The 72,089-nt window shown below is 40.8% G+C and overlaps 1 protein-coding gene across 1 annotated transcript; it reads left to right on the top strand.

Annotated features, from left to right (window-relative positions):
- Positions 1 to 16,135: 16,135 nt before the first annotated feature.
- LOC105926518 (hedgehog interacting protein) lies at positions 16,136 to 55,053 on the top strand. The gene is made up of 13 exons (XM_012862894.3): positions 16,136 to 16,950; positions 21,110 to 21,302; positions 26,880 to 27,024; positions 27,934 to 28,135; positions 33,969 to 34,120; positions 36,117 to 36,290; positions 36,377 to 36,520; positions 38,700 to 38,818; positions 39,841 to 39,964; positions 40,836 to 40,978; positions 42,351 to 42,432; positions 52,798 to 52,946; positions 53,043 to 55,053. Exons 1-13 carry the CDS (start codon positions 16,666 to 16,668, stop codon positions 53,237 to 53,239), a joined length of 2,109 nt encoding a protein of 702 aa, XP_012718348.2. The 5' UTR covers positions 16,136 to 16,665; the 3' UTR covers positions 53,240 to 55,053.
- The last annotated feature ends 17,036 nt before the right edge of the window (positions 55,054 to 72,089 follow it).

Below are 72,089 nucleotides of genomic sequence, written 5' to 3'. Positions count from 1 at the left end.
GAACCAGTGTTTATGTTTTTGAGTGCTCGGCGGTAACAGCGCTGCAACTGTTTGCGTATCTTGTGTTCTAGCATAGACTGCTCTGTGTGCGCGTATGGAAGACATCTGTGAGTCTGAGGTGGCTTCAGACAGCCTGTCTGTCTGTGTGTCAGTGTGATGGAGGGTTTGAAGAATGGGAAAGGGTATACAGTGGCAGACAGGGCAGTGACCCCATTAGTGGGAGATGAACCCTGCTGAGAGACGTCTGAGGATCAGACATAAGTGCTCAACCTGCCTCACTGCCTCCAGTGGCAATTTTATTATTATAAATATCAACATAGAGCTGAGAACTCCTATTTTGCAAGTGAAGCCCTTTCTGTTTTTTTTATTTTTTTTTATTTATGAGGGTAAAACGTGAGGAATCACACAAACACTTATGCAGGAGTTAAACAATGGATGTTTGCAGAAGCTGCACTTTTTTGTAGTTTTAAAGAAAGTTGATATTGATCCCTAAAATAAAAAGGCATTGTCAGTAACCGGCCTTCATTAGCAGGTTGTAAAGGAGAAGGATTTAGTTGGTGGTCTTCCAGGAGACCCAAATTAGACTCTTTTATCATGGTGGTCATTTTGCCCATTTGTCATGTCATACTTTTGCAGTTTTGTTTTTTTCACACCCAACTTTAGTGAATATGAAGGAACTGTCGGCCACGGGACATTTTGCACCGAACAACACATCAGTTTGTAACCGCCTCCGTGCCATTTTATAGCCTCTTTGATCGTCAGTAATTTAAAGTAATTCTCTGTTATCTAATTACAATTTACTGCAGGGATTAGCCGATCAGATCAGAACCAAAGAGATCAGATCTCTCTACGAGAGAGGCAATCGTGAGGCTTGTGTGGCCAATCCTGCTTCCTATTGTTGTCACCAGGGCCATCCAGGATTCTGATATGCTTTCACCACTTTAATAACTTTAATAAACCACAACAACATTGCTACAAAGGTTTTAGGCCTCCTCAAATACATCTTTTTACTCATAAGCTATGCACCAGTTTTCTTTTTTTTTTGCTATGATCAAGTCCACCTTTTGTTGTAAAAAAAAAAAGAAAAAAGGCCAGCGTGGAGACCACCTTCTGACATGACGCTCTAACTGCCATAAATGAGAACAACCTGAAGGCCATGAGGAGGCAACACACATCAAACATGCAGTCAGGCATGACCAGTTCAGAGACTTTTGAGCCGTTAATGTGCTGAGTGATACATAAAGAACAATCGCAGGGGAACGGCAGGAACGCACCTGGACATAAAAAATGAAACATGGTAATGACACACTGAGTTTAGGGCGAGGGAGGCTAATAAAAGAGGTGGCAAATCTGGCATTTTACAGTTTTCTGCACAGTGCTTCAAAGCTACCACTAAATATGTCCCACGGCTTGTATGACCATAATCGCAAAGGAGCTTGAATTATACTCAGGTATGAAAGAGGAAATTATGCTTTAACAACCGCGCTCGCTTTTTTTTTTTTTTTTTTTTTTTTTTCATGCATAGGAATCTTAGAAAAAAGTGAAATAGGATTGGGACAAAAAAACATCTTGACATACACATTCTAAAAATGTCCCTGATGATCAGACTAAAGACAAAGGGGAAGTTTTTTTTTTTTACCTATTTAATAATATTTAAAAAGAAAAGATTTAACAAAACAGTTGATAAACTACTACTCTGAAATAAAGCCTACATTTTTTTCAGGGACACAATAAACCCCGAATCCCAAAACAGTGTCCATTTTGAGTTGTCCTTATTGGGAATGTCTGCCCCGTCTTTCATTTTTGGTTTATGTCAAGTGAAAATTCAGAGTATGAACTTCCCAAAACAAAACCAAATACTTTTGGCTCTTAATGACCAATTATACTCACTATAAAGATTTAGTGAAGCATTTATTTTGAATATGAAAATGTATTTTTAATGTAAATATTAAGTGAACAGGTTTATGAAAAACTGTCCATCCATCAATCATTTACACCCAATTATCCGTGCAGGGTCATGAAGTTTACATCCCAGGATTTTCTTTCTGCAAGGCAACAGTGCTACCAACTGCGCTCTGAAGAATGTCTTCTTTCCATATATATTTACTGACAAAACTTTGCAAACTCTGGAACACTGATTAAATTCTTGCATCAACATTCACCTTTAACACACTTTGGACACACAGGGCCAAAGCGTCCTAAGACACGTGTGGATTGCAGTCATCTAGTCTAAAAATGTATACTTTTATCATTCAGATGCTAAAACCACTTTCACACAGGATGAAGGCCCAACCAAACTCTCTATGACCTACACAACTTATTAGAAATTGGCTGGATGACTAAGCTGAAGAACCCCCTGCAGTGTGAATGTGCTCATGCAGCAGCATTCATGGTAATTAACAATTAGGCTTCTGCTACGGTACTTTCCACTTCCCCTGGATACTGTCCTGTGCCCTCACCATGCTCCACAAAGCAGTGCTACCTTCCTGCAACAACCTGACCATCTAGGCCTTTGAGCGCACCACATATGGTCGAGCAATTGTGGATCATACCCCACTAAGTTTGGACTCTATTCTCTCAGCATGTCTGCATATTTATATCATCTCTGCATAAGGTTTTTCCTTTATCTTTTCTCTACATGTGCAATTTCCCTACACGTATGAAAGGTTCCTGCAATCTGCCTTTTCACTATCAGTTTATCAACAGCATGAGAGGAAAGGGTAAAGGAAGTTTTCTCAGCCCTTATTGATGAAACCTTGTAAATTTTTTAGAAGGTTCCACGCACACAAAATTCATAACAATCAAAAGATTGAAGTTGTTTCTTTAGGTATGCAGCGATTTTCTCATTGTTCTCAACTCAGTCTACTTCTACTTAGAGCTCACTCTTCCTCCTTCTGGCAAGGCTTTTCTTTCACAGATACTTGTATGTAGCTTGATCCAGCTGCAGCCTGTCACTAAAGATAGAAAGTTTGAAATCCTGTCTATCAAAGGTCAACCAGAATCAAAAACCAACCAGAAACCTGGTGCAGGGTGGAAATGTCTGCAGCAGCACGCTAAAGGTGAAGAGAGCTGGCTTACTCACTGCAGAGGTAACAGGCAGGATGGCTGAGGCGTGATCCGGGTCTGGGAGACAGACTCGGGTCATACACAGAAGTCCAAACAGGACAATGCATTGTAGGATGCAGTCACGCCTTTTACGGGGCAACAGCTTTTGTTTGCATTGCTGATATGGATGTGATGCTTTAAGAGATTGACTGTACTAAGGAAACAGGCGATGAACTGTACCGAGACAAGCTAGAACCTGTACCGAAGTTTCGCTATTTTGAAAAAAACCTCTAGGATCTTTGAGATTGATCCATATTACGACTGGATTTACTTGACCTGCTGCTGCCACCCACCGGCATTCTCAGAAGCTTAGTTCTAGCTCACATCAACGGAGTTACTTTTTATACTAGGGAAGAATTCAGAAATGTTACGTCTTTAAGGGCTGATGGACAAAGCAACTTTTGGTTGGATCAGGATCTTCAAAATTTTTCACTTACAGGGAGAACTCATGATTTCAGAGATACGTAAAGAACACACCTTCACCTCATAGTGCTCCTCCTCCACTCGTGTGTCTGCTGGACAAATTTGTTTAAAATTATTTTGAGCCTGGCATCCACTCTGTATTTAAAATGGAAATGTTGAGGGCCTTATCGGTTAATTTATTTATGATGCAGAGAATTGCTTTATTTGTAAATCAAAGATTGTTTGTTTTTTTATTTTGGGAATGTTTCACGTCTCCTGTAAAGCAAAAAGCTGGTGGAAGCCACCTTTCTATCTGCCATAGATTGTGGTGTACAGTCATGCAGCATCTTCCGCTTTAAAAAGACTTGTGGTGGTCAATCACACTTCGCTAGGGTTCATTTCAAATGCAAAATCTCTCAATTATCACTCTTTATCAATCTTTCTGAGTTGGTTTATGTTCGTCTATAAAGCTTTGCTGCGTAAAGTCCAACAGTATCTCAGCACCTTTCTGTCTATCCCCTCTAACTGCTACCATTCAGGTGCCTGACAGTGGTTGCTTTTGAATTATTCCTGGCTTTTTAACAGACTTTGATGAAACAGGATTCTCGAATCATGCACCGTCATTCATTAAATTTTATTTCACTCTTAATGTTTTGTTTTTATTGTTTGTTTGTACTGTTTATAATTATATATCTGTCTTGTTTTTTTTATGGCTGCTGCCTTGGCCACATCTTCTTTGTAAAATATGTCTTGATTTCAATCTGATTTCCTGGTTAAATAAAGGTAAACGGGAATAGTTAAATCTGTAAGAGGACTGTTGAACAACAATTAAAAACAGAATATTGTAAATCACTATTCTGGTTGATACATACGTTCTTTTATCAGATATAATCAGATGCCATAAGTTGAAGAAGCATTCGGTTGCTGAGGTCTACCTGATGGAAAGCTTGGGAGACCACGCAGGAACAGATGGGTTGAGGACAACGGGATACTGGGAACGAGGGAGCAAAGGGAGGGAAGGAGGAGAGAGAGAGAGAGGAAAAGAGAGAGCATCGACAGTCAGGGACCACCATCACTGGTGCCCACACCAAACATTTACCACTAGCCGCCCACCTCCATCCCATCAAAACCATTTTCAGTGTGCAGTGACTCTTATCTGTAATTAATCTGCAATTTGCACATACAGGCACAGTGCCTAAAATGGGACTACCTCAAAAACCTTTTTCATCCTGATAAAATCTTTTACAGACAAGCAACCAGCAACATGCACATTAGCTTTTTATTTGCCCGTGGGGGATAGTCCTGTTCTTTATCGTAGGAATCGGGGGGGACCAAAGAAACTGAAACAAAGAGGATTTTTCTCTCTATTTTCTGAAGAAAACAAATAATTATTGAAGTGAAAAAAAAAATGAGTTTAGATCCATCACATATCACTGCTATTTCTGAACTGCAAGGCATTTCACTCTCTGTCCCTTGTTGCACAAGCTAAGACGATGTCCAGCATATTTCCTGGCTCTGTGTTTCACCACTGCAGAACAGATGCTTGTCTTAGATTTGGCTCATATCTGCTGTTGGCAAGGAACGCAGGGAAGAATCTCCTCATATGACAACCGGTCTGCAGACACTGGTCAAGCATAGGTTATCTTGTTCCAGTTTACACCCAACTGAGAAAATTTGGAGACTAGCATACTGGCAGTAGCTTAAAGTCAGACAACTTTTCCATTCTGGGGAACCACTTTAGGTCAACGACAAACACGGCAGGAGCTTGTAAAATTACATTCAACCAAAATATATTTGTAAAGACCCAATGATTAACAATGAAGTTACCAAACAAACCACGCTGCCATTGTAATGTGTGTGGAGTGCAGGTAGCTGACATGAACGTAAGGCTCAAAAGCACTGGTTTTAAGGCTTTTAAAGTCTTAATATACGTGCCGTAGAATGACCGGCGCACTTTGTGCCATGTTTAATTGCTCTACTATGGACTTTATTGGCTTGAATGGTGGCAGGCAAAAAAACATGATTGCAAAGCTCCACTGATCTCACTCAAAGATGGAAAGAAGGTGCCGCTAATTTAGACACCCAGCGTTCTTCTACTTTATTTAACATCAGCTTTTCCTGGACGAATTTGAATTATTTAAAAAGTGACAGAGAGCAAAATAACATTTCTGTTGGGCTAATTCCATGTTCTGTCTCCTTACTCTCTTCCTCTGTCCACTATTGCCAACAGGGCAGCCGCCCTGAGCCTGACGGCCTCCTCGGCATTAACATCAGATAGCCTACATCAGGGGTGTCAAACATACGGCCCACGGGCCGGATCCGGCCCGCCAAACAATTTTGTCCGGCCCTGTGGCTATATGCATTATCATTGTAAAAAAAATAAAATAAATAAATATTTTTTTTTTTTTTTTTTTTTTTTTTCCCCAGTGTCCTGTCTGGCAATGTGGCAATAATAATTGTTGTCTTAATGCCAAAAAGAGCTCATCAGATTTGACTTTCACAAGTGGAGCAGTATGGTGCTCCACTTGATTTATGAATGTGAATAGTTTTATTATGATTCATGCGGGGAATATCTTAAATGATATAGACACTACAATGGGAAAGTAGGAGAGGAAATGAATAACAAGAAGAAAAAAAACAAAAGGTGAAAGAAAGAGGAGATAAAAGGAAGAGAATGATAAAACAATTATTGAAAAAAACATGTACTTCGTTTAATTGAAAATATGCAGTTCCTATATTGTCCACGAGGGGCGCTGTGTTTTAATTAGCAGATTAAGCTTCAGGTGTGGAAAATTTTAAATCATTTCTTCATTTTTATCTGTTTGATGTATTTTGTCATGTAGGACAGTGTTTTTAAGTTCCAAAAAATGTGAATAAATGTTTTTCAACATTGTATAATCACAGTGATCAGTTCTTATGCATACTGCACAAGTAAATGTTTAACTGAGTAAAAGTATTGTTGAAATTGCACATACTTTTCTTAAAAACGCTGAGGTTATTCATAATTTATTGTGTAAAAGTGAAATTAATTTAATATAAAAATCAACAACAAGTCCACATTTATTAGTTCTATTTAATCTTGCAATGAGTTTACTCGTGTGGCCCTCTTGAGATCAGATTAAGCGGTATGCGGCCCCTAAACCAAAATGAGTTTGACACCCCTGGTCTACATAAAGATGAAGATCAAACAAGATAGATATGAGCAAAAAACGTACAGTTTTAGTCCATCTTTTAGTTTCTGGATAATTCTTTTCTGTCGGGAATTATGAAGAGTGAACGGAGGTTTACAACCACATTTCTCCCGTCATATCCCTTCACTCACATTAAAGTGGCCAAAACAACACTTCACTCAGGGTAGCTGTGTTTTGTCAGCAGTGTTAGGAGCAACGCATTACAAAGCTGATTACAGAAACATATTAAGTTTTACAGTAATACATCATATTCCTTTAAAGACTACGATAATATATTCCTCTGTGTCATCGCAGTAATGAGCCCTGGACAAAAGCATTTTATCATGGTCTGCTGGGGCATCTCGAGGCCATCAACCCATTCTCTGCCTCCGAGGTGCTTTGGGTCCCAAGACGCACGAGGATGGTCATATAGGTCATATATGGTCACATACGGTCACCCCTCACTGCAGAAATACATCTCCCTCCCACGTCACAGTGTCGCTCTCGGTTTTGTGGCCCCCCACCTCTTAAAGGAATCCATAATTAGTTGTGACAATAGACTTTATTTGAGAAATACCTCTTTCAGATGTAAAAACAATATTGTAAACATATTGTAAGATGTTTAGTGCGGAAGTGCGTCAGCGGTCGCTATGATGAGCGCTGTCCGAATAGTGCAGTCATTAAGGAAGGAGGCAGGAAAAGGAGCCTGAATGCTCCCTCCCACGGCTAGTTTTGTCTTGTGACGTCCCTGACCAGCGCTAAGAGCCCTTAAGGTATCCCACAATCCGTATCAGCACAGCCCCCCCTCATGGAAATTAACGAAAATGTCAGAAGAGAAGAAAGCACACATTTCGTGGTTCATTTTTGGAAGGCTGTAGGCCCAGATTTGACTCGCATCATCCATGTGGGTTTCCGTCACGTAATGACGTCGGAGTTAAAGGCTGTCTGAATTCGGTACAGCAGTCTGAAGCTCCTTTCCTCCACATGATAGAGTTCTGACTGTTGATCCCATGAAAAGTCAAGAAACAGGAGCTAACAGCTATTATTAAGGACATTCGGATTGATTGAGCCTAGGTCCTTTAGCGCTAGCTCTGTCCAGCCAAACCAGCAAGGAATAAGGTTAAACCTTTTCAGTTTGAACCAGAGACCATTGAAAATGATGATAATGTAGTAATGTAATAATAATAACAATAACAATAACAATAATAATAATAATAATAATAATTATTATTATTATTATTAAGTACTGTGTGATCCCGACATGTAATGCTCTATGTCAGGTCCAATAACACTTGCTTAGGATCTGATCAGTCCGGTCTTCAGCCCATTAACACCTGTTTAACGTCTGGTGTCGGGTCTTTAATTTCACATTCTGTACTGGCGGAAATGGCAGTACCTTCATTTTTAAAATATCTTCCAGTGTTGCCTGTCTCAGATGTCTTTGGCTCACAAGGCGCTGGGTTTTAGGCACTTGAATAAAAATCGGCATGGCAGCTGGTTCGAGCTTGCGAGGGTAAAGCCCACCTGTTAGCTCCTTCATTAATTTTGTTTGTACAAATTACTCAGTCTTCTGGAGAGAAGTGCTGAGAGCACAAATGCCACCGTGTGGCAATGTCTAAACTTACACCAGTCAGACGCAATCGCTCTGCAGGTTCCACTCCAGTAGCACCTCAGCGCATCATTAACCCAGCATGCATTGCGCAGGTTGGAAAAATGGCAACCTCCATGAGTGAAAAATATAACAAAGGATATATAATTTCTGAAGTAAATATGAGTTCTTGTATTACAAACTTTTGGGTTAATAGGAAAACTACAAGATATTCAACTAATCGTGGATCCCTTTAACTAGCTCTTTCTCACACCTCCAGCCGAATCATTATGTGCTTTAAACAATTAACTAAGCTTAACTATAATGTCCCAGCTTGAGACAGAGACAGTGTCCCTGCAGAGAACAGTGTCATTTGGATAAGAGGTATAAATAATCTTACATGGCACTATCAAATAATTTTTAGATTCACAATCCTTTCAAGTTTTATGTTGTCGCACAGAAACCTAATTTCTGTCCCAGAAAGAAATAGAAACAGTCCTACAAAGGAATTACAAACTCTAAGATGTTGCTGCATTGCGACGTCAAGCTGACCGACTGATCGGATTCTGACATTTTTCCGGATAGAGCCATTAAAGACCGTACAGCCGTATTAACCAGGCAGCACATTCGTCCAGCTCCGGCTGTCAGAGGACACACTGTCTTCTGCAGCTTTGTATGTGTCTCGTGCCACAACATTAGGGAGCCCTGGGTGGCTTTCCTTACTTATGCCATGTGTATACTTCAGCCAAACAAGGCCTAAGGACACTCCAGGGTGGTACAGAATAAAGGAGGGGCGAGGAAGCTAAAAGCAAGGTTGTGTGGTCCGATGGCTGAAGCCCATGATTTAGAGGCTGTTGATGCTGGGCAGACAGCCCAGGCTCAGTCACTGACTCACGCTGCATGACGCTACATAAGTCACTACACTTAAAATGTCCTCATGTGTTTGGATCTGTTCAAGTGGAAATCAGAGGCACTCACACGACTGGAAATCGCTACTGCATCTGATTTTCTTGTTCCTCTCTTTCTCTTTTTTTTTTTTTTTTCCACCCCGAAGCCTTCACAAACAGATGGCAGAGACTCATTAAGCTGTTGTCAGGACTATTAATGACATTGTGAACACTCGCAGAGGTCTGTATGCCTTATGGCGTACGACTGCCAAACAAAGCCGGGCCATTAAAGAAGGTGTGAGAGTAATACAATGCTGCTCGCTGTGTGCTGTTAGAAGAGGGCCGGCTGCCTTAGAAGAAAAGCACACACATGGTTAGCAGTGGGCCGACTTTTATGATTCCATGTCAGTGCTAAAGTTTATAAGAAATAAAGAATGTGATATACTGACACCACATGTTTGATCTTTAAGTAATTATACTTTGCCAGAAGTGTGTGTGTGTCAGAATTCCAGACTTCAATTTGCTAAATATGGCACATTTTTAACACAGAAATATAAAAATTCATTAGGAATTTACTGCAGATATTTATCTGTTGAGCTTAATAGTTTGAATACAGATTTAGAAAGAAGGAAGGAAGGAAGGAAGGAAGGAAGGAAGGAAGGAAGGAAGGAAGGAAGGAAGGAAGGAAGGAAGGAAGGAAGGAAGGAAGGAAGGAAGGAAGGAAGGAAGGAAGGAAGGAAGGAAGGAAGGAAGGAAGGAAGGAAGGAAGGATACTTAAGCTGTTGCTGATATAGTTGGTGATCATTTTCTCCTTTTTTAGACCATTTTCAGTAAACCTGGGGTTTGCTTGAGCATGAAAATCTGAGTAGATCAGCAATGTCTGAGATACTTACACCAGCCCGTCTGGCAGCCATGCCACCACAAACTCACTTAAAAAGAGCAGCTCAGATACATCATTAAAAGCCCTAAATTAATATTTGTTCCCTTGATTGTGAACTTCTCACCTGAATTTAATCAGCAAAGGTGACCAGATTTCTCCAGTTGAGGCTAACACAGGATGTGGATTGTACAGGTTTTTTTGGGGGAATCCCTTATTTCAGCAGAGATGCGTTTGAATCTTAATACCCAAACCAAAGGATGAGACGTTCATAATAACACATCTAAAAGCAGACCAAAAAGGTTAGATTAACAGTGTAAAGATTTTGTCAGCGGGAAGGTAAGGACACAAGGTGGAAAAGAGAGAAGAACACAATGAGGCAGGGAAAGGAGAAACAAGAAAAAAAAGAAAGGAGGGAAGGACACAATAACAAGAAGGGAGGAAAAAAGGACACGAAGGAAGGTAAGAAGGACACATATTTTGAAAGGAATAAGGCAAGCAAGAAAGGAAAAAAAGATACAAAACAGGAAGGAAGGGACAGAGGGTGGAGGGGTTAAATGAAGAAAGAGACAAAACAGGGAAAAATAAGTAAACTCATAAGGAAGAACAGGAAAAAATACTTTTCTCAATATTCAATACTTATCAATATCTCTAAAATACCTGAATCAAAGTTCTCTTGTTTTCATATTGTTTGGGTCTAAATGAGTCACACAGTTCATCTCAGAGATAAACAATTATTATAATTGCCTTATGGGGGCGATGGTGAGCTTAAACTGTAGAAAATAAGGAGAAATGAACAGAAAGCAAAAAAACATATCTGGATTTGTTACCAGGAGACCAACAGGTTTTGTCTCCATGTCATTTCCAAGAAATAAACAAATGGAGGGAAACAATGTTTTTTCTCAGTACCACACTTTGAATACAATGTCAGCACTCAGCATTGTCACAAAATCTGTACATTTTGTTGATGTGTACAGTTATGGTGGACAATGGCGAGATATTAAAGATCCAAGTTTTCATGCAGGCGTGTCAAACTCATTTCTATATTGGGCCACTTTGGCATGATGAAGTCATTAAAAGGACCGGTTGCACCTGTATAGATGACACTTTTAATTTCATAATTTCATTTCAGTTCACATAGAAATATAAAAAAATTGCACAGTAACATAAAAGTAGCGCCCTTAGGCCAAGTTTATACAGTTTGTCTGCAAGAAAAGTTGATATTGGGGTGAGTCACACTTCAAACTCATCATCCTGCTTCACTTTTTCTCTTTTTGGACATTTCTGGGTTGTTGTAATGTGTTCTGGAGGAAACTGACCTCTAGTAGCAGCATGCTGTTACTACACGGTTAAAAACAAATCAACTTTCGCTACAGGAGGCACAGTTTCAGTCATTTTCTACAATTTACAAGGATATATGCCTCTTCTTTATGACAAGATATGCCTTTTTTGGCTCTTGAGGGCCAGATAAATTGCCTCAACGAGCCGGATTCGGCCCCCGGGCCTTTAGTTTGACACGTGATGTAGAGAAAGCAGATGATATGAATTCACCCTGATCAATCAAAGCCAATGGGAGGGGCTTACAATTCTTTATTAAGGGGTGCAGCTCAACCAATCAGCTGCTGCCAGGAGCTGAAGTTAAAAACTGCATTGTTTTAGTGTGCTACATTAAACGTAGCATGACATAATACTAACTTTTACATACGATACTTTCAAAGATAACATCATTTATTTTCATTTGACGTAAAGTTATCAGGTTACATTTCAACAAGTTATTTGCATATTTAGATATCTAGTGTTCATTTATTAGTCTCCTGACATATTTTAATAAAGGCAATTATACATTATTATTGTGTGAATGTGTAATTTATCTAGTGTGGTTCACTTAATGAATTGAGTTCCTGACATAAATTTAACTTTTCACTACTTATGTTAACATGGACAAAAGTATTAAAAAAGCGTCATGTAAACAAACCAATCCGAATTTTGTGATCAGATTAAGCTCAATCGGAAGGAAATTATATCCAGAATGAGAGGGGTGGTTTATGCCGATTGATAACCCGATCAACGTGCAGATAAACGCTTGTCAGGTTCAAGTTATTCCAAATGTGGCAAACTGACCCAAATGCGCATGTGCACCCGATATAAACGTGACGTATTTCTGCGTTGATGAGCGTCGGAAATATGTCAGGAAGCCAAACTGTCTGGGCTCCTGATAAAACCTTTATGTTTGAAAAAATAAAAGAGCTCAAAGTTGTTACTTACTCATCATTCCATTCTTAATTAGAACGTCGTTCAGCCTGTGCGCTCAGTAGACAAACGAAGCTTGTGTAATACTGCTTTGTTTACTATTTTTGTTGTTTAGCAAAGTCGCAGTACTTCTTCTTCTTTGTTTTTTTTTTAGGGGAATTTAATAACTGCGCATGTCACAGTGGTTCTATTTTGAATAAAGCCGGGTGCATATACACATACACGCACATTATATGCCCATATAAACGGTACAATCCGATTATTTAACCCGAACGCATTATAATCTGATCATGGAACTTTGTGCATGTAAAGATAGCTAATACTATTATTATGATTTACTGAATGTGACTGTACAGCTCAGGTGATAGCTAACTGTGAGGATACTCTTTTGGTTTCTTTGACTGGAAACACATCAGTGCAAATATACATGTATAACTGTTCGTAAGGTGTTAAATTATGATGACCAAAAAAAAAAAATGTAACAACTACAGCAGACGCAGCAAAGACAGTTTGTCAAGCTTAAGCATCATATCGTTCCAACTTCTCAAACCAACCCAGAATCCCTTGGAGTACTAATTCTGTAGGATAAAAGGCGGAATCTTGAGGTTGCTACTAAAATATAGGTGGTAAAAAGTTAATATGATGTCTAAAGGAGATTTAATTTGTTTACAGTCCCATATTCTCAGCTAGATTTGGATCTGGATTTCTGTTCAGGCGTGTTTAGAGGGCTACTACGGGCCTCAGAAGTGCATTCTGTCAAATGGTTCTTCTCTTCATCTATCTGTCCTTTGCAGAAGCACTCCGCAGCTGCATCCCACGTGTTTTCACGCTGTCCGAAAATCCAGTTGTTCTGTGTTTCTGGAGCCCTTGCTTGTGGTGACAGTGCTGCTGGTGGCAGATTTGGTTCTTTCATTCGGTTCTGTTGCCTGTCTCCTGTCTCCACAGACGTAAAACAGCCGAAGCACTTTGGTCCTGAAGCGTCTCCATTTGGATAATGTAAAGCCTTTACGTGTGTGTGTGTGTGTGTGTGTGTGTGTGTGTGTGTGTGTGTGTGTGTGTGTGTGTGTGTGTGTGTGTGTGTGTGTGTGTGTGTGTGTGTGTGTGTGAGGGGTTTGCCACAGCTTCATAGCACACAGTCATTTCCATAATAACCCACAATCAAACCAACCCCTCCTGGATTCCACCCGTTCCAGATTCCTGATAAGCTGCACCGGGAATCTGCTGAGAGCCACAGACCCCCAAGTAAGAACAGGTGCTGCTAAAGTTAATTATTTCAGGTTCTGTTCTCCAGAAAGCAAGGACTGTTGTTTCTCCAGTAACTGCCCCCGCCACACACACACACACACACTTTTTTTTTGAGATTGCTATCAAGTGGGTTTTCTGAACTGGGTAATGCAAAAGGAATGGCTCGACATGTGGCATTATCGGAAAACCGGACAAATTAAGATGCCTTTTGAAAATGTAATGTGTGACAACAACATGCAGGCTGTAAAGTGATCTGTGACTGGGTCAGTTTTCCTTTTCCCACCATGGCGCAAGACAAACATCACAAAAATGGGGTACCCACCCAATTAACTTTCCCATTGGCCTGATTTTTATATATTATAAACCAACCATAAGGAAAGTCGAACAATCTTGGGCTGCCCTTGTATTGTCTTGTAAAAAAAAACAAACATCAGATGTGGGTAGTCTACAAAAGTTAAATTGACATCTATATAGTGTTTTTCAACCCAAGAAGAAATGAGAAGTAGTCATACAATTTGTGCTCAAGCAATAGTGAAACAAGTATTAGAAAAAAAGACCACTAAGATACTGATTACACCCGATTTAACCTATGAAAATGATGCAATAACATAAATACAAACAATAAAAAACATAGTTATGTGCAAATTTGGAAATTAAAATGATGAAATAGATAATCTCATTACAATATAGCAAATGCAAGTAGAAGAAAAACACATTTCCAAATCTAATTTCTTTACAAAAAAAACCTACTGAAACCAATACATACAGCAACTAATGTACATTAATTTTGGACTATATGGTGCATTTATAATCCTTAAATTTTCTCAAAAATTGATGGTGCGCCTTATAATCGTGTGTGCCTTATGGTCTGAAAAATACAGTATATATGTTAGTGTATTTTCATTTTACCTCCAAAGGAATTACATTAAATTGCATTAGGACAACGGCGATTGTGTACAAAGAAGTCTTAGTGTAACGTAAACTGTGCAACTGCTGCATTTTTGGTTAAAGGTATTTGTTCTTCTTCTACTGCTGTGACTGGAGTGGCCAGAAATGGTACTTAAGTAAAAGAAGTGTTACTTCAAAATTATATCATACAGCTAAAAGTAAAAAGTTAAGTAAAAAGTAAAAGGAGTAAAAAGGAATAGGGCTGGACGATATAGAAAAAAAGCATATTGATAAAATAGAAATCATATTGATCGATATCAATAATTATCAGAAAATTCAAAACATATATTTTAAATGCAGCCCTGGCTATTTTATGCTGTTGCTTCATGACCTATTTTTAAATAAAGAACACTGAATTCAAAATCTCCCCCTTTATTCAAACAACTTTTTACCAAAATTGTAAGTTTTGTAAAAAGAAAAAAGAAAGCGTGCTCTATGAACTCTTTGAAGGGGGCGGAGCTTAGTGACGCAGTGTTGCAGGGTCTACATTTGTGATTGGATGGGAGGATGTAATGTTGACTCTTCTTTTTCTATCACACCACACATCTATCCATCCATCTATATTGTTATTGAATTACCATCCAGCCCTATCCTGGAAGTTTTTTTTTTACACATTTTTATAAAGTTTTTTGTAAGTAAGTAAGTGTAACTTGTTATCTGCAAACTACATATCCTGCAATATAAAACAACCAAATCTATTCAAAATGTAACAGATAAAGTAGGACAGAAATCTTAGGTGTGATACATTTTTTATCATAATACAGAGATGAAGCTTTTTTAGGGAGGGTTGCTGAGGGAGCATGGGCACATGGGATGCTTCCAAGAAGAACTCAACTTTGTGCATTCTCAGCACAAAGTAGAGTTTCTTCTCAGTGCAGGATGGATGCCCCTTGTAACCTGCTCTGTTGCTGGGGTTCATGGACCTCAGGGTGTTGTCAAGTGTGTTGGAAAGTGCATTTGGCATGTTGTCATGCACAAGCCTGTAAACCTATAACTCCTGTGTGCGCTCCTTCTGAACTGTGCCGAACAGAACTTCTGTATAGTTTTAGAAATGTACCAGCACAGTGTTAACCTTGCCTGCAAGTTGAATTCTCTGAGAGACACATTAGTAAACATTATTGTCAAGACTTGATGCAATCTACTGGGCTTACAGATAGGACTTTTTTTTTTTTTACCAACCTGTATAATCTGATTGAATTTGACTTTGGAAAGTGCCTTGAGATGACATGTTTCATGAATTGGCGCTATATAAATAACATTTTATTGAATTGAATTGAATGGAATTGAATTATCAACCTGTCTGGCCAGGTTAGCAAAAGTGTGGCGCAGAAACAGCCTTTTCTAACTGCAATGGAAAGTTCTAGCTGTTATTCTTCAGTAAGTAGCTCACTGGAGGAGGGGGGGGGGGTACTGGAAAGTATTGTGACGTCAGAGGCCAAACTTGCGATCTAAACAAATAAACAAACAAACAGACAAAACGGTTTTCTTTCGGGCTCACGGGCTGTTACGGAGCTCCGCATGAGTAGCCTCGGTCTGCAGCCTCCATCCACGCTCTGCCAGGTGAACGTTCCACCTCGACGTGGGCGCGACCGTGCTGGTGACGCGCGCCCCCGCGGAGGCATACGTCACAGCGCTCGCTCCGCTTCTCGCGCGCTGGTTAAAAAGAAGGAGGAAACAGCACGAGAAAACATGTGAGCGCTCTGAGGACTTAGAGACAACTTTTATTTTCTCATGTTGTTGTGTGCCGTGCGTGCGCAAGCTGCCCAGCCGTCCCCTGCAGGAATTACGTTTTAAAAGGAACACCAGGCTCTTTTCTGTTGGGGATTTATTTATTTTTTTATCATTATTTTTTGTTTGTTTGTGTGTGTACTTGAGGATACATTTAATTGCTCTCGTTTGTTATTTGCTTTTTGTAAATGCCAAGATAAATCATGTATTCCGAAGAAGAAGCTTGTTACTTTATTTAAAACAACTCTCCTCGTTGGGATATAGTTGAATTGAGGACAGTTTCATTTAAGAATAATAGTAGCTATAGTTTTTTTTTTTCTTTTTTTAATATACAGAATCTGGTGTTTGGATAAATACAACTAGACAGACAAACTGTTCTGCAGGGGGTCGCTTGCATTTTGAAAAACAAGAAGAAAAAAGAGAGGAAAACTTTTTTTAAATATATATATATATATATTTGAAACCATGAAGCACTTACAATTCGTGCTTGTCCTGGCCATCGCGGCGAACGTGTGGGAGTGTGGGGACGCAAAGTTGGGTGAGAGAGGAGAGTTGAGCCCCAGGAGGAGAAGATGCTACGACGGAAGCCTGCCCAAGCGTCTGAAGAGAAGGGAGCGAAAAGTGCTGCTGGATGGCAGCAGCAGCAGCAGCAGCGGCGGCGGAGAAGTTTGCCACAGGTTGTACCCCCGTGTGTCCTGTTGTCCCACCAGGAGAGCCGCCTATCAGATGTTGCACCGCGAGGATGAACGGGTAGGTAAAAAAAATAAATAGATAAAAGTCCGACTTTAGACGGTAGTGTGACTTTATTTGTTTTTTAAAAAACATTCAGACGCCTATATACATGTGTGTGGGGATGTTGAAGATGTCTTTGGGTACTAAATACTCTTGTCTTCTTCTCCGCTAATATTAAATATTTATATTTTTTTGCATTTCTTTTTATATTTGCTCCGGTAGTCCTCCTTTTAAAGCAGTGGAATTAGCGACGTCGTGTTTAATTTTTTATATATATATATATTTTTTTTTTTAACACGCTGCTGGAACGTTTACGTGTGTCGCTTCTGCGTTACCATGACAATCGATCCACGTTCCATCCGTTACTTCCCAGCTAGCTGACCGCGCGGACGGAGCGTCTGCTAGCTAAACCGTCGAGCCCTAAAAACAAAAAAAGAAAAAATAAGAAAATTAAAGGTAGGAGTTCTGTTTCACTCTTTTTAACTCTTATAGCGCGGAGACTCGTTACTGCGTGTTCTCGGTTGTTGTTGCTGGGTTTTTTTCCAGCAGTTAGGACAAGTTTTAGGTAGGCGTTCTTTAACTTCGACCGTTAAAGAGGAGCTGCAGCTAATTCGTCTCCGTTTTTGACCGTTAAAACACGTTTTTTTTTTGTTTTTTTGGAGGGGACACGCGCACAAAACGCAACTGTTGTTGCTCCAAACGGTGATTCCTTTTTTTTGGGGTTCTCACCGGGCCATTATCATGCAAACGTAACCCCCTCCCGCCAAACCTCGTATAATTCAGTGGCTGGGTGGTATCTCACATTGTGTGATACAAGAAAAAAAAAAAGCCATATTGCATCATTTAATTTGCTCAAGTCATGCAAATAAGAGGTGGTGGTGAGGGGAGGTGGAGGTGGGGACTGAATGGGACGAACTCGACTTCTCCTCCTCCCCTGCTACACTGCCCACACACGGAGCCTTTTCTGATTATGGCAAAAGAATAACAACAACACTATTGTGCTTGTTGGTTTCACTAATAGGAGAAGCTGGAAAACATCACCCCCCCCCCTCCTCCTCCTTCCCCCCCTTTAGTAATCAGCCTTGTCCGAGTCCTAATGCCTATGAGAGGGTGTGTATTCTTCACTATATCCCCCTGCCAGCAGACTTCCACCTATTCCCTGAGGGCAAGTGTTTTGTTGAAGCTAAGTGCAGCCTTTGCCCCCCCCCATCTCTCCTGCTCTCCGCCTGTGGAGGAACGTTTTCAGACCTGAAGACAACTTTCGCCCTTTGCTATTTATGTTTTCATCCGAGAGGAAGTCATGTTAAACTCCAGTGTGAGCTTCTGATGATAGCCTTGAGTAAAAATACCACACTAACGCGAATTCAACACTTAAAAAAATAATAATATCCAGATCGAGTTAACTTCTAAATGATCAAAATAAGAACAGGGTATTCCTTGTTTGTTTGACATATGGAGCTGCAAATTGTGTAGTTTTGGAGTGTGGCTATCTTCCCCCTTTTGCTTTTTCTAGAATAACACAAATATAACCGGCTCTTGTTATCGGGTTAAGTAGCTAGGCTAGCTACAGGGCTGTAGTTGTTTGCCCTGTGGACGTGCCACTCATGAACTGTAGGTTCAAACTGCCATTGTTTTATTTAATATTTTTCACAGCTGGAAATATTTCCAAACAGCTGAGTTTGTTTTTGTTGTAAGTGACTGGGAAGTGCACCACCCTCCTTTCAGCCTGGTGAAAGGAGGGCACAGCAACAGGTGGAGGAGGGGCTCCAGTTACTCAGACACGCACGTAAAACCTTTTGGGATGCTTTGTTGGGAAATTTCCGTGTTTCTGAGAGGATAACTTTTCAAAACCTTGGTACCGGTAACCTGCCCGGGGCATTTTGTATCGTATAAAGTTGTTTTTTTTAGGGTTCAGGAATAACATTTTAGCTATATCTATACATAACGTTGGATGAAAATTTATTGCAGAGGTCCCCAACCACTGGGCTGCAGACCGGCTCTGGTTGTTTATTACTGACCTTAGAGTAAAAATTAATATAATTTTCATGGTAGTGACGGTCAGAGCGGGAAAGCAGTTCTTATTCGGCACAACGAAATGCAACTTTCTGCAGGAGGGTGAGCAGGAAGCAGGTGGGTCTTCACATTTGTAACGATTGGAGTCTCCCTTACATGTCCATTTCTTCTACCAGTGCCCAAAACACTTCCACACAGGGGCATTCGTCAGCGCTTAAATATCCGAGTGTTGAAAGCAAGCCCACTTTATCAGTCCACTCTGCCAATACAACCAAGAACTACTTCCCTCCTTACATATAAACCTCAAATGAAGCAGCTGCAGATAATGATCCTCAGAACTCGAAGTGCTCATCATCACCGTAATGACAGCTCACACTGACTTTGTGGATTTCAAGTAAATAAGAAATAGTTTGGCATTTTATATTGTAGCAATTGTTATTTCAGTTTAAAGTTTTTTTGGGGAAAAAAACATAATCTAAAACTTAATTAAGTGATTTTGAAAGTTGTTCTGAATGTAAAACAGCCAATTATTACAAACGTATACAATTTGAACAATATATTAATACTTACAGTGACTTCCTGTTTGTATTACTACTTTTTATTAACATTACTCTGTTAAGTTATTACCAACAGTGAAGCATAGTGACAAGCCTGTTATGGCAGCTGTTTAAATGCATTGCAGTAGGCTCTGACAACGTGCATGTAAGCCTTTGGCCACTTTTTGCCTGTCTGTTATTTTCTTCCTGGTTTTGAGAATTATGCCCCCGGAGAGTCAGCAAAACACAACAAACAAAGAGACCACTTGTTCTGGTTTGGATGATGGCAACGTTGGAGTCCATCCCAGCAACATATGGACACGGGGCATGGCTGAGAGCACACAAATGCTTCTCTCTGCGGACCTTGTGCCAGGCCATGGCTCCCAGAATCAATGGGCACTTTAGAGCAGGGGAGCAGGCATGCCCACAACACTGGACGGCATGAGAGCGGAGAGTGCCGTGACCGAGGATCATGTCACACCTATGGGTGCTAGCCGTGGAGCCATTGACACTTTATTGAATTATATCACAAAATTTAATCCATGTCGGAGTAACTGAACTGAAACGCAATAATAAATCAAGTTTCTTGCCTTTCCGTCACAATGCCTGTTCCAGAGAGAGCTTTATTCCTTGTTTGTTGGTATATTTCTGCGCTGGAACATGAGGTTTTTGTCAAGGTTTCCACCACCTGTTGCACTAACATAACTCCGTGCAGCTTTAGAGCAGAAGGAGAGTTGAGGAGCCGAGTGTAAGGTGTCCATATGTTAGCCCTGGGTCCCCTGGTTTAATTGACTTCGACAGACTGCTAATTTGTTGATACCAGAGTGGGAATGATGTGCCTGCCTATCTGGAAATTGGTGTTTACACACGGACCTCACACAGAGCAAAACACCACCAGCATGCTTGGCTGCCCAAACAGCACAGCTTTTGACCTAAAACAGATTACATTGTGTTTTATTATAGCCAATTTGTTCTGTAAATAATCCTGCTAATTTCTCCTGGATTAACTCCTTGTGTAATTTATCTTAATGACCCTGCCTAAGACATTTTAATTTGGTTTTATTTTTTGCTGAATGCTGTCAGACGCAGGGATTGTTGTTACTCTTTACTTGTTTAGGAACTTTTGTGGGCGGGCAGAGGTTGAGATTATTTCTGTAAGTGTTCCTCCAAACATGAAGCTATTCCAGCCTTATTGAATACAAAATATTGTTACATTTGAATATACATTTTCAAAACGTCTGCATCTAAGTTTGCAGAACATTTTAATCATTTGTTTATAGAAGAGTTTAGTTACAGAGATAAAGTTACACGGCGACTATGGCTTTTTATTCTTCATTAAGGGTGTAAAATGCTCAGCTGTACAACTTTTAAATTTGGCTTTAGAAAAATATCCTAGGTGGTGTTTGTGATACTGAGTCTTACACACCAAGAGGCACCAAGTGGAGTTTTAGGAATTTGTAAAAATTCCATCCAAGTTTCTCTGTTTTGACCGTCCTGGATTATTATTTGTGTGATTATGAATTACCGGTTTGATTCTTGACTGTATATTAACTTGTGCGATACGAGTTAAAAAGGTAATGGCCCGCCCCTTTAATACGGTGCCGGCTCTCTTTGTGTGTGGTCTCCAGATTTTCTCCACCAACAACACAGAATGTGGACATCTCCTGGAGGAGATCAAGTGTGCTCGCTGCTCCCCCAACGCCCAGGTGTTGTTCCACTCCCTGGACATGGATCGAATGCCACACAGAGAGCCGGACCTGCCGCGGCTCTGCCAGGACTTCTGCCGGGAGTTCTATTACACCTGCAGGGGGCACATACCAGGTAATTAAGCCCATAATAAAGATAATGAATGCAGCTATAACCCGTTGCCTGTGTGGTTACCTAGTAGTGCCCCTGCAAGCACACTCAGACAACAGAGGAGTTGAAAGCATTGGGTTTTCGGGGGGGGCTGTAAATGTTTTGTTGTGACGAATTAAAACTCACAACTGGTTTTATTTCTTATTGAGGCCCAGCTTGCGCATGTGGACCCTGCAAAGCCCCGGATTTATGCAAAAAGTGGTGCGTCAGGAGTCTGGTGTGAGAATATTTATTTATCCAGCTCTTACCTCACCTCACCTCCCTGTGTAGCTGAGCCTGGCCTAAAACCCGTCCGCGGCCTTGCTCCTCGCTGTACTCATGTAGCGACGATTCATCGATTAAAAAATAGATTAAATGTATTCACTATAATTTGGCTTTGCAGAGCAAACCGTCAGTAAGAGTCTAGACTGGTACAGCATATTTAATCCTGCAACGAGCACGTTGACAGTCGTACTCCACAATGCAATCTGATGTGCAAACTACGCGTGAGTAGGAATGTGCAATTATTGCATCATTAATGGTTATTTAGGAAAGATCATCGTGATAGCTATAGTTTTTGATATTACAACAAACTTTTATACATGGTGTTTGCAAATCCCTAAAACTGGATGGTTGGGATTAATTAGGCTGTTTGAAACTGCTTGTTGGCCGTTTCATGTGAACATTAATAACTAGCAGTACGATTACACGTCTGAATGGAACACGTGTAACTGCTAATGGGTTTTATTTTCAGAGCAGTGTTTGGTGGTCCAAATTTTGTAAAACTTTTTTATTGACACTTTTCTCAAATTCCAATAACTGCCCAAAATATAGTGATAAAATATTAGGCATGTAGCGACCTACAATGACACTGTGAGTATGTCGCTGTTTTTTTTTGGTTATTTCACTTTAGATCAGTGATTGGCAATTTTTTAAAACCAAATACTTCCTTTGTTAACATTAAACTTTCCAAGTTCCAGCATACATTTGATAAACAGTAATACAACAGGACTTAGACTCGCAGTTCCTTGTGTTTTTGTTTAATGACTATAAAGATAAAAGTAGTCTTCTCTCCACTGACGGTGCATGTTTCAGTGGTGATGCTGTTTATTTGTAGATTTCAGCTCTCCACAGATGTACAATAAATGGACAGGGAGATTGCAGAAGTCAAAATCCAACATGGTAACCCTAACCTGCAGTGTTTAAAACATTTTGAAATCTGCGGTGGTAAACTGTTCATTCGAATTTATAAAAGTTTGTATCTTATTTAGTTATTTGCACACAGTACTGTACGACCCCTTCATTGTACTTTAGTGTTTGAATGCAAAAGATGCATAGAAATGCCCTGTTACTAATTAATATCTCTAACACTAGTTGGTTTTACAGCAATTAGGATACCTCACTGGTTTTCCAACTTTCAGCTCATAGTTACGTTTGGTTTGGTTTCATTTTGAGCTCCACATTCCAACTTAAGCGGAAAATAGGTAACCAGTCGCACTGTGGTCCACTCCTCAGTTTAGATCCTTTGCTGCACAGCAGAGTTGGAAAATCTAAACTTTTGCAGCTGGGCGCTGAGCGTCAACCAATCAGAGAGACCAACCTATGTGATGTAGGGTCGGATTTTCCTACAGGAAAAACAATTTTTACTTCTAATCACTGATAAATGTTAACATCAAGCCTCCTAAATGATCCATACTAACCCGAGACAGACGGGCAGATGCTGGTCAGCTGAAATGGGCGCCTGAAGATGGCGTCCTGGTAGGAGATGAAGGTACCGATGCCGGTCAGCGGTTGTCAGACCGGGCTTGGGTGAGGCGTAAATAGCGCTGAAAGCGACCCGCATCAGCTCCACCAAACTCAAAACGCCTCTCAGCTCTGGCTCTGCAGTGTTTCTCTGAACTTTCAGCCTCACGGGATTCTAATCATACTTGAAGAGATTGAGATGGCATCAAAACTCTTTTGATGCATCGACTTTGCTTTGCATGTGTTTTGTTACGTAGGAACTGTTTACCGCCTGACAGCACCTGTTCGTCAGAAGATATTCTGTTGCAGAGATGCAAGATCACAGGTGGTTGAGATTTCAGGGAACCTGCCAGATACGATCAGACGCTTTAGGCTGCGAGTTTCCTTCCAAACCGTCGCCTCAAACTGATTAGATCAGCAGAGATTTGAGAAGACAGAACCGTCTGAAACACACGTGTCGACAACATGGGAAGCTGTAACTCAAATGTATATAAAATCCAAATAGATATCTGGCTGCATCAGACAGGGAGCTTGTGTACAAACTTCAACACCAGAGCTACGATCTAGAGTGGTGACAGCAGAATACAGAAGGCTGTGGAAGTCGAACACTTGTTCCAGGTTAGCTTTCTTACTCCAATACTGACAGACACATGGGCTCCACGAGTCAAATCAGAAAAGCCGAGGAGAGAAATCTCTTCCTTTCTTTGCTTGTATGCTTCTTCTTGCTCTCCCCGCTCAGCCCACCACAGGTCAGCATATGTGGTGACGAATGACACATTTATTTTTCTACTAAGCTTGTGTGTATGTAAAACTGCTGAAGTGCATCAAGATGTCAAGTGCTTTGGGTGGCCCACCCAGGTTGGCTTGGAAGATAACCAGATGGAAGAATAACTTTAGTCCTGGGGAGCCAGGAGGAATATGGACGCTGTTTCTCTTTGTGCTACACCTTTTTTCAACTCTAGCTTTTCCTTTTTAAATGCTGCTATTTTCATACCTTTTTTAATTTACTTACCTAACAGAAGCCAAGTAGGGAATCTCTACATTATTATGGTCATAGAATAGTTGTTTTTTTTAAACTGATCACAGAGTTAAACACCAAAGGTTTTAAGCTGAACAAGTAGCCTTTAAAGCATTCCTCAGCTATCATCCTCCCTCCATAAAACTTACTGCTGTCTCTTGATTAGGCAATGGAGTTGGCCCCCGTTTCTCCTTAAAGATATTTACTGCCGCGAGTCTTACTTCTGCCCCCTCCCTTTCTCCCCTCCTCTCATATCTCCCCTCACTCGTTCCCTCATCCTGCACCCGAGGTCCCCAACCAGCACGGCTAAGATAACTGCAGAAACAAGTGTGTGGGTGGTATAGCCAGAGCTCCGTGTGTGTGTTTGATCTCCATGTTGTGTTTAGATGTTTGAGGGGATATCCTATCACCTCCAGTATTTGATGCGGTCAGCCTTTGCGGTGTGTGGCAGGGGGAGGAGATGAAAGGAGGGGCCGGGAGAGTCCTTGTTTGTATTTTTTATCACTGGTGTGTTTGCTCCCCTCTGTCCTCCCAGGGATTAACTGGAGGAAACAATATTGTCAGGATTGTTTTTACGTCTCAAAGAGCCCCTGAGATTTTGTTTTCTTACGAGAACGGCGGTGTGACTGCGCCGGCCGGAGGTGTGGCTGCGCGATAACTGCTGGTCACCTTTTGTCGTCACCGGAGAACATCTTGTCTTTGTTTCAACAAGTTAGGTAATTTATGTATCTCACCGTGGAAACATTTTGTTTACTCTGAATGACCGGCCGCGTTGAACAGGCCGATTGTTTGAATTCACATGCTGTTCCCGGACGCTGCTCAGTAATGCAAAACAGCGAAAGCTTTTTCAAAGATAAACCAAGTTGCTGCATTTTTTTGCGGGTTTGTTTACTTGGGACATTCAGGGAATATATAAAAGAGATTGTTAAAACTGAACTGCAACAAGATCAGTTGCATGAAGCACCCTTTTTTCTTTGCCGTTATCTCGATGCATCTGTTCGCTTTAAACAGATGCATCTGACCCGATTCATCTGAAGGACAGTGTTTATGAGAAGTGAATGTCTAACACTATTTTTAATGCTAATTACTGGGAATGTATTGGGATAAATCAGAATACACCTGGAATTTAAAATATTAAAGTTTGGCCCTGAACACAGATTTTAAATACAATTGGGCAAATCTATATTTGAGCATAATCTTAACTAAAAATACCAGAAAACTTGACTAGGTGTATGTTATTCCTCTATCACATCCACGTAGCGCACTGTTTTACGTCACATCCAAAGCTGGTTTCTACAACTCTTTATTATTGAGGCCATAATATGGAGTCTCTGGGCCTTTATTTTATTCCGTTACTCTTGCTGTTCATACACACTTGCATTTATATAGATTTAAAAACGACAATATCTATAACAAAGCATGAAACATATGTTTATTTTACATAAATTTAAGGTGAACTCTGACTACCAGTACTGACTCAAAGGTCAGTACTGGTAGCCTTTTGTATGAAAATAAAGTAGCTCTCAGTTTATAAAAGGTTGGTGAGTCCTGATCTGGGCTATATAAAGTGAATTAGGGTTTGATGCTATAATTGGGTAAATATACTTGATGCATCGTCATAATGTTTTGCTGGTAAATTAACTCCAATTTCCAATTAATTCCTAATAATAACCATAATTCTCAATGGAAAGTATCCAGAAATGTGTTTGAAACTGAGCAGCCTTAGTCCTGATCTGGGTTTGTTTTTTCCCCCGGTACCGACCGGCATTAAGGTTAGGCATGTGACAAGTCAGTGCCATGTATATGCAGCGAAATAATTAGGTTTCATCAGTACCAACTGATCTACACTGGTTTTGTGTAGCACTCAACTGTGATGTCCATGATGCTGCAGATATGCTACTCCATCTGTAGGATTAAGAGAGCTGGTATCACTTGTATTTAAAGGAATATCCGACTCGACACGAACAATCTTCAGTAAACTCAGGTCTTGCTCTTGCTGACAAAGATGGAGCAGTTGGCTGAAGTACTAGGTTAGCATGTTTTAATATGATTTGTTGTAAAATATTTCAATGCAGTTCCAGTTAATGTTTGCAGAAATCTTTTTGTCCTACTAGTGTTTCAGTTTAGCTCTGCATCTTCTTCCTGATATCCAAGCCACATGGCAGAGAAGCTGCAGCGACCTCTCCTTCACTATGAACGGCAACGTAAAGGGTGCAAAGCACCTGTTTGTTAGGGAAATATCACAGTAGTTAGAGCAACCAAATAATGTGCCTGGTCCAAAATATAGTTTTGTAAGGATTGGGCATCTGGGGATCACCAAACTCCCAGACAGTAGAGCAACAACGGCTTTCAGGACTTCAGTTTCCTGAGTTTAGGATTTGGTTTGGACTCTGATTCTCGGCATCAGATCTAAACCTCTTGTATAACGACATGAATGACTTTTCAGTTAGAAATTAGTCAGTCTCTATTTAGAGGTTTGACAAACAAGATTGGAGGCTTTTCCTTAAAAATCCCTTTAGGCAACAGAACAAGCATGTTAGCATGTTATGTTATGTTATGTCTGATCTGCCGTCACTTGGTCTTTTCAGCCTTTTCTAATCCAGTTCTCCTTTCCAAACAGTGTGGCAGATGATTTTTTAAAAAACGTCCAGCCATCTCCATGTAGCATGTGGCCACAATACCATGGAGACATTTATAAATACATCTCCGCTGCCTAGCTTCTTTTAAATCCTACGTAGAAAGTCATTTTGATTGTGCAGCATCATCAGTAAGTGTCGCCTTGTATGTGCTGTGTTCACTAGAGCTGTTCCAAGCTGATGTGGATGAATTCTGCCAGTATTATGGGAGGAGAGGTGCCGGTTTATGTTTCCCGGATTACCAACGAAGACAACTGCTTGGGCAAGATTCTAACTACTTGGAAGACGAGAAAATGGAAGATCTCAGCAGGTTTGTACTCAGATTTTCACCACGTTTTATTTCATATAAGTAAGAAGACGACCGTTTCACGTGGTTAAACAAACGTACCTGTTTTAGACTGCCGGGTCATTGTTCAACATGTTCACCTATGACTATATTCACACTGTGACGTACCAGTAACGACATCAGCACCAGTTTAAACTAAGTTGCCCAGCTAAGCTTTATAAAAACAGACGCAAATGTAGCGTAACAGAAACTCTTGATACTTTTGAGTTGAGTTAATAGTAAAAAAGAAACAAACTTTGACGACAGCAGTGCTTCTATCCCATGAAGAGTTCTGTGAAGATTGACAGTGACTTGCAGAGTTTTAGAGAAAATGGCTACAATGTGTTGCAGATTCAGAAAGTACACCCCAAGTAACTTTTTATTTGAGGTAGTCACTGAAATCCCTGTATTCAGGCTTTAGATTTAGATTTAGATTAATTTTATTGTCCCAAAGGAAATTTGATTTGGGTTACAGACTCTGACTGCTACATAGTCCAAACTATGCGTCACACTGCATTCACACATAAAACACTACTATAAAAATTTCATTATAAGACAATAAATAGATACATAAAGGAGCATGTTACATTATATTCACAATAAAAATTTGAAGGAAGAGAAAAAAAATAATAATGATGATACTAAATAAATAAAGATGTATAAAAACCGTTCTTTAAAAAAAGTCTGTTTTAAGAGATAATGAATAAAAAAAACACAAAACAAGTGCTTATCCGCAGCGAGCGAGAGTCCATGTTTTAACTGATGAACTGATCATTCATTCCTTACTTTCTAAACTGTAACCTAAAAATCCCCTTTTGCTTCTTATGGCGGTATAATTGGATTATCGAGTGCCACCATCATTCCTTGACCTTTTGTCTCTTCCACGTTTCCCAGGAAACACAAACACAACTGCTACTGTGCTCAGGAGGTGTTGAGTGGTCTGAGGCAGCCGGTGGCTGTGGTGCACTGCGGAGATGGCTCTCAGCGGCTTTTTGTCGTGGAGAGGGAAGGACTTGTCCGGATACTCAACCATAACCTTGAACTTATCAAGGAGCCCTTCCTGGATCTCCACAAGCTGGTGCAGAGCGGTTTGAAGGTAGGAGAGTGTCTGATCTCATAGCGTCAAATATTTCTGGATTGTTCTTGTCCAACTGGCAGGCCTTAAAATAATGGTGACCTAACTGATTATTAAGGTAATGAATATTACAGCATGTCATGTGCTGTAACACTTGTTCACAGTCTGTCAGGTTTAAATTACAGTGTTGCTTTCTTCATCTGCTTTAATACACGTGTTTTCATACATGTGTGTGTGTGAGGTCAACTCGGTACAGGTTACAACGGGTCAACATGGACTGGATAGCAGCAAAAATGAGAAGTGGACATTCATGATGGGTGTTCTGGTACCTACAGGGCTGCATGAAAGTTGTTACACTTAACATTTTGTCACATAAGAACCACAGACTTCAATGTCCTTGTTTTTTTGGGGGTTTATGTGATCGGCCAACTCGAAGGAGGACCGAGCGTTTGTGCTCACTCTCTTAGTCGATACTATAGTAGAACCCCCTTTAGGTTCTGTTACACGTGGAAAGTACGTTACGTGTTTCCACCGCTGCCTGCAGAAATTCATTGTTTTGCTTCTCAGCAATGATTGGGGAGTGGCTGTAGTCCCAGACACCACAAAGATGGGATTAAAGCGCTTTTTTGACATCTCTGTTTGTTTTCTGGAAGGGTTGATGTTGAGATGGGTAGAAGTCAGCCCCCCCCCCATTAGCTCTGACACAGTTGTTACATGTTTAAAAAAGTAAAATGAGGGTATTTTAGGGCAGTTAGTGAAAAACATGTCTGTGGAAATTAAGACTTCAAAGTGGCCAGAAATTGCATACTTTATATCTGGATTTTCTTCCGTCTTTTCGTGTTCTGACAGAGCTGTTATTAATCTATAACCCTGCAGAGTTAAAGGAGCTTGAGGTGATTTTAGGGTCCTCAGATAAGCCATGAAATGTAGGCAGTAAAGCTGTAATTTATGCTAACCATCCATTACCATGTCAGCTTTTTACAGCTGAAATAAATATTTAAAATGTTTGCCGTCCCATTTTTATATCAAACATATGTTCCAAATATCCTCATTGACAATAATTTACTGTCAATCTCTCAGTGTCAAATAAACTTTATGCCTCAGGATTACATTCTTGAAATGTATTTTCCACCGATAATACTGCCATAATCAGATTTTGAACTTGAAAAATGTCCAGAAATTCTTTAGATTGCACAAGGAGACGGAAAAGAAGGGATGTTTTCAGGGGCACAATCCCAGACAGGAAGTTTATCCAGCTCGCACGCCCCTTGCTACTCAGCTGACAAGACACTTTGTTTACAAGGAGTCAAACGTAGCACAGCATTTGAAAACGAAACTGCCCCCTCCGGGATGAACTTCCTGCTCTTCTCAGCTCTCTTATCATAATTCAGTCCGAACTGGCTGTGGATAAAATGACTGTTATGACAATTAGACGTGGCTCAGTCCCCCGACATCCCCAGGAGTCCTATTCTGTGATGTTGGCTGCCAGAAGAAGAGTAACAAGTGATGGACTGAACCAGGGGAGGGATGAGGTGTTTACTGGGAGCATCAACAGGATGGAGCTGCTTTTAGGCCGACAGAGAGACGGACTCGATAACAGGTTTATCTTCAGCCGCATGCACATGCTTTGATTGTAATGTTCTGTGCTTCCTGCCCTCTGACAACCCCCCCCCCCCCCCCCCCCCCCATGGATCCCTCAGTGCCAATTAAGAAAAATTGCACAGAAACAATGGTATGCTGGGCCAATGTAGGCCTCTACCTTCGCTGTGGGTGTTCTCGTTAAGGCAAGAGGCCAATCTCATTCCCTCCTTTGCCCCGACACTTCCTCCAGTGTTTGTCTCATCTGGATACACCGACCAGCAGAATCTGTGACAGAAACAACATGTTGAAGATTGCTCCAACAACTCGGGTTGTATTTAAAGCATCATTTGCATTTAAACCTCCTGCATGGGGGGCAAGGCACAAAGCTTAACCTGATCAACGGACCTTTAGGAATTTATGTATTCAGAAATGCATTTGCTTCTAATTTGCTTTTTAAAGGCAAAATAATATTAAAGGCAGTCATGCTTTCTGGCTGTTTTCAAGTTCTACATGATTTATTTATTTTTTGGCATTTACATCCAGACCTAATGAACGAGACACACACAGAGTGAAAGATGGATCAGCAACATTTAAGCTGAAGAAGTGAGACAGTTCCAGATGCTGAACACAACAGTAAATCAGAGCTGTAAAACTTTATTTACCAATTGCTTCACAGTGGTTACATTCTACAGTACAAGCAAACATAGGCACACCTCAGCACACCTCCACCAGGGAGGTGCAGCCGACCAGATGTTATGTGAGAGAGTCTGTCTGTCTGTCGGCTAGACTTTCCTCAGTCGAGCACAAACCGAACAGATTAGTGAGATCTGTTTTGTTTAATCCCAGCAAATGCTTGAATATCTGTCAGTAGCAGGTTTCTGAACTCCTGAATATGGTAAACCACACCACTGGTCTCAACTATACAAAAGACACAAAGACAAACAGATTGGACTTAAAATACTGACACCGGTAGGGCGCTTCGCTGCTGCTTGCCTCTGGCCAGAAGGTCCTCACAGCGGGGCGTCCTGATCCCAGACAGCTGCCTGGACGAGACCAGGATCAGTCAACAGAGGATCTCCGTTCATTTTGACTCGCGCCGTAAAGGAAGTGCCTGGTTGGATGGATGTGGGACCCTGACTGGATGAGAGTGACCCCGCCGTTCCACGGAACGAGGGAGCACGGCGCCTTCTGCCAGGCAGCAATTTAGAGCGGAGCAGCGATGCACTGATGGACTCGGATCACGCGAGGATTGCGTCATTGCACGATAGTAACGTAAAGTCTGCACATGTAGTCTTTCATTGGTAAACTGGACCAGATCCATTTCGCTTTTCATCAACTGACTTCCTGAGGAGTCGGAGCGGCGAGCGTCAAAAACAGAACAGCTGCGTATTTTAGAGAAGCGGCGACCATCTGCGCTTCAGAAATGCGCTGCGGCGCGCTGGGTCGCAGAGATCAGCAGCGACGCTCCGTGTTCTGTGGAACCTCGGGGTTAGAGTTTGGATTTAGCTGTAGATGCACCAACCTAAATACTTTTGTTTAATTTCTCTTTAGAATAAAACAAAGAATAAACTGTAATTGATAATTATGTAACTCATGCCTGAAGGCTGATGTTTCTAGGCATCTAATCATGTTTTCAAATATGTTTTTTTTTGTTTTGTTTTGAGGTACAAACATAATAAATAGAAATCGGGACGTTTATGAGCTACAGCCATAAGCTGCTGGACTCCTTAATTTTTAATAAAGGTAATTATTCCATTGCAAATTAATTAAAACATTGCTATTAACTTTTCTGTTGTCAGACTCCTATCAGTGACTCTGTCCACCTTCTCTCATACTCATGCTAATCTCAAAATGACGTTAGTAGAAAAACTATTTAAAGCTAAAAACTTCCATAAAAAGCTCAGTTGGTCAGAAGATTTCAGCTTGACTAGGAAATAACAGCAACTATCCCATGGTCTAGGTTTCACTGTGACGCAGGGCGGCTCTGCTGTCTTTATGGTGCCGGTTGTCTTTGAACACTGAAGAGCAATTTTATTTTAGAAAAGGAACTCATTTTAGTGGAAGAATGGCCACTCAGCACTTTTAAAGGATCAGAGGTTCGTCTTGTTGATTTGAGCAGCCGCAAAGGTGACACAGAGTACTGAGATTATCCTGGACAGGAAATGATGTTCACGCGTCATTCAGACAACACCTGAAGATACCCCCCCCTACCCCCCTTCTTTATTTGTTCTGATATTTCATATTAAAGCCATTCTAGAGCTCTTAGTTTGAGACGTTTTTATTGTCTCTGAATGAGCTCGTTTATGCGCTGTAGGTTTGTTTTTTTAAATATCTAAACAAAATGTTATCTAATGCAGGTCTGGCAGCAGTATTTACCTATTCGGAGAAAAACTCTGGGTGGTGAATTCTCTTCTTCTAATCAAGCTATCTCGTCAGACTGGCTCTGCTTTCTGCTGCTGTGTTTGTTTCTCATGGCTCTGGTGCCAGCGCTGCTGTTCCTCCGCTGCTGAACGGGTCAGTCATTAGCAAGGGAGGTAATATTTCAGCCCAATAAACCTCTGTGTGTCCCGGTGGTCCCCGTTTGGCTCATGGTCTATGCCTCAGTGGTTCATTCCCTGTCACACGTTTATTTTGGGGATGTGGGTCATTGCATATCCATTTCCATCATATGGATCTAACCTTTAAAGGTGTAGTTCACGCGTTTTCCTCCCAATATGAAACCTTTTCACAATATCTGGAGCCGTCTCTGCTCCAGCTAACAGCCATCCTGGACGTTTTCCTCCATCCGTTTACGTAAAGCACATTTTTATTTGACTTCAACAATCTGACATTTATTATTATTGTTATTGTTATTCATCATGTTGGCTTTGACTTTGAGAGCGTTGAGGGTTCAGCATCCCTGAATAATGAGGATGTGAAGCATCATCTAAATTATTACTTTGGTCTCTGTTGATGCTTTCAGGACCTTAGAGCAGCTTGTTCCTGTAATGTTGTACATTTGGCCCGCTCCCCTGTTCTGTTTGTCTGAGGTGGGTCCCGCTCAGCCCAAACAGAGCCGACATCCACGACACGGTCGGGTTTGTGACAGGCTGGACCTGCCAGAGCCACACCCAAACAAAGAGATGTCTTTTTCTTTTATTTCTCATCAATTTATTCACTGCTTCCACACACAGACACCTGGACCGGTGCAAGCGGGTCAGCAAAATATGATCACAACTTCAAAGCATCACCTGGATTAGGGGAGAAAATTATGTTTTAGGCAACATCCTCACCTAGTGACAGCTTCTTACCATGAATCACGCTTTGTGTTCTTTGTCGACAGGGAAATAGGGAGCATACAGCAGAGAGGGTCAGACCTGGCCCCCTCTGCCCGGGGAATGAAACGCTATAGCTGATTATTCCAGCCAGCTATGATGGGCAGACCACCAGGGTAGTGACAACTGATGTAACTGCCTCAAGGGCGAGATAAAGGTTTACATATTACACAAGCAATTTAGATGTTTTCTAAACATGTTGCCAAGACAGTGGGAGTTGGCAGCTCTCTCCTTGTTTAGGTTTCCTTTTTTTTTTTTTTCCTCCCCTCCTTTAACCCTGCCCCCCCCCCCTCACCCCCCCATCCCAGCCTTGGATTTTGTATGGATTTTTGAGTGAATCAGGAAGGAGCGAAGGATTGGGGAGCAAAAAGCATGGACTGAAGCACCCTGCTCTTTGTGCTCTCTATGAACTGTGAGTGAGCTAATAAATTCTTTCAGCCACTCAGCGTAGCATTCACAAATATCCCCCTGAAGATTACACACACAAATCACCGCACAATGGAGGCCACCGGGAGGGACTGAGCGTCACAGCCCACCTCCCCGACCCCGGGGACAAGCACACATAGGCAGGCTGCAGGAAAGCCTGTGTAGTGCCGGGGTTAGGGGATGGGGGGGGGGGGGCTGGAAGAGATGGTGCAGCTCTACCCACGGTCAAATGTTTCCCAATGGTATATTCAAGAGGCCTGCTGAAGGTGCGAAGCAGAACAGCGCTGCGTAGGAAAGGAGAGAACGAGATAATGAGCGGCGTCGTGAAAGGAAATGTGATGGACAAACCCGAAAGAGGATTAGACAAGTAAAAAAACAAGGAGGAGGCAGGAGGGTGCCGGGTGTGTGGAGCTGGCATGTTAGCGATGATGAATATGACTGAGGGGGTTGATTCCAGCCCCACACCACGGAGCAGAAGCCAAGCAGGGACATAATTAACTCCTGGATCTTTTGTGTTTCTCATCTGACTGCAGAGTGGGGATGAAAGGGGCCTGCTAAGCCTGGCATTCCACCCCAATTACAAGAAGAATGGCAAGCTCTACGTCTCCTACACCACCAACCAAGAGCGCTGGGCCATCGGACCACACGACCACATTCTCCGTGTGGTTGAATACACCGTTTCAAGGTAATGGAGAAGTCCCCGCCAAACATAGACACTTAAAGGCTCACCCTTCACCTACTTACCGTTTTGGAAAGCAATGATCTAAACGTGCAGTTTTTATCTAAAATGGGTTATTTAGAAAGTATTCATACCCCTAGAACTTCTACACATTTGGTCAATTTGAAATCACAAACCTTTAGGTTTTTTACTGCCGTTAAACTGGATGGAGCGACAAAAAGTTGCCAACAGTCATAGAAGACAACAACAGTCCTTTGAACGTGTAATTAGTTTGAATATTTCTTTCAAAGTCCAAATAAAAATCGGCAGCAAGATTTGAAAGCTGATGTTCACAGGCGCTCTCTAGCTGACCTGAATGGGGTTTAGCCATTTTTAAAAGAACAATGGGCAAAAAAATTATCCATAGATCTGCACGGTTGGTAAAGACACACCACAAAAATCTTGCAAATGCAATTCAGCTGAACATCGGTTTAACACAGTGTCACCCAATGGAGCTGGATCATACACACTATGAGATTAAATAACCTCGTTGGTTGACTGTATTTTTATGTGGCGACTTCATAAGCAAATTATAGCACTGGATTGTAGTTAGGGGTAGGGCAGGGCGATATGGACCAAAAATAATATCTTGATATTTTAGGTTGATTGCTAATATACGATACTTATCTGGATCTTCTATTCTTGTCTCCTTTTCGTAAAGTAATCATAAAAATGAATCTCTGCATCAAAGATTTGTCCCAGGTGTCTCACAGGCACATTTTTTTACCAAACAGTTGTAGATAAATATTAGAAGTGGCTGAAAAATAACCTACTGGAACACATAAAAGTATAATTCTAACACAAAATACAGTAAAAGGAGCTGATTACATATGTGCATTTAGAAAGCTTTGTATTTTATCTTCCCTCCACAATTGTTCACTACTTGGTGTTGGTCCATCCATAAAAACAAAAAAAAAAACAATAAGATACACTGATGTGTCTAAAGATTAATAAAGCTCACAGGGGTATAAATACATTTGCTCAGCTCTGCAAATAGAGTTATAATTATATCAATGACAATCAGGATTCATTTAAATGAGATTTTTACCCCTAACATTGGCAACAGTAACTTTAAGCGCCACATTGCAATTACCTGAAGAAGCGCTGAGTAAAACACAAGGACTGTTGTGTAACGTGGATTTATAATGGATGTCAAACACTAAGAGTCGTTCTGCTGAGCAGCACTCCTATGATGATGACAGTGTTTTAGCTGGGTTGGTACCCAACGCTCCTTTCATAATTACTTATGTTTAAAATAAGCAGTTTTTCTCACGAAGGTGTTTAAATGTTGCATTTTTAATGTATTTAACCACCATTCTATGTTTGACTTAATGAGCTAATCTTAATTATAGTATTGCCTGGCAGTCCTGGTGACGGCAACATAGTCGTTAAATGGAAGATTCCTATGGAGTAATAACAGTTAAAGTACTTCAAGGTTGTTAAAGATGTTTTTTTTTTCTCTCTTTAGCAACTTCTAGAATTATCTAAAATAACACGAGGCCCATTACAGCATATTTGTTGATGGCGCTGTCCAACTAAATTCTCAGTAAAACTCTTTCAACATTTTGAAATCTGCGTTATTTTCCACCCACCGTATTTTCCTGAATAGGAGAAACTAAATTTTAAACTTTGGGTGCTGTCGTGTCATCATTTTAGATTTCTGACTCTCAATCATTTTATCAGTTATATTTAAAGTAGTTAGATGGAACCTGAGCATGTGTTAATTTACAGAAAAGTGCCCTTATTGTTCCCCTTGTGCATTCAAATCAACATACAGTATGAGTTGAAAGATGTTTAATGAGCAGATACTATACATAGGATTATAATAAAGTGTAATACCTTAGAAAGGTTGATAAAAGTGTTCAACGATTTTAGTTTCTTTGTTTGGCAGCAGAGCATATTTTTTTTTGTCCACATTCAAAGTTAAGAGTCATCTATGTTTTTTGTCCTCTTTTGTTTGCAGGAAAAACCCAAACCAGGTGGACACCAGAACAGTGCGAGTCCTGATCGAAGTGGCCGAGCTGCACAGGAAACACCTCGGAGGTCAACTCCTCTTCTCTCCTGACGGTCTGCTGCACATCATTCTGGGAGATGGGATGATCACTCTGGACGACATGGAGGAAATGGATGGGCTCAGGTACGATCATCACACGTCAGTGGAATCACAGTGGGGGGAGTTTGATCCTTGTTTTGTGACAGAAGGTTGTTTGTGTTTGGATGCAGTGATTTCACAGGGTCGGTCCTCAGGGTAGACGTGGACACAGACGTTTGCACGTCGCCCTACTCTATACCACGGAACAATCCATACTTTAACAGCACCAACCAGCCACCTGAAATATTTGCTCATGGATTACACGACCCAGGCAGGTGAGTAAGACACCTGCTGACACGAGGAATATTACAATGATTGTTGAAATGGTATTTATCCACCTGAAAATTCACGTGCACAACTTCAAACGCGCCGTTTATTGGGATTTAATGTCATAGAACATAAAGTAGTGCGTTACTCTGATGGTGTAAAATATGTTTTTCATAGTCAGTGAAAAGACCCTTTGCTGCAGTTGCAACTCAAGTCTTTGGGATGTGTCTCCACCAGCTTAGCATATGGAGAGGCTCACATTTTTACCCATTCCTCTATTTAAAATGGCTCGAGCTCAGTCAGAATGAGGGGAGGCTGTCTCTGAGCATCATTTATCAAGTCTTGATCAGATTCTCAGTTGGACTTAGGTCTGGACTTTGACTGGGACGATCCAGCATATGTGTTTGCTTTGATATATAAACTATTCCAGAGTAGCTGCTTATTGTCCTGCTGGAAGGTGATCTTGAGCCTTTTCCAGCTTTTCTTCAGGATTCCCCTGCATTTCGCTCCATCCACCCCCCTGTCCACTCTGACAAGCTTCCCTCTCCCTGCTAAAGACCAGTAATCCCACAGCATGATGCTGCCACTGTTTCATCATGAGGATGCTGTTTACAGGGAAATCTTTAGTGTTAGCGTTCCGCTACATTTTGGTCTAAAATTACCAGAGCACCTTTTTCCACATGTTCCCTACATGTTGCTCGTAGCAAACTGCTCATGACTTTTCTTCACAGCTTCATTCTTGTCGCTCTTCCACTAAGGTCAGATTTGTGTCGTTTACAAATGACGGCTGTCCTTCAGACAGATTCTCCCACCTAAACTCAGATCAAATGATTTATTACTAATATGACAATCATAACCTGGAATTCAGTCTAGAGCTTCAAACAGAGAAGACAATACATCACACCCAAACAATAAGAACAGCATCAATAATGTAGTTATCTGCGTAAATAAACAGAGAAAATACTGCATTACCTTAGCAAAGGACCCTGAGGAGGACCAAGCTCGTTAGTCAAAGCAGATAAGGGCTCTCAGTTAAATCAAGAATATTTTATATATTATATTGTCTTTGGCCACTTCGGTTCACATTACATATAATAACGCAAAAACTGGTTACATTTGTTTGTTTGTTTTTAGTAGCCGAGAACCTGTAATATTTAGGAAACATGGATGTGGGGTCTCTGCAGCTCCTCCACACTAACCCGGGGCCTCTTGGCTGCTTCTATGGATAATGGTCTCCTGTCAGTCTAGGTGGACACTGGACATCTCTTGGTAGACTCCCAGTTGTGCCGTAGTCTTTTTATAGATAATGGATTGAACAGAGCTCTATGAGACGATCAGAGGATGGAAATGGACTTATAAGCTAACCCTGCTTTAAACTTCTCCCTGACCTGTCCGCTGTGTTCTTTGGTTTTCATGATGCCGTTTGTTCGCTGATTTCCTTGATCTGTTTGGGCTTTTACCTTCAGGTCGGCACTACAAAGCTATTTTTGCAAAAAGCAGCCGCCACAGAGACCGTTATTCCCGCCAGGCTTTCTCCTGATGAACACAATAAGCCCCACACAGCGTAGTCAGCTGGCTGCTGTTAAACAAAATAAACATATTTGCTCCCACAACCTTCCTGTTGTATCTTTACATTTAAAAAATAGCTGCACATTGACATATATACACATACTTTTCCTTTTATCAGTTATTTTTCAGCTATATTTTATATATTTATACTTAATTGCACGCTGTGAGCGCTTAAAACCAAAGTCAAAATCCATGTTTGTCCACACAGTCTTGGCCAATAAAGCTGATTATAATGTTCTCTAAGAAACCTCTGAGGCATTCACAGAACAACTGGTTTTATACTGAGATTGAAATACGCACAAATGTACTCTATTTAGTAATAAGTGACGTTTGAGGACAGTTGGTTGCTCTTTTTTATTATTTCGGGGCATCAGAGTGAAGGGGAATGGTTGCTTATGCATGGCACATAAATCATATCTCTTCCCCTTCACCGTTATGCTCTGCTTTGTGTTTTTCCATTCCATAAATTTCCATGTTAGTTGTAACAAAATGTGAAAAACTAAAGGGTTATGAATACTTGTGCTATGGACTGTAGCAGAACTGCTGTCATGTGGCTGGTTGATGTAGAAACTTTACTGATGAAATAAACTCCATCTGTTGGCATCCTGTGCTCTGAAGGTGTGCCGTGGATCGCCTGCAGACGGACAACGGCAGCCTTGTTATCCTCTGCACCGACGCCAGTGGTAAAAACACGTCGGCAGGGAGAATACTGGAAGTTTCTAAGGGGAAGGATTATGGTGAGATTTCATTATTAATATTAACTTTTTCATGTTAAGCAAAGGTCAACTGTTAGAAAACGTTGTCGGCCGTAACCTTTGCTCGAGTTTGTTTGATGCCGTGATATAGTGAAAATAGTTTCACCTCTTGGATAACCTTTCATATTCATCCCTGTAAAACTGACATCTGTTGTTATAAATGACTTTCATTTCACAAGACCACATTGTTTCGGCAACAAATTTAGAAATCACACAGTGAAGGGTAAACGAGAAATGATTGGAACCAGAGATAATCTCTTTTTTTTTTTGTGTGTCTGTGTTTTGGGTTTGTCCAAGGAAACGTGAGAATTGGTCCACAAGAAACATTTAAACGCTCATGAAGATGATGCCTAAGTGCTGAAAACAACAGCTGGGAGGGATTAGGTTTCTTAAAACAGGTGGATCTTGGGTCTTATAAAACAACCTTTATGAATGAAGATTAAATAAATTCATTCAAGGCGTACATTCCCTGATATTTTAGCCTCCTTTAGTCCATAATCTCTCATCTGAATTATTTCTTACCTCAGACCAGCTCTCGTCTGGTTTCATGTGGGATCAAACCAGTCACCCGAATTTTAAATGAAAATAAGAAACCAACTCATATTTTTTAAAAGCAGCCAAGATCACTTACATCTTCTTTTTTTTTACCTGAATAATTGTTTCTAAGAAAATGTTTTCTATTGCTTTAGCTTAAACCGTCTCAGATGTTTTACTGTTGTTTAACTCACAACTGAAATGTGTGTATTTTATACTTTCCCAGAGCCGATTATAGAAGCTAACTGTATTTGACTACCTTGTCCTTGTGACATGCGTAGTTACAATAAAATCTAATCTAATCTAAAAGAGGAACACATTCTTTTCCAGATTTGATAAAGACCCTTCGAAATAAAAAAAAGTGTTTGTCACAATGCAGACCAATTAGATTTGTTTTCACAGGAAGCAAGCAGGCTGTAAGTCCATCAGATGGGCTGGAATCAAACCAACATCTCTTTATTCCTTCATAGAAAACGAGCCTTCTGTCTATGACCTGCAGTCCAGCGGAGGAGCACCACCCGTGGGGGGCTTCATCTACAGGGGCTGCCAGTCGAGAAGACTGTATGGCAGCTACGTGTTTGGAGATAGAAATGGGTGAGCATGAAACAGGAATGGCCGCTAACGGTTTATGGACAAATCTGATTTAACATGTGGTGTTTATTCTTTATGGTCTTTTAAAAACTATTTTACAGTAATCAATTCAAATTCATGTTTACCATGTAAATAATTTTCCAATTGAAAAAGCCCTGAAACATTATCTGTTCTACTAGAAAAAGTGTTTTGATAAAAGTCTAAATTGATAGGGAAATATAAGCAGATCAGAGGGAAAAGTTACAATATATCCATACTTCCCCACAGTGAAAAAACTCTTTAATTGACAGATGCAGGCAGTCAGTAAGTAACTGCACCCAGTTCCACCCATGTGGGAAAACAGGTTTTGTGTTACTATCACCACAGCAGAATTGCTCAATGAGTGTAAATGGAGACAAGGCATCCTGTCCTGTGCTGTTCACACTTTTCCTCTGTTGGTAATTCATCCTACTTTGCTGATGTCAAACTCTGACGCTCGAGTAAGCAAAGGAAGTAAATATTGTGCTGGTGCGCTATCAGGAGTTGGCACCGTGTTTAAAACAATGTGTGGTCGCTGTATTCTGTGTCTCATTACGATCTGGGAGCGCATCGCTGTGGCTGTAGAAAAGCCCCGGCACATTGTTTGTTTTGAAACTAAAGCTGAGGTCTTGAGTAACATCGGTTGCAACTTTGGGTGGAAAAGAAGATTGATCCCTGAACCGTATTATGTGACGTAGCCATTCAGCCTGATAACAGATATTAATTCAGACTTTGTCACAAGCACTACGAATAGTAGCTGTGAAAATTATTAAAAAATCCACCTCCATAGGATCAGGCAGTCGGATGAAAACGACACTGAACATCCTGCGTCTTTTCTCCCTCTGGTTTGCCTCAGAAACCTGCGGATCCTTCAGAAGTCTCCGTTTGCCACATCGTCAGACGGTGAGCAGTGGCAGGAAAAGGCTCTGTGTCTGGGCTCCGTCTCCTGCGGCTCGGCCCTCGTCGGGCACGTCTTGGGTTTCGGAGAGGATGAACTCGGTTAGTATTGCAAAACCAAACTTCACATCTTTCCCTCTGATAAATGTCCCCCTTTCTCCACAGCGGTACCTGTTAACAAATTTAGGGTTTTAAAACATGAACCATGTAGCATTTGTAAAACTCAAGTCATTGCCGTTAGATATGTTAATATCATTTTGATCAGATTTGTTGTAACTTCATTGTAATTCAGTTGTTTACTTCAGTTGCTTATGAAATTTTCCAAGACGAATATTTCATTCAAGAAGTAAATCTTCTCGTTCATAAAGGAAATGATCAGCCTCTAATGGAAACACCTTTTGATGAGAAGACAGATCAAACATCTTCCAGGTCAAAGCTGCCGAGAGCGTTGCCTCTTACAGTCGTCTGTCGTCAGGAAGAAGCTCAAACACCTCAAAATTAGAGCTGCGTAGTTATCAGAAAACCTGGGATTTTAATATAATCTGTGACTATTGCAGTGAAGACAAGACCCTAGAAACAGAAGCGTTCCCCACGGCTGTGTGATGTGGTACCATACCGTGTTTTTTAGCTTACAGGCGCTTCAGTGCAGGATTCAGGCGAGTCGGATGCTTAATGGTCAGGGCTGTACATGGATGGACCATCAGGAGAAACCGTTTCTCACGTAAAACATGTCGTTGGGGCAAATAAGCGCCCCAGAAAACCTGGAAAATAGACGTAATATTAAATTAATTGCTTCAAAACAATGTCTAAAGCTTTTTTTTCCCTTATTGCTTAATAGATTAATTTTTAACAGGGCAACTGTAGCATTAGGGTAAGACACCCAGGGTAAACAGAGACAAAGGATCTTAGCCATTTCTGCCAGCTGGACTCCCACCAGACACTTACTAAATGGTTAACTGTCAGTGGTAATGTTTTGAATCAAAACGTACATACGATGTGAATTGCTCTCACAGGCTTCATGAATGCTGGATGGCTGTTATTGCCAGGTCTTGGAGTTATTATTTGATGAGCTTTTTATAGATTCCTGCAGTGGATCATGCATTGCCAGCAACGCTAGAATTATATGTCCCAAAGACGGGGCCTCACAGACACATGTTTACAATTTATCCCCGTATGGAATTTTCTTGCAGGCTTGTTCCTCATTAAATTATCCGCCTGTTTCCCAGTCATGAGTACCCAATTGTCCCATTAAACTTTTTCTTAAAGTGCCTTGGCAAGTGGAGCATTGTGGACACTTTAGCTACACTGATTTTCTTCATCTGCCCCCTCCTTTCATCCTCATGTCTGCTGTCTCGTCACAGTTTCTCCCCTTTTATAGATTGCTTAGACCTGCTGGCATATTGCAAGAAGACCTATTTAATGTAAAGATGTAATGCTAACAGGAATTTGCTGTGTGACTCTTTCACTCTTGCAGGTGAAGTCTACATCCTAGTGAGCAGTAAAAGCATGGCACAGTCGCACAGTGGGAAACTCTACAAGCTGGTCGACCCAAAAAGGTACACTCAGCAAATTCTTTTCTTCTGTTTACCTGATTCTTAGTTTAGTGACTGATTCTTATTTGTCCAGTCTTAATGTCTCACACAAGGTTCATGTGTAAATTACACAAATTAACACAAGGATTGAAAATATCGCTACTGCCCCGTTTGTTCGCTACGCACCTTTACCAAAGAAAAGCTGTTTTAAACCTGAACCCATGCAGAGCCGGGACCTGCCGACATGGGTCCACAGTGCAGCGCTCTGTGGCACAACTTTAAGAAGTGGCACCAAGTCTTTTTGACTCCCAGCTGCCACTAAACTGCTATTTAGCAACATTAAGGTTTCTTTCTAAACATCATTAACCATTTAAGAATCACAAATCTTTGTGTTACCATAGTGATATTTGTTGAGAGAGACAAGTTACACATAGATAACAGATGCAGACCCAAACAAAACATAATATAAATGAAATCAGTTGATTGCACTGACCAACATGCTTAAAGCATCCAAACAGTCTTTACTGTCTGATAAAACTCGTATCTGAGTCCAAAAAAATGTACGATAGCGGTCCCTTTGTAAACAATATGAGTTACCGTGTTGTTGCATTATTTAATCACTCAACGCCTCACAGACTACAGACTTCTCAGCAGGGGGCGATAGCCTTTACAGCGTTCGGAAAGAAGCTGTTTTTTAAGTTTATTAGTTTATAATTTAATATTTGTGAAGCGTTTACCTGATGGAAGTGGGTCACAGAGTGTGTTTCCTGGGTGGGTGTGATCTGTAGCAATGCGTCTGGCCCTTTTCTGCAGCATAAACTGAGTCTAGGTCCTGCAGACGACATCCCACAATCCCCACAAACAATTTTCAAGTAGCTTCAATGTTGTATTATGTAAGCATTCATCCAGTCAGTGGTTATTGCAATTTATCCTCTATTTAAAAAAAATCAGAATCACCAAAATCTCCAGTCAGTTTAGGAGCAGTCACTTTTTATTTGAAACCATAAACTTATCAAACTAGAACTAAAAACAGACCCAGGTACGCAACATTGATTTCTGTACACCACGACACTTCTACTGAACAAACTGCAGAGTAATAAGTGTGGATATCCACCAAAGATCACAATGAGACAGTTTTCCCTGGATCATCAGTAATCATCAGCATAAATACAGAAAAAAAACATATTTTTCCCATTCAATTTCCATCATTTCTGTCTTAATACATAATTAAAAAACATTTACTGTGACGTAGTTAATCTGGTCTGTATTCAACTTGAGGCTTGGGACATTTTCTGTCAAAACCATCACCTCTGTCAAAGAGCCAGGCTAGACATTGTTTTTACCCTTTATGAGCTATAGTACTTATACTAAAGGAACATTAAACTTTGCATATGTTGCACATCATCTCTTGCAATGATGCTTTTCAACAAGTCATCACTCGAGCGCCTTCTTTATCCACAACAAATGTTGAGCAGAAACTAGAGGATAATATTTCAAAACTGTTATTGTAAGGAAGGAGCTGCTAGTAGCTGAACTGATTAACTGGCCAGGTGTGACTTTGTTCCAAACGTGTCAAAGAAAACTTTGCTAAAGTAATTGTTCTGGTTAGTATAAAAAACAATCCAAAGCTCAGCTGTTGTCAAACATTGGAACTTTCACTTGTTTTAAATAAGCACGTTTGGATAAAGATTGCTGCAGGTGTCGTATTTTATTCGTCATCACAAGGCTTCAGCACGCATAAATCGATTTTACAGTGAAATCCAATCCCTCTGTGTGCAGTCTAATGCTCAAATATTTGATGCTCCGCAACGGTAACGTGGAAATGCGCATGAAAGCAACTTTATCATTTATAAATGTGCGTGTCAGTAGGTCGTAATCCGTTCCACATGCACTACTCAACGATCGAAAATCATTTTGAATATAAGGGCTCTATGAAGCCCATGTGAAAAACATTTGTCTCTCAAAGGAAGGAAAACAAATTTATCCCACACAGCACAGGAGGAGTAAGTAAAAAGTCACAAGAGAGAAAACAGTTTCAGACACGCAGACCTTGTTTTTCAAACCAAGTTCGTTTTCTGCGGCCGGCCAAGCCGCCGCTGATTCTTCCGCCTATCTTATCATTGGCCTTTCTGCTCATGATGGATGAGAAAGTTCCTGTTGGACCGAGCCGAACCCACTCAAGTCACTAAATCATCGAGTGGAATGCACAAAGAAAATCCCAAATCTGTTGTATTGCTTAAAGGTCCGTCGCGTTTGATTGAACGAGACAGATCAAATAAGAAAAGCAGACTCTCCGAGGGGGAATTTGTATGCGTCTGATTCATAATAGCAACGTATTTGCAGCTGATTATTCCTGAGTGACGACAGTGCCACCCAGGCGTACGCACAATTAATGAAACCACAGATGTTTCACTGGGGCCCTGGTGGCTCGCTTTGTATTTATGTTTTCAGAGCCTGCAGAACGTGTTTCTCTCACAGAACCGTTCTTTCCACTATCAACCGGTCGTGTTTAGTCTGAGTGGACCCCGTGGTGCTGGAGACCTGACTCCTAATACACTCTGGCTTTATTATTAGGATCTGGTTACCAAAAGAATGGAGGGGGGGGGGGTTGAAGCAGCTAACGTGTCTGACCTTAGCACGTCACCAAGTCCGGTGGTCCTCTCACTGCAAAAACGGATCTAAAAATAAGTAAAATGTTCTTAAAGTTAGTGTATTTGTCCTTGATTTGAGCAGGTAAAAAAGATTATTTGCCAATGGAATGAGTATTTTCACCCCCAAAATAAGATAATTAGACATCCTGTACTTGAAATAAGGTGATGGATATGAGTTGTTCACATTTTAAGTGCAAAAATCTTATTCCATTGGCAAATGATCTTATTTACCTGCTCAAATCAAGGACAAATACACTAATTTTAAGAACATTTTTTACTTATTTTAAGTTCCGTTTTTGCAATGCTCGTCTTTTCTCTTCCACATTGCAAAGGACATCTGGACCTCGAAGCTTGTTCAGACTGAGCTGTGTATTGGGCTCTAGTGGGTTTTGTGGTCCTGTATAGCATCTAGGGAGAGGGGGGGGGGGGGGAGGTTTCATCAACTTTGTGTTTGGGAACACGGAATAGCGGAGGGAAAATGGTGGAGCTGTTAGGGGGAGCGGTAAAGGCTTACAAGAAAACATCAGCCATAAAATCGCTCAGCAGTGTTTGTGTAAACATGTCCTGGCCAGATGACTTCATTTCTAGGTATTTGTTTGTCAGTTGGAGTACCCCTCCAATAATAAATAGGCCACCATGCGTTTTGAAACACTCTGAATGTGTGCGGTATGAGTGATGGTGTATTTGAGAGGAAGAAAGAAAAAAAAAAAAGGCTGGAGGGGGCTTATTTGTGGCAGAGCTGTGGGATGAAAAGATTTCAGATTATATAATCTTTATATAACCACCGTAATTATTGCCACAGCTTTAAAATGGGCATCACTGCGTGTGTTTTGGTGCTGCAACGTTAAACAACAAGGTATTAGAAAGTGCTTTACATACAATACCAACGTACACCACAGCAGCTGAGCAAGGCAGCTGGCCTCAACCTGACTGAGATGTCAGTTTTAATCATCAAAATTAAAAGAAATAAACACTTGAGATATATCAGTCTGTGTGTAATGAAGTAATAAAATACACAAGTTTCACTTTTTGAATGGAATTACTGAAAACAATTATCTTTTTCCTGATATTCTAATTGTATGACCAGCACCTGTATGTTGGCATGGGACACGCTGTGTAGAGCATAAATTATTATCGAACTTGTGACAAATTAGCGAGATTCAGAATGTTGTTTATGATATATTCTAAATTCAAATTAGAAACAGGAAAGAATCAGCAGGTAGGCCACAAACCTCTGATCGGTGTATCGCTGATTCCTCTCCATGTATACATTTACATACAGTTAAAGCCAGATATTTACCTACACTTTATAAAGTGAAAACAGAACCTTTTCTCTAACTAACATTAAATCTAAACTTTTCCAGTTTTAGATCAGTTTGGACTACCAAAATGACTTCTGTTTGATAAAACCCAATATCAATGCTAAATCTTTGAAACTGTGGTGGACTGGCTTAGACAATGGATGGATGAACGTTTCCTTGATATCTAGTAGAATCGGCTTTTAAACTGGATGACTTGAGTCAAACGTTTTGCAGATCCTCCCACAAACCTCTGGCCATAACTTAGGCAGGTCTGTGGGCCTTCTTTGCACTCACCTTTTCAGCTCCGCATGCAGATTTTACAACAAATGTGGTTTATTCAGGCCGTCGTCTATTTGGAAGACGCCATCTGTGCCCAAGCTTTAACTTGCTGGAAATTCTCCACCTGAAATCTTCCCGGCTCTCCTTGGATTTCCCCACGGTGTCACACATAAAGCCGAGTATCTGAGGCCTTAAAACGCATCGACAGGTGTGTCTCCGAATATTATCATGTTACGCAACCTATCAGAAAATACAGCCTGTAGTATCATCACAGCACCACCAACGTGCTTGAAGGCAAATAGAAATAATTTTGTCAATTATAACTGATCTTAAATGGGAAAGTTCTGCTAATTTAATGTCAGAGACTGAGGAAAAAAGGGAGTTGATTCTTTATTCAGTGTAAGTGTCTGGATTTAACCGTCGGTTGTTGGTACTGATGTAAGTGACAAACAGCTAAACCTTGAAACGCCTTCTGAGTAAAATGCTCGTTGCTTTTCTGTTCGCTCGCCACAGAGAAGGAGAGAGCGCATTAACAGGAAGGCTATTTCACACATTCAAGGCTTTGTCAGCTGGAGGCGCCGCCAATTTACTTCAGATAGGCTCCTCCTTTATCTACCGCGTTGGCCATGGAAGTCACAAATCTCTAACGCGTTCGGAGAGCGGACATCGGGTGCTTCTCTGTGGGTTGTGTATATGGATGTAAACTGTGTGGGTGGTGGGTGCACACACACACACATGCACATCTGTGAGCCTTTGTGAGGGTGCGTCGCATTTGCTCCCAGCACCCTGTAGGAAAAAAGCCTTTTCTCTATTTCCCTATCCCTCTTAAATCTTCCTACATCTCTGCTGTGGTCCTTTCCTTTACAAAGCTGCATGCCAGCCTCACTGAATAGCCCCAGATTCGACAATGCACAGTAAATTTCTCGCACAATTAAAACAAGGAGCGAACCTACAAAAGGAGCCCCCAAACAATGGAGTCAGATGACAAAACAGCAAAGGAGACCACACTGGGCCGTTTGATTAAGCCATTGTTGAGGCGCACAATGTACACCACTCCATAGCTCTTTTCTCACATATAGCCCGTGTCAATCAAACAGGCCTCACAAGCTAACAAGCTAAATACGCCCCGGCTGAAGTAAAAAATGAGATTTGGGACAAATTTTTAGAAATAATATTTACCGTACTTGTGAAACAACATGCAGAGAGTCCAGCGTTAACGTTGGGCTCGTTTAGAGAGCAGGGTGGGCTTTGTTTCAGCCTTCAGTTAATTCTCTCATACTTAAACAACTATGCTTCCAATCCTGAACTTTGTGCTCCAGTATTAATATAAGACATTAAATTGTAATGTAAATGTAATTATTGGAGTCGGGTCATTTTTCTCTCTCTCTCGTTTTTTCTCTAAGCGATGTGAGAGCAGGGTTTGCCTTTTTCACTCTCTCACTATCACACATGCACCACCCCTTCCAGAGTTGATAAATTCCCACAGTGGCTGTTGACCCAGCTGCCTTTGTCAAGTGGCGCTACCAGCAGGTGCTGTTTTCACAGCCACCCTGGCAGCCGTACAGGCTGTTTAGCAGTGCTGCTGACCCCTGCCTGCTATTAACAGTGTTCGCTACGGACCCCCCAACTCTCCAGGGACTCTTACTCTTTCTCTTTTTCCTCCTCTTTCTGTTTTCTTCCTTTTTTTGCTCTTTTTTTTTAACTACATGCAGCCTGCAACAACAAAAGCCAAACAGGCATGGAGTCTGCAGTTGGGTGCTGATGGGAGCATGGGAATCAACCCCCCCCCACCACCTTCTATCCTGAAATTAAAAGCCATTACAGCACAAGAACAGCCACATTATTGCCACTGCAGTCAGTTAGCATGTCTATCAGAGCGTTTGGCGGGCAGAAATACCAAAAACGACACTTTTAATAAGGACGCGCATCTCTTCTCACTGACTGCAGCCTTTAAAATAGGTGATAAAATCTACTGATGATCGATCTAAGAGTGGATTCATTCCCAAACCAACTCCACAGACTAAGTGATCCAAAACCTGACTCTGGCTCTGGACTCAGGTCAGTTTATAGAGTGGAAGAGACGATGGCCTTCCTGTTGATCCGCATATAGATTTACACTGAGATGCACACTGCAAAAAACGGAACTAGAAATAAGTAAAATGTTCTTAAAATCTGTGTATTTGTCCTTGATTTGAGCAGGTAAATAAGATGATTTGCCAATGGAATAAGAATTTTGCACTTAAAATAGGAACATTACATCTCAATCATCTTATTTCAAGTGCAGGATGTCTAATTATCTTATTTTAGGGGTTAAAATACTCATTCCATTGGCAGACAATCTTATTTACCTGCTCAAATCAAGGATAAATACATTAACTTTAAGAACATTTTACTTATTTTTAGATCGGTTTTTGCAGTGCAGGAAATCGTAGCAGTCAGCATAGCTTTACCTGAGCATCTATGAGCTGCAAGAATATCCCTTTTTCCAGTCAAATTATTAAGCTTTTATTTAAAAAGTGAGAAATATACAGTTTTATTCGACGTTCTGTGGAAATAAAACCATTTTTTTAAATATTATTTCTTCTATAAGACTTGAACAAGGTGTCAGCAAAAGGTTTGGCTGTCGTTGTGTCAGGTGAAGTATTCCAGTCACAGGTGGAGTTTATGTTCATGAAGAAACTTTGGCTTAAAAGGAAGAAATTTTCAGCACTGGTGCTGAACTGCATCTCGTTTTGGCTTCTGCTGCTGAATGACCATTTGCTCTTAGGCCATGATTGATGAGGCTTATTCTCTAATGGCCTAAACATCACACACACTGACCTCACTGCTCATGCCTGCCGCCTCTCATACCAGAGTCCAGTTACCCTGCCTGTGTTGGACTGTCCGCCGTTTTGTCCCTCAGCACAACAGCAACGTTAGCACGACAATATGTCTTCCCCTCTCCCCCACAAACCCTGATGTGTTTGTACATGTGTGTGTGGGCCAGTGTTCAACAGGCTCTAACAGACACTTCGCATTTGAACCTGATTACGCCCTCGCTATTATTTCCAGACTTATGGAGCGTGATGTGAAAAGATTCAGGTTCAGCCCGCTCGGCTGATGTGCGTGTCTGGATGTTTGTCTTTATATGGAACGATTGCAGTGCGCCTCTTTGGTTCTCAAACTTGACACATATGGTGTGGAGATGTTTGTGTCTGTGCAAATTTTCCAAGTCATGTTTATATCTAAGAGGGGCCTTGTCTTGGCCATATGAATTGTTTTGCTCCTCAGATTGGAGAAACCGCAAACACCCGATGTGCAGGGATTGGTGCAGCGTCCTGCAGACGTAGTCACACTGTCTCATTATAGCCACAGGCTCCAACGTATCTAGCGGGGTTTTATAATTATAAAGTGAGAGAATTGAAAATTGTTTATTTTTTTGTTTTACAAATAAAAATCTTAACAGTCTGGATTAGTATTCAGCCCCTCACCTTTGATTCCTCTCAGTAAAAGTCAGTACAGCCAGTCTAAAACTGTTCTCTCAAGGACTGAGAGCCTTGTTAGATAACAGTAGAGAACAAATATTTTTTTTTGTTTTTTTTGGTTTGAAAGGGGTGTGAAGGAAGCCGTCTACGTTAAGAGAGAGAAAACAACCTTAAACAGAGGAGGAGGCCTTAGGTTCCAACTCTCAAAAACTTACAATACAGCTATAGGATTAATTCCGGCCAATCATCACTTTAACTCTCACCCTCAATCGGGTGATGAAAACATTGTTCCTTTGAGCCAAGCCAATAACAACCCTAACGACTCCTCGTTACAGAGGAGTGGACCAGTTTCGGTCCAATCTGAAGGCTTAATGGCTTTAACGACCGCTCATTACTAAGAGGTGGACCTGTTTTGATTGAATTTACATGTTATCTAAGCCATTGCAAGGCCTTTGTTTGCCAATGGTACAAAGCTTGTTACTCCATATTACTCCAGACCTTTTGAATTGAGAAAGCTTCCGAAAGAGGAAGCGGAACGTCTTCAACTACGGAAAACAAGCCCAGTTGCTTTGTTTTTTACTTTTTTTTTTTTGGAATGACCATGACCGGGATGACTGAGAATCTTCACCAGCATAGAGAACAAACAGCATTGTGCAAGCCAGGTTACACGGCAGACATGTCAGGGAGAAGTTATAAAACAATACCCTGTGCTTTGAACATGAAACACGGTTCAGTCCTTGACAATATGGCAAAGATGCCGACTGCGGTAAAAGTAGCGTAAAACGTCTTGAAGCAGAGGGACAGCATTGATCCCAATACACGTGCACCATTCAGAGATTTTACAGGACTAGATGAACATTCCCTTCATGTTGTCACGTTTAGACCTGCAGACCACGCATTTCCTTTATCACCCTGCACACACGATCCCCACGGTGATCCATGCTGGTGGCAGCATCATGCTGTGGGAACGGGAGGGAGTGCAGGAAGAAAACCTGAGAGAGGCTATAAAAGCCTGAAAGTCTGCCCCACGGCAGAGCATGACCCTAAAGTGGGTAAAAAATACAAGATTTTTATTACCGCTGTTCACAGATGCTCTCCATCAAATCTGAATGACGTCGACGTGATAAATGCCTGCTGGACGTTTGGGATTTTTATTTCTAAAACTGTTGAAAAGCATCTATCATTTCTCCTCTACTTTCCAGTTATGCACCACTCAACATAACACTCCAAATGAAATGCACTGAACGTGTGTATTTAATGTGCCAAGTGGTGATATATGAATAGTTTTGTAAGGCTTTGTAGTTGCTCTCCTGCTTTGGCCCATGTGCTGCATGTTGTAGTTGTTATCCTGGTCCTTCGCGCTGATTTATAAGCTCTTTACGTCTAGGAAGTTTATGGCTGTTCCTTCTGAGGCTTATAAAACAAACAATGGCAGCATGACTCAAATAAAGGCAGAATCCCCATAAAATGTAATTATAAAAAAAACAAAACAAAAAAGTTTCTTCCGCCTTTCATGTTTTCAGCCTCATTCTTCGACATGCAGCACTAAAACGTGACTGAAAGGTTTTCTCCGTTCGAACCAGGATTTCATGAAATCTGAAAAGTGCGGTGTGCAGACGTGTTCAGTCTGAGTCGATACTTTGAAGAAGAGTTTTAAGTCTTCGAGGTCATGCCCTCGTGTACGCCGTCTGAACTATGCGCACCTTTTCATGTAGAATAGCTCAACCTTAAAATAAATGTTCCCTCCATTAGTTTTCAAAGATTGCCAAAAATTCTCTTTTGGATTTAGATCTGGATTTTTACAGAGATATTTCAGTAAATACGCTTTAATCTAAACCCTACTATTGTAGCCTTGGCTGTCTATGTCTAGGGTTGTTAACCTGCAGTTCTTTAGAGGATCCGATGTGTCTCATATTAACACTTATTAACAGAGTCATGAATATGGCCAGTAGTTTTTTTTTAAAGACCATTATTGATAGTATTTGTTTAGAGCAGGGTTCTCGCGGATCCTTAAAAGGTCTTAAAAGGCATTGAATTCTGTAATATAAAACTAAGGCCTTAATTGGCATTAACATGTCTTAAATCAGTCTTTCTTAGGTCTTAAAATTGTTACCAGGTCATAATTAGAATTTTATTTTTGTAATCCTTACCAAACAGTAAAATAATTCACACAATTAGATTTTTTTTTTTAATTTACCGAACGGCTCAATGTAACCATTATTGGTTCCGTCCCGATAGCGGAACCAATAAAAACTGTTGCGGCCGGACCATAGCTGCGAAAAAGAGTTGGCACTGGTTATGTTGTGGGTTTTAAAACTGATTTATAGTTTATTTTAGTAGGGAACAAAACAAAGTTTGTGAATTCAGTTCAGTAGTTCAAAATATATCTGTAATTTGTGTTTTGTTTTGTTTTTTTTGTTTTTTTTTTTTAAGCTTTCTTCCAATATGGAATGTTTTTAAAAATTTTAAACATGTCTACTGGGCCAGAAAGTAATGTTTTATGTAAAAATAAACATTTGGGTGAAGCTGTCGCTACCAGGTTTATGTTGTTTATCGTGAAGTTGGTCTTAACTTTTTATTTCAAGTGGCATTAAAAAGGTCTTGAATTTAACTTGCCTTATGCTGCAGGAACCCTGTTAGAGCCTGGTTCTGTTCTCTATAATTTCTTACATCTCCTCTCATCGTCTGCTGCAGGCCTCATGCCCCCAAGGAGTGTCGGCGGCAGGTGGAGCCACCAGAGCTGCTAATGACGGCTTGTTCCAGAAACTGCAAGAACGGACATTGCACTCCGACGGGCAAGTGCTGCTGTAGCCCCGGGTGGGAGGGACCCTTCTGCCGAATAGGTCAGTGTCGTTCCCCCCCCCTCCGCTGCCGTGGACAGTAAACCAAGTTTTACAGTTTACAGTGTGGCTCATTTTTTTTTTTTTCTGTGACTTCAGCTAAATGTGAACCAGCCTGTCGCAACGGAGGCGTCTGCATAGAGCCAAACAAGTGCCTGTGCAAGAGCGGCTACTCTGGAGCTCAGTGCGAGAAGAGCGAGCGGGGGATGCCCAACGACCAGGAGAAGGACGGCATCCTGGACCACATCATCGACATGACCTCGTATCTCCTGGACCTGACCAGCTACATCGTATAGGGGTGCGCAGAGGGGGGCCGCTCCCCGCCTCCGCCCTCACATTGACACAGATCTACCTACCACCGCCAGCAGACTCGAACCAAGGCGTCATTAATGTGGCTATTTAATCTCTCTCACCTGAGTGCAAACGAGCACAAACACACGGATACACCCAGGATCCCGTCAGACCCAAACAACAACCTCTCCCACGTCTCACCTATAAGCTATCTGCTCTGAGCACCAGAGTTCACGGCGGAAACGAGGCCTGCAGACACGTCTCCACCCGCCCTCAGCGGCGTCCACAGCTTCAGGAACTTCTCTGGAAAGGACTGCACCAAACCGGGACTCTGGGTCGTCTTTTCAGGGGCCACTAAACCCATTTCAGGACCTTAGGGATTAAAAACGTTGCTGGTGCAAAGTAGTCGTCTACACACACAGACATGGGAGGAGCAGAAGTCATCGGCCACATTGCGGCGGCAGCACGTCACGTGTAAAGATCATGTATCATCTATGATGTATTTAGTTAGTGGGCACATGATAACTAGAGCAATCTGCAGCGTTCTCTGAGTGCTCCCCCATCATCAGCATAAAGGAAGAGCAAACACACAAAGAAGCGATTCTGAAGGAGTGTTTGTCTTCCATGCACTGTACCCGCCTTCACCTCCCGACCGTCGTCTTTCAGGACGAATTTAAAGCTGCAGTAACGTCCGGCTGAGCGGTTTGGACGTTGACAAACACCACGAATCACAGGCTTCCATCAACAAACGGAGTTCATTGTCTCACACTGAAACTAAAGCCCAAACTCTACGCTACAAAGGGAAGAATCAACACAGCGATGTATATTTCCAATAGAGCATACTACTTAGCATTGCAAAAAAAAAAAATATAAAAAAAAAAATAAGAATCTAGCATTACTTTTACTCTCGTAGAGGAGGGTTTATTTTTTTAATCGTAATAATATATGGGAGAATATGGTGTTCCTAGAAGGCAGTTTTAAACTAAGCTTGTCGGGTCAGGTTGTACTTATATATATATTGCAGCTTTTAAAGAGACACGTGTGTTGTTGTTTTTTTTTTTTTTTTTTGTCAGTTTAAATGTAACGCATGTCTGTGCCTGCATAGAGTAATTCCCAACAGTTGTGGGAGAGCATCCGTTTCCCGCTGACATCTGATTATATTACCGCTGTCAAAAATGTGTCTCCGCCGTGAGCTGATCAAAGATGGCGTTTGGCCTCCAGTCGGGGGGCCGATCGTATCCGTAAAGGGCAGATTTCTAATTAACCTAAGGGAAAATATGCATCGTGATTAAAGTGAAAGCTAAACACAGCTGGGATCGTCAGGAGTCTCCTCCCGCGTCCAGACCGAGGTTCACGCAGGCTTACGCCCATCTGCACGCACAGCTCTGTTCACTTTTTTTTTGTTTTTTTGTTTTTCTTTCTTCTACGTGTACTTTAAAAAGCAAGTCCAATAAATTCTGTGTTTGTCGTTCATCTCCTGCTTTGCTCAGCTCTACCTGGGTTCAATGTATCAGGACGGATTATTCATGCTGTAAAATGGAGGGGGAAAAAAAAAAATCATAACTTTTTTAGCACTTAATGTGAAAGTTGCATTGTAGCTGCTGAGACGGCGGGGTGTGAATAGAATAACCGTTTTCATTATTTAAGTAGTTACACAAATAAAATAATTATTTAAGTTCTCTATTTTGTTTTTACCATTGTACTGTATGTGACATTTTTTTTTTATTCCTGTGTTGTAAATAAAAGTAGGGATAACTCTTGTTTCTCCTCAGAAATATCAATATGTCTATTAAAATTTATAGCATGTCTTCAGTACTGATCTCTTGTTCTGACTGAATTTTTTACGGAAAGAGCTTTTATTTCCACTTTTTACTAAATCAAAAATGATGTAAATCAATTTTCTGTTAAGAAAAGTTTTTAGAAGTGTAATATTTTAAGGCACAACTTTTCAAATTATAGTGCAGTATATTAACAAAGCACATGAAAGATGAATAATGATAGTTACAGATCCGGCCAAGATTAAAATTTTTGCGACTGAGAGGTATTAAAATAAAATTACATGCAATTACATTGAAATGTATGTATCAAATATAAAGCCATAAATATTCAACTTTGAAATATGTAAAGATAAAATTAGCTTTTATCTCGAAAACTGCAATAAAGAAAACATTTTTAGTCCGCTTTTATTTTTATTTTGTGTCATTAGTGGCCGTTATTTGACTGCAGGCTGGCAGGAAGCAGAGAGAGGGGGAGACAATAAATCGATTTACATCTATACATCAATTAAATGAATAATGATCAAATTACATTGATGCAAAATTAAAATAAGTATCCATATTGATAAAAGTTATACCTTTATTTTGAAATTCACAAGACATGAGACAACAGTGATCAGTTGATCTAATATTATTTATTCTAAAATTAAAAGAAGCAGGTTTTTTTTATTTAAATAGCTGATACCTGTAAGAGCTTAAGAATAAAATGGTCAAATCATATTTGTTTGTATTGTGAGTTTATAATGTAAATGATACTTTTAGATGGGCAGAATTTAATGGAAATTGTATCGTAACAGACTTTGTGACACAAGCAATCTGAACAAATTAATATAACGTGGCGTAGCTGTAAAGCTGGTGATTCACACCCTAGAAAACACTCAGCAGAGGAACTCGAACCCAGGACGGTCGCTTTGAGGATCCGACAATTCGCAGGTTTTTAAACGAAGCCGACCCAAAACCTCGTTTGGTTCTGGTTCTGGAAACCACTAATCGTTCAGCTCTAACCATTCAGTGCTTTAAAGCCCAGTAAAAAAAATCTTTCATCATTTTCCAGGATTCAAGAAGGAAGCATTCTGGATGAGTGGCTTTTTACTAAATTTTATTACTAAATCATTTTTTAAAAGATTATTACACTAAGATAACCCACTGCACATAAAAGCATACCCCAGTTTACTGCAACCTGTTTTAACTGGAAAATTAAAAGGATTTAATTAACAACTCTAATGGGGCTATTGAGCTGATTTTCTGCAGCAGTTAAAATTAAGGAGTCATTTCTTTTGTTTGTTTTGGGACAAATATTTGCTGACTTACCATTCCAATCATTTCTATAATTATTACACATTCAGGCGGCGCTGTGCCAGGCTCCTGGAGGTTGAATGAAAGACAATAAAATAAAGAGATTTCTGTCAGGTTTTAAAGTCAAAGTGCCACAATGGAGGATTATTGGCACATTCGAGGCACAAATTACTGCAATTTTAATAGTACGTGCAGTTAAAATTTCATTATAGACTTACTGGATGAAGTCCTGTGTCTGTCTGTGGACCTTCAGAGCCAAATCAGTTCATTACACTCCAAAAAATGAAACCAGATTAAGTACAGATTATGTATCGATCCGAGGCCGACACGTCTCCGCTTCAGTGCAAAACTCCACAGCAGCCCAGGGACTTAGCTTGATGAGCCCTTCATTACCTCTAGGTTTTCCAGCAATAAATCTGGCTCCAGATTTTGGTAAAACTCCATAAAAACAGGCCGTGGAAGATGATACCGACTGAGCACATGATCTGATCGCTTGCACAGGTTCCATTTTCCCGCCAAACTGATGTTTAACACAAGGGGGCCAGTTAGCGTGGGGGGTTGTGGTCATGTGGCAACAGATATAAAGTTGTATGTCATCAACATAGCAATAAACAGCTAAGCTAAGGCGAACTTTATACACTGAATAAAATTGACCTTGGGGAACCCTGCATTGGGTCTTTGTTGGCTCTGAGATTAAGACTCAAACAAATTCAGAACAAACGCAGCACTGCGGTTACAGATTAAACAAACTGTAAATATTGTTTTCAACGATTGGATGAAGCGTGGGAACAAACTGTGACTGTGCGACAGGTTGCTGACAACAAAGAGGTTAAAGTTAAGGAGCCTTTCTGTACCTGAATGGCAATTGTTGAAGGAGAAGGACTGAGTGAGTGCATGGCAGAGAAAAATACAAATAGCAAAGACTAACAAAGGTGGTTGGGTTTTTTTTAACACAGGGAGAGATGATTTAAAAAATTAAACAAGGAAAAATTCTGTGACTCATATGAGAACAGTCTGCGCTAAAATAGGCTCTAAAATAAACCAATAAATTGGGCTAATCTCACAGTAATTCAATTCAAGTCAATTTTATTTAAATAGCGCCAATTCATGATAAACATCATCTCAAGGCTCTTTCCAAAGTCAGACTCCATCGGATCCTCCAGGTTGGTGAGAAAGTTTCCTCTCTAAGGAAACCCAGCAGGTTGCATCAAGTCTCTCCAAGCAGCATTCACTCCTCCTGAAAGAGCGTAGAGCCACAGTGGACAGTCGTCTGCATTGTTGATGGCTTTGCAGCAATCCCTCATACTGAGCATGCATGAAGCGACAGTGGAGAGGAAGACTCCCCTTTAACAGGGAGGAGAACCTCCAGCAGAACCAGAACCAGGCTCAGTGTGAACGCTCATCTGCCTCCACCCACTGGGGCTTAGAGAAGACAGAGCAGAGACACAGAAAGCTCAGAAGCTCACATTGTTGAGCAAATAAAATAAGCAATCTACCATAAAACAAGTTGTGGAGGAAACCTGTTTGCTAAAATTATGCTACATAGAAAAACTATTTCATGTTTGTTCCACTATAAGACAAACCTCTTGGCATCTTATTCCCATACAGAAAGTGTCTAAGCGTGATGCACCCTGCAGAGAAAAGGATCTGGTGCCAATAAAGTGTCAACAAAAGTGAAGTTCGCCTCATTCTAGGCACTTTCATGGTAGAGATGGTGGAGAAAAGGGGTTGTGCAATTAATTCACGGCCGACACGGAAAAAGCTGCGAGAGTGAGCGGATTGATAACCTCCTACGTCGTCGCTCAGCTGGACGGTATCGTTCGGAGTTCAAGGTGGAAATTCTTCCGTTTCTGTGGAAATTCACTGCTCCGCTTCAGACATACACAAACACAGCCGTGCTGGGGAAGGACACACGCAAGAGCGACTGCTGATGGCAATATTAATTTCCTTTTCAAAATACCAATGAGGCTTTTGTGTTGTATAATGATAAGTGAGCGGAGACCACCCACCTCACACGGGGCCCGACTCGCACACTCGCACACACCCAGAAGTGCTCACGCTGCCATATTTAGAGAAACGCGATCCCCAGTTGTCTATGCAACATTCAGCTCCAATCAAAATTGCATAAAGTGGAACTGTCCAATGGCGCTGCGAGGTCCAGCATATATTTGAGTTTATACACTATCTGTGGCATGAATCATTACTTTTCATTTGGAATCGTTTTCTTTTTCCCCTCCCAAAGGGCCCTCGTCTGGCCATCTCTCTCTAACAGTGTAACTCAGTACTTTGAATAAACATGAGAAGTCTGTATGGCAAATATTTGTAAAACTGAGAAGGCTGGAAGTGCATGCTATAATATTGTATACATGATAGAGAGTCAGCGCGAGCCGTACTTATAGGGCAACGGGAGGAGAGCTGGAAAAACAATAGCTGTGTTTATTCGGATCCAGAACAAAGTGGACATTCATTTATTATGCTGTATTTACTCTTCATTCTCTTCTGTTGTGATTTTTTTTTTCAATGGTATCCTTGGAAACTATAATCAAGGCTCAGGATCAGCTGAAATAATCAACTGGTGCTAAATATTAACAAATTAGAGGGCCTGGCCCCTGCTGATCGTAATGTTCTGGAGAAGCCGAGCCCAGGTTCTATCTTTCCACGCATTGATCACACAGCTCAGTGTGATCCAGGCATCCCACAGCTTATCCTGGGTTCTCGTTGGGGATCCTCAGGGAGAGCTGAGGATCTGAGGACACTGTTGCTGTTTAAATATGATTTTGTATTTTAGTGCTCCTTGTGTTTTAGCTGAAATTGGATAGAAAGCTCTCAGTTTTTCTGCCCCTTCTACTCTGAACGCCCTCCTTATCTGAACGGAAACCCACAGCCAGCGTACTTCAAACAGCGCCTGTGATTCAAATCTCAAACTGTTACTGTATTAAATGTTGAATTGTTAACGTAATATTAACTCCTGCATTTTATTCATCAATTTGCTCATGCTGACTATATTATATCAACTGTGTTGTTGTCGGTCTTGTCCACTGTGATGTGTGATGGTCCTGGTCAGGATGGTGAAAGAGGTCTTTTTTTCTCAATGGGTCTTATTTTTTCTGGTAAAATAAAGGTTCAATTTAAAATAAAAAGGACAAAATAAAAAAAGAAATTAACTAAATGAGTCATATATTACTGTTGATTTTAGAAAATTGCACGAGTCTCACAGCAGCTGACTGCTGTGGGGAATGTTGGGAATCATTGATGGTTGAAGACATAATAATAGTTTCCGAGTTCATGTTTTAAAATCTAAACTGCTTAAATTCAACACCTCACACTTTATACTATATCTACTTTATAGAATATTACTTTATTGGTCCTTTAATGTCATTATTAAATTTAACTTGTTTTAAACTTCTTGTTTATATTTTACCATAATACAGCCATTTCTGATCATGTCTTGATCAACGGCTCCTCCAGCATGTTTTTCCTTATACTTCAATGTTGTTTTCTCTCATTTTACAGATCCGAGTATTCAGTTCAGTTCAGTTTTATTTATATAGCGCCAAATCATGATACATGTCATCTCAAGACTCTTTACAAAGACAAATTCCATCAGATCCTCCAGGTTGGTGAGAAAGTTTCCTCTCTAAGGAAACCCAGCAGGTTGCATCAAGTCTCTCCAAGCAGCATTCACTCCTCCTGAAAGAGCGTAGAGCCACAGTGGACAGTCGTCTGCATTGTTGATGGCTTTGCAGCAATCCCTCATACTGAGCATGCATGAAGCGACAGTGGAGAGGAGAACTCCCTTAACAGGAGAGAACCCAGAACCAGGCTCAGTGTGAACGCTCATCTGCCTCGACCCACTGGGGGTTAGAGAAGAAAGAGCAGAGACACAGAAAGCTCAGAAGCTCACATTGACCCAGGAGAACTTTCTATGTTAGATGGTAATAGTGGATGATCTGCCTCCCCTGATGATGTCACAGCTAACAGAACACCAGACCAGGTGTACCTATTATGAAGAGAAAAATGGCAGAGAACATAAAGTTAAAGGCATACTATGCAACATTTTTCAGTTAATTAATGTGTTCCATACCGTTTTGGATGATTAGATGAGTCATTTCAGGTTGAACAAAGGTTTTCTCGGCCGCCCTGGTGGTCTGTGGGGGAAATACCGTACTTGCAATTGCAAGAGCTCTCGGCCCGCACACACAGAAGTCTCGCTTTACGGCGAGAACTCCATGTGTTTTTGCCCTGCCATTCACTATATGCACGCGCGAAAGCAACAAAGAACCGCGTGTTAACTTCAAATAAACATGCAAGCATATCAAGTTTTATTACTATTATTTATTTAATTATTTATTTATTTTTATTTTTTTATGTTGGCGAGACGCTACCGCGGCGGCGAGGCGGCGGCAGCGGCTGCGGCTTGGCGAGGCGGTGGCGGTAGCGTCTCACCAACATAAAAAAATAAATAAATAATAATAATAATAATAATAATAAAACTGGCGAGGCGGTGGCGGCTTGGCGAGGCGGCGGTGGCCGCCGCCTCTCCAAGATAGCGCTGCGGGAAGCTTGATGTTCATACTTTCACTGTGTTAGTCATTGTTTGTACTGCCGTTTTTTCCACTTTTCGTTGCGTTCGCCTGTCTGCTAAGCTCAAAACAACCGCGCCTGGCTTGATGGAGAAACCAGAACAGCTGAGCATCTTTATGACAGTGCACTTTTACTTTCGCCCTCTGGGGGGAGCCTCGCTGGAAAATCAACCCCGGTTGCATAGTATACCTTTAAAAGTTCAAATAACAACAAACAATGCAAATTGGAGAGCAGTAGGAGAACTCAGCAGAGTGAGAGAAATAGACCCTGATGTCCTCCAGAAGCCTAAGCCTATAGCAGCATAACTACAGAGATAGCTCAGGGTAACCTAAGCCACTCTAACTATAAGCTTTGTCACATTTGTTTTGTGGAAAAAAATGTGACGGTTATTTTTTTGCTATGACAATGCTATGAGTTTGACGCTCTATCGCCAAGAGATTTGACAGATTATGATTTGTAATTTGTTTTGCTTCTAACGCACAAATAGTCACTGCTTGGAGTTGGTTTATCACAAAAATCCCATCAAAAGAAGCCCTCAACTGTCAGGTAAAATAAGATAAGAACAGTAGAGGGAGGCGGCCTCAGTGTCTGTCTGTCAAACTTGTGCCTGGCAGACCCCCTTCTCCTCTGGTGGTCTCACCACACTTCACACCTTCGAATGTGACTAAACCACCTCACACATTGGCCTAGTTAGACATCCCATCAGCGTGTGTGTGTGTGTGTGTGTGTGTGTGTGTGTGTGTGTGTGTGGGGGGGGGGGGGGGGTAGGTATGGAGGGGGAGGGTGTGGGGGAGGTAGCATTTGGGGGGGGGGGGGAGTGACTCTGGTTGATTGGCCCCTTCGTGTTGGCCCCATCAACGGGTGGGTGGGCCCCTGGGTCGTCTGGTCTGGGGCCGTGATGGGGGGGCACCACACCAACCCGACCTTCCCGGTCCATGCCTCAGTCCTGATCCCCCCCCCCCATCTTGATTTTAGGTTTCACTTACCGGGTCAGGGTACCCCTTTGGTAAAAAAACGAAAATGACAGTCGAACCAAAAAAGGACGCCACGTTACAAAAATAGACAGGTAAGGCAAACTCTCAGTCAAAAGGCAAACCAGGTCAGGCAACTCACAAGCAGTCCGAAAAAGGCAGGAACAGACACAGGTTCTTAACAGGTCCAGCTGGCGCAGATCTTCAGGGAAAGACGGGGACAAAATCAACAGACAAAAAACAGAAACAGGATTATGCTGGACAGAGACTCACCCGAATATGCGGAAAGATGATCTGGCACTGATGACTGGTCTGAACGCAGTTTATATGGAGGTGGAAACAGGTGGAACCGGTGAGAGATGATTGCAGGTGGGGTGGAGCTGAGCAAGTGTGCTGAGTGAGTGATCAAGCATCAATGCCGAGATCCTAGCAAAACTCAAAAACAAGACAGACAGAAAATAATCAATAACAGAATTGAACCCAAAACAGAACCCTAAACCAAGGCAGAAACTCAAACTATTACAAAGAATGCAGTTCGTAAAACTCAATCTCAGAAAGAGAAATTTGACAAAAATCAATTTGGAAAAATAAAATCTGAAATAGAAATCATTATTTTTATTTTGAAAAAAAATCCTTCTTGTATTTAGAAGTTTTGCAAAGCTTAATTTCTGGATTGCATTTTTTTTTTTCAGATTTCCATTCACAAAACATATTATTTGCTTGGAACAATATTGGAACAAAATTCACGCCATACATTTGAAAAGCACCTGAACACAATCAGCAGCAAGAGGTCTGATACCAACGGTTTGTGGAAACATGTTCACTGTGACTGTGACATCTCTTCAAGCTTCGTTTGACTCCCTACAGTATGAGTAACTGTTTCCACTATGATCTAACCGTACCACAACACCACAAAATTGTGGAAATCACTGCTAAATGTGAAGTGTGTGGTGCGTTTAGCTCAGTTTGATGTCATTTGTCAACATATGAGGTCTCTTTAACCAAGGGATCACTGTTGTCCAAAATGTGCCAGGCCCACTTTGGGGTTTCATATTTAAACTGCGGTTCCTCCTGGGCACAGCGTATTGATTTATGTGTTTTAGTGGAAGTTGGATACAGTGGCGAGGATCTGGAGAAACCTATCCTCTCTAACTTTACAAACACTCAGTCAACTTCAGAACAAAAAAAAAACACTTAAATTTCTCTCTGTCTTGTTCCTCATCTACCTCAATGGCTATCTAGAACTCAAAAAATAAAAAGTAAAAAAATAAAATCATCTCAGAGCAATCAACGCTATAAACGGGGAAATTAAAACTGATTTACAGGGGGAAAAATATAACAGCGAACTATAAAACTTGCATGAGAAATGTCAAGCCACGGGAGATTCATTTCATGTTTTTGAGCGAGTTAAAATTTATCTAGAGACGATGATACACCCTACCCTTTTTGTTTTATATCATATCATATCATCAATTCTTTATTCATCAAACTGTTTATTTTAAACTTAGCCTTATTGTTATTTTCATTCAAGATTTGCACCGAATATCTGGGTGAGATTTTGCTGCAAAAGCTCAGAAAAGATGCAGAAAATTAAAACACCATATTGTCTTGTGTATAGAATAAGCAGAATTTCAACAAAACTAGAACTAATAGAATAGAAAAGGTAAAGAATGTCAAAAATACTGACAATTGTAAACATACGTATGTTGCATATTGAAAGAAAGAATTTGAAATTGATTAAGTTTTAAGCCCCAAAAATCTGGGACCGTTTCATCTAATATTGTATTTTTGCTCAGTTTCCTTTGTACATGTGTAAGAATTTCTCCTTTCACCATTCCCCCCTGGATTCAGAGCTTGTTTACTCTCCCGGACCACAGCACTGACTCGCATCCATGAAATGATGCAATTAAGGTTCCTACTGGGGGCTCAATCTGTCATGTTAGCACATGCTAAACCCCCGCGGAGGTGTGAGAGTAGCACTGAGCGTCAGAGCGACAGCTACAACTGACTGCCTGCATGACGGGATCACCTGCCCTGCAGCTGAAGGAAAATGGAAAAACTTGGAAAGAGTGAAAACGGCACTGATGGGGAAGTATTTTCTGAGGAAGCAGGATGTGTGTGTGTTGCTACCAGTGCCTCAGAGAAACACCTCTGCTTTTTACAATGACAGAAAAAAATTAATTTATGAAAGGAGACAAAAAAGAACTGTTTAGAACCTAATTGAATAAAAATCTAGTTGATGACTTGATGCAATCTGCCTGGTTTACTGACATAGAAAACATTTTGAGCAATCTGTCTGGATGAAGTGATTGAATTGACTTTGGAAATTGCCTTGAGATAATGTGTGTCGTAAACTGGTGCAACACTGTATAAATTAACTGAATTGACTTAAATAGGACTACAAAACATTGCCCATGCTATTAGTATCCTTTATTGTGGAACTTCTATACAGATATTAGTTAAAAAAAAGACTGCTTATTTTGCCACTTGTATCTTCTTATTGCCATTGTGACTTACATTCGCATCAGCAAATAATTATGGAAGGGTGAGAGCGATGGTGTAGAAAATCATACAAAAGAAAGCCACAAAAGGCTGACTAGCTCGTAAAAAACAGAACCATTATTATCCAACAGTTCATATTTCTTACACTGTATGATTGCAAAAACAGAAAATCAAAATTGATACTTTTTTCCCCAGAATTTTTCCATCTCAAACCTTTCTAGAAAAGTTACTGCTGTTTACATCCAAACTACTGTGCGTGTCTGACTGCAGTCTGCAGCGTTACGTGCCTGTTTGCACAAAGTCAAAGTTCTTCAAACTAAGAAAGTAAACCTGCTCAAGAGCGTCTTACCCATAGACATTATACACGTAGACGCCTCATCCTGCGTCGCCGCCATATTGGATGGGTCTCTCCTACTCTAGGCTGGCATAGCAGGCAACGGGAGTAAACGCAGATGGAACAACTTTGCCCGTCTTCTTCCGGGGATAACTACTGAAAGTACACTCAACAAAAATATAAACGCAACACTTTTGGTTTTGCTCCAATTTTTTATGAGATGAACTCAAATAACATTTTTCCACATACACAATATCCACCATTTCCCTCAAATATTGTTCACAAACCAGTCTAAATCTGTCATAGTGAGCACTTCTCCTTTGCTGAGATAATCCATCCCACCTCACAGGTGTGCCTTCACTGTTGGGTGTTACTTTGTGTCGGTCTACCAAGAAATTCATAACAAATAACTTTTAAAATATATAGAAGTTCAAGACTTGTAAATACCTTTGCAAGAGAAGCTTTCAGCATTTTCTTTTTTTTTTCTTCCACAATTGAAAGCACCAGATCTGCTGCTCCTAAAAAACAACCTTTTTGCTGAACCAGAGGAAAGACTTGCTTTCTGGCATGGAGACCAATAAACAAGAGTCAGTTTTACTTTTAAAAGTTTTTCATTGAAGACAAAATATGAAGAAACTAACCAAAGATTAAAATTGTTCATTGGGTATTGCATACTGATACCCAATACTCATCTCTTGTGAGTCAGGTGTTCTGTATCAATTAAAGCAAAATGTGGGTGTGGATTAAGTGTCTGTCTGCAGGTTTGTTCAGAAGCTTGAGGATCTGCTGCTTTGGAGCAAATCTGCGTCGTTTTAATGTTCTGCTGGGACGTGTCTGATCTATACGAGACTGCGCCTGGCTGTCAAAGGCAACATGTCGCTCTTGCTCTGCTTCCCTTCTCTGATCCGCAGTCTGTCGTGGAAGATAAACAACTGATGTGGGCTGGAATGGACCACCAAAGTGTAAGTTTCCATGCAGGGGTACATCCTCTAAGCAAAGCAGGGACATTTTCTGCAACCCATTAAAAAAAAAAAAAAAAAAAAGCTATGCAAATGGTTTACGGCAGCGCTCGCGTGGCTGTATTGTTACATTAATCTGTATACACTGCGGCTCTGCTTCGCAGGAGCCTTTGTTTGTCTTCACTTTTAATCTGCAGGGCTCATCTTGAGTTTACATCGCTCAGATTCAGCAGAAAGAACACCAGCCTCAGAGTTGCTGCATGGAAAACAGCTACAGTTAGGGTCAGACGCTCTCTGTGTGGATGTGGTGCAGTCCATGCGGCACCGGACCACCGCCGCATAGCAATGGCAAGGAAGTCAGGTTTATTTGTAAAGCACATTTAAGTAACAGGACAAATTCAAAGTGCTGAACATGAACAGAAAACATTACAGAGGAAAGCACGTTGGAGTGGAACAGTAGCAGGTTAAGATATAAGACGGGTTGGACTATAAACTTCAACATTAACATTCAAAGGCAGCTATAAACAAATAGGTTTTTAACCTTGATTTAAAGAAAGTCAGGGTGTCAGCATTTTTACTTTTTTTTTATGAGTTTGTTCCAGATCAGGGGAGCATAGGAACTAAATGCTGCTTCTCCATGTTTGGTTCTGGTTCTGGATATTCAGAGCAGACTTGTGCCAGAACACCTGAGTGGTCTGGAGGGTTGATAACAAATGTATCCACTGTAAGGAATTGAGAATGTTGGTTGTTTTGCACATTTCTACATGTGGACAGGATTCTCTGGATCATCAAAACACGTCACTTCAGTATAAGATCCCTTCAGACAGGGTTTATCGTGGCTGCGCCTGTCCCCCCGATAGAGCAGGAATCTTGTTCTTGCAGTTTTCCAACCAAATTATAACCAGAATGTATATGTTGTCTGCACATTGTTTTCAGGCTTCATCCACCAGATTCCTCCATCGGGGATGCCCAAGTCAAGTCCAGCACAACCACTGTCCCCCAACCGTCCTCGACACGATACACAATATCTGTGTAAATGTTTAATTTCTGTTTGAGTCAGCCAGACATTGTGCCTCCTTTCTTATAGAAATATTTCTCTGAATCGAATCAAATAAATTTCCTAAAAAAAAAATCAACATATTTATTTAAAGTTTCAGCAAAGAAACCAAGAACAAAGCAAATAAAACGACATGTTTTTGTAGGACTAAAGGGCTGGAAAAAACAACAACATGACTCTGAGCGTTGTTTCCGTATCAGAAAAAAAAACTGCAAAGTTAAATAAACACATCACCTGGGCACTCTTCAAGAACTAGATAATTACAGATTTTGATTGGGGGATTGCTGCAGTGACAAAGAAACAAGGCTCGTTGCTTTGCAGAAAGCACTGGCAGTTCACCCTCAGCGCCACGAAAAAACAGTAAAGCATAGATGGCGTATAAAATTTCTTGGCAGGTCTGGTGTCTTTTGCGTGGCTCTCTGGTGGCGCTGCCTCAACCCTGCCTAATCCTTAATCCTCGTTTTGGTACAGAGACTGCCTGTGGTGCTGCTGCGCTGTGTGCATCCTAATCTCTCCACAGCTCTGTGTCTAATGGCCGCGCCGCCTCTCTGCAGCCTGTGTGCCTCCACTTCAGCTGCAGCCCAAACAGGCATGACAGAGAGAGAGGAAACGGGAAGAAGAGGAAAGAGTTAAAGGTTTTCCTTTAACAAAAATACACGGTTTATCCAATTTAGTTCACTTTAGGGTGGGATAAAGTCATAAATGATAAGTCAGAAAACGTTGTTTCAGGAAAATTGCAAAAGCATTTTGATTTTCTTGAATTTCAATTGAATTTTATTTATATAGCGTCAGTTCATAAAACATGTCATCTCAAGTCACTTTCCAAAGTCAAACTCCATCAAATACTCCAGGTTGGTCAGAAAGTTTCCTCTCTTAGGAAACCCAGCACTGCAAAAACGGAACTAGAAATAAGTAAAATGTTCTTAAAATTAGTGTATTTGTCCTTGATTTGAGCAGGTAAATAAGATGTTTTGCCAATGGAATAAGATTTTTGCACTTAAAATAGGAACAATTAATCTCAATCATCTTATTTCAAGTGCAGGATGTCTAATTATCTTATTTTGGGGGTAAAAATACTCATTCCATTGGCAGATAATCTTATTTACCTACTCAAATCAAGGATAAATACATTAACTTTAAGAACATTTTACTTATTTTTAGATCCGTTTTTGCAGTGAGCAGGTTGCATCAAGTCTCTCCAAGCAGCATTCACTCCTCCTGAGTGTCTGCATTGTTGATGGCTTTGCAGCAATCCCTCATACTGAGCATGCATGAAGCGACAGTGGAGAGGAAAACTCCCCTTTAACAGGGAGGAGAACCTCCAGCAGAACCAGAACCAGGCTCAGTGTGAACACTCATCTGCCTCGACCCACTGGGGCTTAGAGAAGACAGAGCAGAGACACAGAAAGAGAGAAAAATCATTTTGGAAATAATTAATTTGCAGTCATTCGTTTTGATTGATACTGGTCAGGTTTAAGTCTTGTTTAACACATATTTAGTTGGACCAGAGCTTCCGCAGTGATAAAAAATGTTGCATTTTGTTCGGTTTTGGTGGTGACAGTCCGCATCGTTTTCTCACCTTTCTGCAGTAAAACCTATGAATTCTTCTGAAACACTGAAGCAGCACCAACATGAAAGAAGTTGCTGGTTATTTAAGCCTTATAGCCTAACAGGAAGCAGGTCTGAATCCTCATTTGCAGATGGTTTTACAAAGTTTGAGCTAGCAAACGTATTCGGTGAAAGTTTTTATCTGCACATCATTTTTTAAATATGTTTTAGGAAGTCCAGTTAAATAATTCAGGCAGGGTAGTGGAAAGAAAGAATAGGCAAAAGCCTTTGTTCAAAAAGGACATTTGGAAATAAAGCTTCTTCTTCATTTTCATTGTTTTAATTCAGGCTTTAGGTTATTTTTTATTGACAATCTGAGGAAGCTTGACATCTTTGTTTTGCTTTTCCTTTATGTTGTGAAATGGTTCTGTAGTTCCTGTCAAGCCACCAGACCTGAATTACCCCTTGTTTTTTTTTTACCCCTCAGTCCAACACCTGCCTCTAGTTCTCAGATTACCCCACCTTTGTCCTCCGTGTAATCTCCTCCCTCAGTGTAGAAATACTCCCTCCGTTGTCCGACGCCCCTGTTTCCTGTCTGGTCTCGTCATTCTGCGGGAATATTCGTTTAGTAGAAGTGTTGAAGTTTTGTTCGTCGGCCCAACCGGCTGTGTCTGGGTTTGGAGAACCTCAGGATTGTTCTGCAAGATAAATAACGTTTTACTTTATAAAGCGTGCTAATGGATATACAGCTTTAAGATCTAAGCCTGGTCAACATACCCAAAGCTACACTTTAAAGACAGATTTTTCCATACAGTAGCCTTTTTTTTTTTGCTGGATTTATTCAGAATGTGGTTTAAGAATAAACTCTGGTGTGTTCAGGCTAAAACCATTTCAGACAGACGCCTTCTCTAAGGTCTAATCTAATTTCTGCTAAATATTTCTATTAAAGTTTATTTGCACGGGAGCAGAAACTGGTTCCACCATCAAACCATTCTGAATAAAATTTTCTACTTGTTGCAGGTGTGAAATATAACACTGGAAAAGTCATTTTAAAAAAAAAAAAAAAAGTGTAAATACGAAATTAGCACATTTGAAAAAAATCTCTGGAAATGTCCTTCGATGTATCTCAAACAAGTTGTGTGAAAAAAAAAATGTAACACATGGTTTAAGCTCGGTCAAATATTACAATTGTAGATCTGTACATGCAAACTGAAATAGTTAAATATTAAAAAAATATCTTATTTTTATTTAAATAAACAGCTTTATGTGCAAATAAGCGATTCTTTGCATTTTTGTATCAGGCTTTATGGTCTAAAACGCTCTGACAGTGGCTTTTAATCTTTGCAGGTAAATATTAGATAGAAATCATGTTGGTGTGGATCTACTGCATTTGTTTTCATGCCAAAAAACAGGTTTGCCCTGAGTCCAAAGTATCAATATTTTAGCTACACAACATACCTGAGATTAATTTGTATTTTAAAGTAAAATTTGAAATAATAAACAGCTTCTCAGAATAAAAAAACCCTGCATGTATTAAGGTGGATGCTTAGAATCAGAGAAAATGGGTTTAAAGTTGCCGCCGTCAGGCCCAGAAGCCACATTCTTCTTCTTGAACCTCGCACATTGTCCTCCTGTCAAACCCATCCCAGTTGTCCTCGTCACATCCTCGCAGGTGTCCTGCCTGCTGACCTTATCGCTGACCTTTAGCCTTTAAACCCTCCCACCTGGGCGACACCTTTGCCAACCCTCTCTGAACTCTGACCCCCCGGACCGTGGATCATCCCGGGGGTCACCTGTTAAAAGCATTTCTGCAGCAGCGAGGTGGTGTTGAAAGTCTCGGCTCATAAATCAGAGAAGGACCCTCGGCGCGATGATACACCCGTACTTTGACATGCAGCAGGATTTGTGCTCAGGTCTTGCTTTGGTGGGGGCTTTTCTCAAAATAAAAAAAAAAAGGCCTAAACATCAAGGAAGCTTGATTTACTACTGACTGTTAGATTAAAGACGTTTGTTGTAGTAGGTAAAAAAAATAACACAAAATCCTTTAATTTTTTAAACGTCTCCTTTAAATTTCACTAGAAACCTGTAGTTTTTTTAAAGATATTACATATATGCACACATATAACATCTTCTACATGTTTTCTGGCTGGTAATCACTGATGCCAGAGTCATCTGCAGCCTCTTTCAGTTTCTATACATTAAATGCAACTTGTAATGTAAATTTTACCTCATGGATTTATCGTAGTCTCTCCGATCTTATTATTTGTAAACCATGACTTTCTGTTTCCCTTGGTCACAAATATGACAAAACTCAAAGGCCCATTTTCCTTACTTAATCTAAGTCAATTTAATAAAATTTTATTTATATAGCACCAATTCACAACACACGTCATCTCAAGGTTCTACAAAGTCAAATTCAATCAAATCATACAGACAGACTGGTCAATAAGTTTCCTATTTAAGGAAACCAAGCAGATTGCATCTAGCATGCATGAAGCGACAGTGGAGAGGAAAACTCCCCTTTAACAGGGAGGAGAACCTCCAGCAGAACCAGAACCAGGCTCAGTGTGAACGTTCATCTGCCTCGACCCACTGGGGCTTAGAGGAAGACAGAGCAGAGACACAGAAAGCACAGAAGCTCACATTGATCCAGGAATCCTTTCTATGTTAGATGGTAATAGCGGATGATCTGCCTCCCCTGGATGATGCCACAGCTAACAGAACGTCAGGCCAGGTGTTAAAAGTTAAAAGTTGTAAATAACATCAAACAATGCAGATTGGAGAGCAGTAACTCTGCCACTCTAACTAGAAGCTTTATCAAAAAGGAACGTTTTAAGCCTCATCTTAAAAGTAGACAGGGTGTCTGCCTCACGGACCAAAACTGGGAGTTGGTTCCACAGGAGAAGAGCCTGATAGCTAAAGGATCTGCCTCCCATTCTACTTTTAGAGACTCTAGGTACCACCAGCAGACCTGCAGTCTGAGAGCGAAGTGCTCTGTTAGGAACATACGGGGTAATCAGAGCTCTGATATATGATGCAGCTTCATTATTAAGGGCTTTATACGTTAGAAGAAGAATTTTAAATACTATTCTTGATCTAACAGGAAACCATTGAAGGGAAGCTAAAATTGGAGAAATATGATCCCTCTTGTTGATTTTCATCAGAACTCTTAAAGTAAAGGTTTAATAACAGCTACTTTTAAAGCATGTGGTACATATCCATTTACTAAGGATAGATTAATCATGTCTAAAATAGGGCCACTGATCAAAGGGAATACCTCCTCAAATAACTTGGTTGGGATTGGGTCTAACATACAGGTAGAAGGTTTAGATGAAGCTAAAATTTTAGATAGCTCAGAAAGCTCTACTGCTGCTAAACAGTTCAAACACTGTGCAGGTTCTAAAGATTCCTCCAACGCTGCCTCACTTACTGAGGACAAGGTAATCATGTTTGGGAGGATGCCAATGATTTTATTTTTAATGGAATCAATTTTATTTATGAAGAATCACATAAAGACATTACTGCTGAGAGCTAAGGGAATGAATGGATCTACAGAGCTGTGACTCTGGGTAAGTTTGGCAACTGTACTGAAGAGAAATCTAGAATTATTTTTATTCTCCTCTATTAATGATGAAAAACATGCTGTTCTAACTCTGCGAAGGGTCTTTTTATACAACAATGGACTGTTTTTCCAGATTAGGTAGGATTCCTCTAGATGTGTAGAGTACCATTTTCTCTCCAATTTCCTAACATTGTGCTTCAAAAAACGGAGCTCTAAATTAAACCAGGAGGCCAGCTACATTGTCTAATGCAAAACACAACAAGGAAG

Source organism: Fundulus heteroclitus, chromosome 5 (assembly GCF_011125445.2).
Source record: "Fundulus heteroclitus isolate FHET01 chromosome 5, MU-UCD_Fhet_4.1, whole genome shotgun sequence".
In the NCBI taxonomy this organism is placed as follows: Eukaryota; Metazoa; Chordata; class Actinopteri; order Cyprinodontiformes; family Fundulidae; genus Fundulus; species Fundulus heteroclitus.
The sequence above is the reverse complement of the archived record's forward strand: the minus strand, read 5'-3'. Positions and strand labels throughout refer to the sequence as shown.

Coding starts and splice junctions, on each gene's coding strand:
- LOC105926518 (XM_012862894.3), top strand. CDS start 16,666: ATGAAGCACTTACAATTCGTGCTTGTCCTGGCCATCGCGGCGAACGTG. Junction 36,521..38,699: donor GGATTACACGACCCAGGCAG/GTGAGTAAGACA, acceptor TGTGCTCTGAAG/GTGTGCCGTGGATCGCCTGC. Junction 42,433..52,797: donor AAGCTGGTCGACCCAAAAAG/GTACACTCAGCA, acceptor CGTCTGCTGCAG/GCCTCATGCCCCCAAGGAGT.